Genomic DNA, 72,089 nt, shown 5'->3' on the forward strand with positions numbered 1-72,089 from the left:
AGGTCTGTAATAATTGCTACATATCATGCATGTAGGATTTATAAGCTCAATACAGCCTTAGAAAGACCCTAGGTCCTTGCACAAGCACTTAGGAAAATTCCCACTATCATCTATGCATTCAGGGGTAAAAAATATGACTTGGGTCTTTAAAATGTTAGGGCTTCGGGCGACCGAACCTTGGCATTGAAAATGCCTCGGTCGATCGAACATAGGAAAGTCAAATAGTTGACCTAACTTTGGACGATCGAACCAAAATGAACTAAGTGTTCACGATCGATCGAACTCAAAATAAATACTTTTTCACCTTCCCCAAGCGCCCGAACTTCACGCTCAATTTTACCTCAGGTGACCGAAATGGCAAGTTCGGCAAACCAAACTTAGGCCCAAGCGATCGAACCTCGAGCAGGACAGAAATCACCTTAGACTTAGCCACCTGAACCATTTTTCGGGCATCCGAACACATAAAAAGCACTTTTCTTCATGTGTCTATTCGAGTGACCGAAATTATGGTTCGGTCGACCAAAATTCTCGGGTTGGCCAAATTTTACCGTAGTTAATTAGGATAAATTAGGGTTATTTTTGTTAAACACATTTAAAACAATTTTAATAATTCATCTGATGTTCCCAATGGTCAAAATATTTGGCATGTCTATATATATGGCCTCATTTGCAAGATTAAGCGATGATTAGCAATTATATTAAAAGAAAAATCCTTTGAAATTTTCAAAGCTTATTCTTCCAGTACAAAGCCTATGCTCTCACCCATTACTATTCTTTTGATAAATCAAACTTGGTAAGAGTGCCCTTGAGTGATTATATATTGTTCCAACTTGTTAAAACTCTCATTGTTGTGATTATGTGATTGCTTTTTGATTGAGAGTTTAGCTTAAGGTTCTCTTCCCTAGTTTAATTAATAATCATTGTGTGGGAAAACTTTGTAGCTTGTGAGTATTGGCACTTGTGTTGCAAGACTTGTAAGCTTGCATAGTGATTGTACAAAAATCTTTTTCACAAGCTTATTTTTCAAATATATCTTGTACTAGAATTTTGAGAAAATCATTTTAGAGATATTTTGACTACATTTGTTGGAAATCTTTGAAACTCCACTTTTGATTGATATGTATTGATAAAGTGTTTCAAAGTTTGATTGAGAATACACTTTTACTCTTGATTGAATATTGATATTAGATTGAGTGTTATTGCACACGTATTGCACTGAACTTATAGTTCTTATCTGTTTGAGGTGCATTGATTATTGCATGTGCGTATTGATACAAATCTAGTTGTTGGAGAAGCACATACTTTGTACATGAAATTTGTATTGATTACCTGCTGTATTCCAGGCGTGGCCTGAGGGGATGTTGATATAACCCGTAAGGATCGGTAGGGCCTTATTCGCCTCGTAAAGAAAGTGTGTAAAGGTTGAGGTTAGCTCTGATAATTTGACCTAGTTGTAACCGGTGCCGCTTGAATCCTCGGGCTTGTGAGCTGAGGCGAGGATGTAGGTAATATTGGCCGAACCCCGATAACATATCTAGTGTCAGTTTTATTTTCTGCAATTTACTTTTTGTACTTGTATGTTAATGTTTATTGCGTTGAATATTTGATATACTGAGATTGCTTTAAATTGATTAAATATCTACTCAGTAGAATATTTGTGATGTTAGGAAATACTTAGACAAACTCTAGATTGTGTATATACTGTTACTAGATAGTTATACCTAGGCATAAATTTTTAAATATCCAATTCACCCCCCTCATGGGAATACACCAATTCCAACACACTGCCTCTTGAAAGGTAGTTGGATCATTGCAATTAGTAAGGAAAGCATAAGATACTAACTCTTCAAATCCATACCTTGGTGGAGGTCTGATAATGCGTCTGGATCTTTGTATATGAATATCATCGACTTGTTGGTTTCCCAAGCTAGAGCTCCCTGCAACCTCTGGACCATGATCATTGTCATTGCCCTGAGCTTCCAACTCCACCTACACATCATGTTCATCACTGCCCCAGCTTTCTGGCTTTTGTTTTCGTTCATAACACTCTTAAGTACGCTTCACCATAGCTTTCTCATCAAAGACTACATCCCTGCTAATCACCACTTTGTTTCTACTGGGTCCCATGGCTTATATCTCTTTACACCCCCTAGATGTCCTAAAAGGATGCAACGAAGATACTTTGGGTCAAGTTTAGACCTCTCCTTACTAGGTATGTGAATATAGGTTGGACACCTGAATACCTTCAATCCAGAGTAGTCTACTGCATTTCCCGTCCAAACATCTTCTGCCACTCTACCCTCTAGTGATGCCCTTGGAGATCGGTTTATCAAAAAACAAGTCATACTCACTATCTTGGGCCAGAAGTTCTTTGGTAGCCCTATATTTAGTCTGAGACACCAAGCCGTTTCAGAAAGAGTGAGGTTCATCCATTCTACCACACCATTTTGCTGAGATGTCCGGCGAACTATAAAATGTCTCTTGATGTCATACTTTGCACAAAACTTCATAAACCGAGAATCAGCATACTTGGTCCCACTATCTAACCTTAAGTATTTGATTATCCTCCCTATCAGGTTTTCCACTTTAGCCTTCCAAATCTTAAACTTGGCAAATGCATCTGATTTGTGATGCATGAAGTAAACCCAAACCTTCTGTGAGTAATCATCAATGAAACTCACATAATACACATGTCCACCCTTTGATGCAACTCTAACTAGGCCCCAAACATCTAAATGCACATAATCAAGAATACCTTTTGTCTTGTGTATGACTAATCTGAACTTTGCCTTATTCTGTTTTCCAAGAACACAAATCCAGCAAAATTCCAGCTGACATGATTTCAAGCCATTCAAAAGTTTCCTCTTGTGTAGTTCCTTCATGTCATGTTCCCCCATATGCCCAAGGTGCATATGCCACAACACGATATAATATGATTCAGCATCTACGACTACAGATCCACCTACAATGGTATTTCTCTGCAATGTGTGATATTCTCATCTAGTTTCTGCCCTTTCATTACAATTAGATTACCTTTCCATACTGTCGAAATCCACCTTTGGGCTTGTAATTAAAGTCATTATAATTCAAAGTAGCAAGTGATATCAAACTCTTCCTTAACTCTGGCATATGTCTTACATTACACAACATTCTTACAACGCCATCAAACATTTTTAACTTTACATTTCATATGCCAATGATTTTGCAAAAAGCATCATTACTTGTAAGAACTGATCCAGAATTCACTAACCTGTAAATGCTAAACAACTCCTTGTTAGGAGTCATGTGATAAGAACATGCTGAGTCAAGTATCCAAGAGTCTGTTAGATTTTCCAACCTCATTGAAACTGATAGAACATTACCATCACTACACACTGAACCTCCTTCTTGAACAACATTCACAGACTTGAAAGTACCATCATATTTCTCAGAATTTCCCTTCTTCCAATCTGAACACTCCAATTTCACATGCCCCTTTTTACTGCATTTATAACACCGGATTTCTTTCTTCTTTTTGGATTGATTTCTGGATTTCTGACTTGATCCATGTTTGGATTTTCCTATGCCTTGCTCGTTATTACCCTTTACCACAAGTCCTTCTCCTTCATCACATATTTTCAATCTTTGATGAAAATTTAGTAAAGCACTTGTTACCACTTCAAGATCAAGAGTTTATTTTCCCCACGTAAGAGTGGTCACAAGATTTTCATAGGTATGAGTCGAGGGCAAAGAGTTTAACAACATCAAAGCTTTGTCATCCTCATCAAACTTAACATTAACACTCATCAAATCACTAATAACTTGATTGAAAGCATTAATATGCTGATATAAGTTTGATCCTGCAACCATCTTAAGTATATACAAATGTTACTTAAGAAAAAACTTATTATTAAGAGATTTGGACATGTACCAGCTCTCTAACTTTCGCCATATAGCCGCTGAAGAATCCTCCTCTATTACCCAATAGAGTACTTCGTCGGCCAAACACAAGTGTATTGTAGAAGCGGCATTTGCTTGCAATTCTCCCTACATTGCCTCATCCATTCCATCCGGTTGAACACCAAGTAATGTGTAACGCCATGACCCTCTAGGTGGGCCCGGAGTGCTACTATACATACATAATATACATATCTCTAATACCATACATATACAACCCGCCCAATTAAAGGAGATTCGGGTGTTCCATACTGATATGCATAATCATACATAGCAGAAAAACATAAACATCTATTACAAACTTACCAAAGTTTCTAACAGTTTCCTCTATACATCCATACATACTTAAAACATAATTTGTTATTACAATCCCTAAAAGGGTAACCTGACCAAAGCCTAGTACATATACAGGAACTTACATGAACTAAAACAACACTACGCTCCAAAGTCCCTCTAGAAATATAGGACCGGTTTCCTATAGGATCTGAAACAAAGGTTGTATATTGGGGTAAGATACTTGTTAGTAAAGCAGATCATATTATATCAATGTATGACAACATGAGTTTATTTTAGTAGAAGTAGTTAAACATTTAAAACATTCTCAATCCTGTAATATACGATCTATATATATATATAATTCCTACAATAGATAATTCAGCATCATTACAAGCGAGAGTTCCCAAGGTTAGGATAGGGTATAGGCTCATACACTGTACAATCCCTCCGCTCGGTACTCAACCCTGTGACTTTGCCCATTTTAGTTTTTAAATCATGTATATATATATATATATATATATAGAACTCATCCCAGCTTTGAAACATCATAACTAAGTCATCTACTGCCCCCACGGCAAGGGTTGCGTGATAATAAATTTCTGATCTAGCCTTGTTCGTGTAGGCATTGTCAGGCATCATGTTCTCTCCAGTCCGATTTGGCCATCACCACCTTGGCCCTTAAGTCGACCGGCAGCCCTTCGTACCAATCAACTATCTCGATACCCACACCAAAGAAACTGTCATGTGGTTGCACTCTACCTCATATTCTAGCAACGATACCACGCTTGCTGATAATAACGAGCTTTTTAAGACTCTCTAATAATAAGCTTAGCTAAAGCTTTATTAGTAACAAGCTTTCTAAAGCAGTTCTAACATCATATATACAATTTATAATAAAAGTATATGAACCTATTTCATTCAATAAATCATCTAAACAGTTCCAGTATTTTTCACAAACTCATTCATACATTCTTTTATACATTCATTATGTGGTATAAACGGGCACACGCACTCTTAGTTTAACCCTTGCATACATAGCGCTCGATATTTAACCGACATCTTTTTTCTAGTATTTCTTGATAATCATTTGGAATTCAAGTTCCCATATTTCATAAACATGTTTTTCATTTCAATACATTCCTATTTCATATCATATGTCACACTCATTTGGTTAAGTATACAATACATAGTAAAATGGTTCGTAAAATATCCTTTAAATTACAAACAAGAGTTTCAAGCATCTCCTACTTTAAGTTTAATGCAAATAAAGGAGTTTTGAGAAGTTTGGAGATCATACGCCAAAACCCTAATTTTTACCAAAATCGTAAAAACGACCATTTTACTCGGTAGAATTTTCCAAATGAAAAGTCATAACGTACATATAAACATAAGCTATAGTTCTACCGGTTTAGTTTTCTAAACTAACTTATGTAAACAAATCCCCTTACATATTTCCTGAAAAAACAACCCAAGATGCTCGAAAATCCAACCCTAGCTTTTTTCCAAGTTCGAGAACTCGCTCTACTAGACTTGTAGATATTCACTCCTTGATCCCCGTGGTAACTTCTGATCATTGAACCAGGCAATGATCAACGAAAGATCAGAGAGAGAGAGAGAGAGAGAGAGAGAGAGAGAGAGAGAGAGTTATATATTAAAAAAACACATAACTTAACTCTTAAGTAACTAAAATATCTCCTCCAAGATATTTATATATAAATATAAAAAATATCTAAAAATATATCTTCCAAGATATTTATTATATAAATATCTAAAAATATCTCCTCCAAGATTTTTATTATTATATTTATTTATTTATTATTTTATTTTATTTTTCAAGTTCGGGTTTTTACAATCTCCCCTCCTTATAAGAATTTCGTTCTCGAAATTTGCTAATTGTTTCCTAACCCTTCATCTTATCTGATACTGTTCCGACCCTAAGAAGAGTCGGCGGCTACCTACATAGCAACCCCATCCCAAGTTTATTACCTACCCTCACTTATGGCGAAGGAATGCCGTGGTTACAACATAATGTCTTGAGAGTTAACAATACCATACATAAAACTCCCAGAGACCATCCATACATAAACTCATATACAACTAACAACTAAACATACTTACCTTACCAAACATGCATATAACTAACTCTTACCTAAAAATCATACCGGTCTATCTAGATGATACCAACTATAACACCCTGGCCCTCTAGGTGGCCCCAGAGTGCTACTAACATACATAACATGCATATCTTTGATAATAAACACAAACTACCTGCCCTAATAAGGGACATACGGGTGTATCATACTGATCTGTATTCTCATGCACAGCAAAAAACATAAAAGTTCATACATCTTCTAATAGACTACCAGAGTATTTAACTATTTCTTACATACATTCATACGTACTAAAACATAATTTGCTGTTACAATTCCCAATAGACATCCTAGCCAAAAATCCAATACATATACAAAACTTACATAAACTAAAACAACACTACGTTCCAAAGTCCCTCTAGAAATCTAGGACCAGTTTCATGTAGGAATTGAAACAAAGGTTGTATATTGGAGTGAGACACTTCTCAATAAGGAAGATCATATTACATTAGTGTGTAACAACATGAGTTTATTTCAGTAGAAGCGGTTAAACATTTAAAACATTCTCAATCCTGTAATATAGGAGATATATATATATATACAATTCCTACAATAGATAATTCAGCATCATTACAAGAGAGAGTTCCCGAAGTTAGGGTAGGGTATAGGCCGTTACACTGTACAATCCCTTCGCTTGGTACACAACCCTAATCATCACTAAAAAGCTATGGTTACTTTTGGCATATTTCTATTTCTAGTTCCCACGAAGCCTCCTCGACTGCATGATTACGTCACAGTACCCTCACTAACGGTATTTCCTTCGTACGCAACTTACGTAGCTTCTGATCTAGAATTTGGACTGGTACCTCCTCGTAAGTCAAACATCCCCTAACTCTAAGGGTTCATAGCTGATCACATGCGTAGGATCTGCTACATACTTCCTCAACACTAATACATGGAAAACGTTATGAATTCTAGACAATACTGGGGGTAACGCCACTCGATAAGCCACTGGACCAATCATTTCTAGGATTTCAAATGGCCCAATGTACCGAGGACTCAGCTTGTTTTTCTTTTCGAATCTTATCACTCCCTTCATCGGAGGAATCCTCAAGAATACCATATCTCCAATTTCGAACTCCAGCACTCGTTGGTGAGTATCTGTATAACTCTTCTGCTGACTTTGTGCCGCCCTAATCCTCTCCCTAATCAGCTCGACCTTTGAAGAGGCCTCCTAAATCAATTTCGATCCTAAAATCTGCTGCTCAACTACTTTGTCCCAATACAATGGAGATCGACACCGACGACCATACAATGCCTCATATAACGCCATCTCTATACTGGCATGGTAGCTGTTATTATACGCAAACTCCACGAGTGGTAGGTGTCATATCTAGCTGTCCCCAAAATCCAGTACGTAGACCTACAACATATCCTCTAAAGTATGAATAGTCCTCTCGAATTTTCCATCCATTTACAGGTGAAATGATGTACTGAATGTGAGTTGCAATCTCAAGACATCCTAAAACTCTTCCAGAAACGAGAGATAAAACGTGAGTCTCGAACTGAAATGATAGAAACTGGGATGTCATGGAGTCGTACTATCTCTTGCACATATAGCTCTGTCAGCCTATTCAAAGAATAGCTGACTCTGATGGGAATAAAATGCGCAGTCTTTGTCAGCCGATCTACTACAACCCATATAGCATTCTATCCATACACCGCCGTAGGTAACCCCAATACAAAATCCATCGAGATATGCTCCCACTTCCACTTGGGAATGTCAAGTGGATGAAGTGGTCTGCTGGCCTCTGGTGCTCTGCCTTAACCTGGTGATATATCAGGCACTGCTCTATGAAACAGGCAATCTCTTTTTTCATGATAGACCACCAGAAAGATTCCCTCAAATTCCTATTCATCTTCGTACTTCCTGGATGTACGGTGTAGAGCGAACGATGTGCCTCCTCGAGAATGACCTGCTTAATCTCGACGTCATTCGATACGCAAATCCTGCTGTGAAATCTCAATATCCCCTCACCTGAGATGCTGAAATCCTGCTTCAAACCCTCCTGAGCCCCCTTCCATAACCTCTATCAGCTCTACGTCTTCCTTCTAAGCAGCTCTGATTCTTTCCTGCAAGGCTAGCTGAACAACTAAATTGGCAATGAACGCCTATGGATCCTTGTCCACCAACTCCACTCTCGGCCTCTCTAGATCCATCATGATCTAAGGCTACATAACAACTGTTGAGACCAATGCATCCACTGACTTCCGATTCAAAGCATCAGCTACCACATTAGCTTTTCCTAGGTGGTAACTAATGGTGTAGTCGTAGTCCTTAATTAGTTCTAACCATCTGCGTTGCCTCATGTTCAACTCCTTCTGGGTGAAGAAGTATTTGAGGCTCTTGTGATCCGTATAGATCTCACACCTTTCACCGTATAGGTAGTGCTGCCAGATCTTTAGTACAAATACAATAGCTACTAGCTCTAAATCATGCATAGGGTAATTCTTCTCGTACTCTTTAAGTTGACGAGAAGCATAAGCTATAACATTTCCCCCTTGCATAAAAACAAACCCAATTCCCTTTTGGGATGCATCACTGTAAATCACATAATCATCCACTCCTAACTGAATGGTTAATACTGGAGCTGTGACTAAATGTTGTTTCAACTCCTAAAAACTCTGATCACATTCCTCAGTCCACTCAAATATACTATTCTTCCTTGTAAGCTGCATCAGAGGACCTGACAGTTTAGAAAAGCCTTCGACGAACCGATGATAATACCCGACCAGACCCAAGAAACTCCAAACCTCATGCACGTTCCTCGATCTCACCCAGTCCACCACCGCCTCTACCTTGCTAGGGTCCACTGATATCCTTTTCTTGGGCACTACATGCCCTAGAAATGCCACCTATTCTAACCAAAACTCGCATTTCTTCAGTTTAGTGAATAGCTTCTTCTCTCTGAGTACTTGCAGTACTAGCCTCAATGACTTTCATGTTCTTCAGAACTCCTAGAATACACTAGGATATCATCTATGAATACCACAATGAACCAGTATAAATATTCATGAAACACCCTGTTCATCAGATTCATAAATGTTGCAGGTGCATTCGTCAAACCGAATGGCATAACCATGAATTTGTAATGGTTGTACTGAGTTCGGAAAGCTATCTTTGGTACATCCTCCGCTTTCACCTTCAGCTAGTGATACCCAGATCGCAGATCAATCTTAGAAAAGATTTGTGTGCCCTGAAACTGGTCAAACAAATCATCAATTCTGGGTAACAGGTATTTATTCTTTATCATCACCTTGTTAAGCTCTCTGTAGTCGATGCAGATCCTCATCAACCCATCCTTCTTCTTTACAAACAGTACCGGTGCTCCCCAGGGTGAAACACTCGATCGGATGTATCCCTTATCTAGTAGCTCCTGTAATTGCTTCTTTAATTCTCTTAATTCTGCTAGAGTCATACGATTCGAAGCTTTTGATATTGGCGTCGTAGCTGGAATCAACTCTATAGCAAACTCCAACTCACGATCTGGAGGTAATCTTGGTAAGTCCTCTAGGAATACATCTGGGAACTCGCTTACTACAGAAATCTCCTCTAGCTTAAGTTCTTCTTTCAGCGTTTCTTTCACATACGCCAAGTACCCCTAGAATCCCTCCTAGAGTAATCTGCTAGCCTGGATAGCTGAGAAGATCCGTGGTGTAGAACGCACACACAACCCTTCAAACTTGAATTCCTGCTCCCCGGGAGGCCTAAATATTACCTCTTTCATGTGGCAATCAATACTGGCATAACTGGCTGATAGCCAGTCTATACCCAAAATGACATCAAACCCATGCATATCAAACATAATAAGGCTAACTAGTAAAACTCTCCACTGAATCTCTATTGGGAAATCCCGAGTCACCTTATTACAGACGACTACTGACCTTGACAATGTAGCCACTACTAAATCATCATCTAACTGTTGCACATCTAATCCACATAGTTTGACGAATCCCTGGGAAATAAAGGAATGCGTCGCTCCTGAATCAAATAATATGACAGCTTTATTCCAAAGCATATAAATAATTCCTATGACTATATCCCCAGTGTCCTCTGCATTGCTTAGAGTTAGGGAATACACCCTTGCTTGGGTTGTACCCCTCTGATAACCACCACGTTGCACCTAAGGACCTCCTCTATAAGGTTGCTGTGGGCCAGCATTGCTCCTCGCCATGCTACAATCACACACCAAATGCCCTGTCTTACCACACCAAAAGCAAGTGCCTAAACCCAACAAACACTTCCTTGGATGATGCTTGCCACAAGAAGGACAAGCTGGGAACGATGGGGAACTCTGAGATGTACCACCACTGGTCTCTCGCCTCTGGCCTTCGCCACAGTTAGATTTCTTCCAAGTGCCCTGCCTCGCACCTAAAAAAGACTTGGGAGGCACTGGCCACTTCTTCGGGATCTGGTACTCTGTGTCCTCCAGCAGGCTCTCTTTTGTTATAGTGGCTTTGTCTACCAGAGTAGCGAAGTTCTAAATCTACAGGATTGTTGTCTATTTCTGGATCTCCTTTTTCAATCCCCTCTGAAACTTCCAGACCTTCATTGCCTTGTCAAGTATCATAAATGGAGCAAATCATGACAACTCCTAGAACCTGGCAACGTACTACTGAACTGTCAGTTGCCCCTACGTCAAAGTCATAAATTCCTCAATCTTCGCATTTCTAATTGTGGCTAGGAAGTACCGCTCAAAGAATATTTCTCCGAAATGGCCCCATGATATCGCCATTGGTATCGGTCGATGCTCCTCTAGCATCTTTACTTATTCCCACCATCTCTCCGCCTCACCTGCCAACTTAAATGTTGCAAAGGACACCTTATGCTTCTCCGTGCAGTTCAAGACATCCAGGATCTTCTCGATCTCCCGAATCCAATTCTCTGCTCGGAACGGGTCTGCATTTCCTACAAAGGCAAGAGGCTTCAGTCGGGTAAACTGATCAATGGAGCATCCCAACTCAACTGTGGGACGGCCCTACCCCCTATTTGTTTTCACCACCTTAGCCATAAGCTCCTGCATGAAGTCCGTAGTACAACCGTGGAGTCACTACCAGCCTCATGGTCGGCTCCCTCACTGCTATTACCTCCAATGTTGGCAATATTATCCCTGGACTCCATCCTAAAGAAACAATTGAGAAGATTATTTAGAATTTTAATACCCTACATATCTGCTACAACTACAATACCATAAAACTCATTTCCCTAAATTAACATTCCTAATACTGACATACTTTACTAACTCAACATTCTCATTCTAACTCAAGTTCTGCCTCTCCACTTGGAAATAAAACCGTTGATGGATTGTCGTGATTTTTCGAATCGTCGACTAACCCAAAAAAACACAGAAGCCTATCAATGGATTTCTGTCTCCGGGTCTACAAAGCAAAACTCGAAGATCTTATTCTCGTCCTACACTCAAGTAAATTCTGGTTTACAGAAATCTAGCAACCTAAGTTCTGAGCATTTCCATAACCAGGCAGTGTGAATCTTATCACACTTCCGGCTGGCTATGGCTCTAATACCAACTGTAACGTCCCCCCTTTTGGGCGTTGTCACTTTCCTTATGGGTCTTGCACCCATGGCAAAAATGAGTACCTATCAAAGCACTCGCTACGAGTGGGGAACATTAACTGCCCCAAACCAGCAAGCCCCCTAGCGGAGAGACCTACTTCGCCACGATCATTCATAAGTGAGAGTTCCCGGGGATTAGGAGACATTAGTTGTCCCTTTGCTCTGATATCAACTGTAACGACCCAACCCTTTAGGTGGGCTTGGAGTGCTACTATACATACATAATATACATATCTCTAATACTATACATATACATATCCCAATTAAGGGAGAATCGGGTGTTCCATACAAATAGGCATAATCATACATAGCGGAAAAACATAAACATCTATTACAAACTTACCTAACCTATTTCCTTTATACATCCATACATACTAAAAACATAAACTATTATTACAATCCCCAAAAAGGTAACCTGACCAAAGCCCAGTACATATACATGAGCTAAAACAACACTATGCTCCAAAGTCCCTCTAGAAATCTAGGACCAGTTTCCTATAGGACTTGAAACAAAGGTTGTATATTAGGGTGAGACACTTCTCAGTAACGTAGATCATACTACATCAGTGTGTGACAACATGAGTTTATTTCAGTAGAAGCAGTTAAATATTTTAAATATTCTCAATTCTATAATATAGGGGATATATACATATATATAATTCTTGCAATAGATAATTCAGCATCATTACAAGCGAGAGTTCCCGAGGTTAGGGTAGGGTACAGGCTCATACACTGTACAATCCCTCCACTCGGTACTCAACCCTGTGACTTTACCCATTTTAGTTTTTAAATCATGTATATGTATACAGAACTCATCTCAGCTTTGAAACATCATAAATAAGTCATCTACTGCCCCCATGGCAAGGGTTGTGCAATAATAAAGCTCTGATCTAGCCTTATTCATGCAAGCATTGTCAGACATCATGTTCTCTCTAGTCCGATTTGGCCATCACCACCGTAGCCCTTAAGTCAACCAGTGGCCCATCTTACCAATCGACTATCTCGATACCCACACCAAAGAAATTGTCATGTGGTTGCACTGTACCTCATATTCTAGCAACAATACCACTCTTAGTGATAATAACAAGTTTTTTAAGGCTCTCTAATAATAACTTATCTAAAGTTTTATTAGTAACAAGCTTTCTAAGGCAGTTCTAACATCATATATACAATTTATAATAAAAGCATATTAACATATTTCATTCTATAAATCATCTAAGCAATTCCAGTATTTTTCACAAACACATTCATACATTCTTTCATACATTCATTATGTGATATAAACCGACACAGGCACTCTCAGTTTAACACTTGCATACATAGCGTTTATCTAACCGGCATCTCTTTTCTGTATTTCCTGATAATCATTTGGAATTACAGTTCCCATTTTTCATAAACATGCTTTTCATTTCAATACATTCCTATTTCATATCATATGTCACTCATTTGATTAAGTATACAATACAAAGTAAAATAGTTCGTAAAATATCATTTAAACTGCAAACAAGGGCTTCAACCATCTCCAACTTTATGTTTAATGCAAATAAAGGAGTTTTGAGAAGTTTGGGGATCATACGCCAAAACCCTAGTTTTTACCAAAATCGTAAAATCGTAAAAACAGCCATTTTACCTGGTAGAATTTTCTAAATGAATAGTCATAATGTACTCATAAACACAAGCTACAATTCTACTGGTTTAGTTTTCTAAAATAACTTATGTAAACAAATCTCCTTTCTTATTTCCTAAAAACAACCCGAGACGCTCGAAAATCGAACCTTAACTTTTTCCCGAGTTTGAGAATCTGCTCTCCTGGACTTGTAGACATTCACTCCTTGATCCTCGTGGTAACTCTGATCGTTGAATCAGGTAACGATCGGCGAAAGATCGAAGAGAGAGAGAGAGAGAGAGAGAGAGTTATATATTAAAAAATACATAACTTAACTCTTAAGTAACTAAAATATCTCCTCCAAGATATTTATATATAAATATCAAAAAAAATATCTAAAAATGTCTCCTCCAAGATATATATTATTTTATTCATTTATTTATTTATTATTTTATTTTCCAGGTTCAGGTTCCTACATAATGTCTTTCCCATTCCTTGTGGCACAAAATGTCTTTCACTCTCCTCTGCCATAAACCAATGTTCCCGGTTCCATCAAATTTGACGATGTCAAATCTTGTAGAAGACGATCCTGATGCCATATATATGCAAGCAGGAAAATTAATGTCTCAAATGTATTTAAAACAATTTACCATCTATAATCATATTCATATTTTTAATAAATAAAAGGTTGAAACTGAACTTCACTAATGCAGAACCTTAATGCCTAAACTCCAAATAACACAATAGTTAGCTTATGAAATTACAAATAAAATGTGAGAAAAGTATGAGATTGTAGGGTTAGAAACTTTTCAGAATTAGCATTGTCCTTTCTAATCCAAAACTCTGGCCTCGCGCATCAACATCATGAAGGCAAGATTTTGGAATGTAGTCATTGTTCTTTAAGCTAAGTCCAAATTTGCAAGGCATTAAATGAGAAAACAAACAAACAAATAAAACCAAAGTAACAGATCTCTCATTCTCCACCAACCCCTTCATAATCATAAATCACCAACCAAGACATCCACACACCAAGGTTTGGTTTCTGCTCTAGTGTTTCGTCCATGACATGAGAGACACACCAGCACTATGAATTAAGCTAAATGCTTACCTGTGTTTGGGAGCTTGAACTCTGCACTATAAATTTAGATTTGTATGGATTTCCATAGAATAGAATACAAAACTATATTGAATTTTATCAATCTAAGTCCTCTATGCAAATCAAAATCCAAAACTTGAAGTTTATGCTCCCAAACACAACCTAAAAGATTACATCATGTTGAGAATTCTACTTATGAGTTTTTCTTATATCATGTTGGGTGATTGCTCAAACTAGTCGATGTTTACAAAGTGATGATGCTACAATGTGCTCTCTAAGTACATCCAACAACAAGATACTCAGTACCACTGGTGATGGCCTTAAAGACAAATTAGAAATTTCTACCATAAGCACCTGTGATCTGGAGCAGAGGGTTCGCCTTTGAAAGAGGTTGTGCATGAGAAGAGCTGAGATACCAAAAGAAGCTGGGTTGAACTAGTACAATTTTTATGAACATTACCACTACAATTGGAGAACTCGTGAAAAACATGGAGAAATTATACCTTTTGATGGGGAAGGAATTGATTTGGTGAGGAGGGAGATTTATGTTGTAAAAGGATTACAGGGGCACCCAGTGTGGAGGAGTGCTGGGATGTGCAAGTCTGATCCTCTTTAAGTCTTCCAGTAAATCTGGCTTATGCACATTGGAACAGCATCAATAGAACTGTAAAATTGTAAGAGAAGCTCTGGAAAAATGAAGAAAACCTCAACAAGATTTAGGATAAATTTTGGCAGCATGGCTCCAAGTTTGGTAAAATTGAAGCGAAGAACAAATGAAAAGAGTGCATAACCTTAGAGAAGCTGAAGTAGATTAGCATAAAACTGCGGCTGGAAGAAGTATAGCTCTTCAAAAAAAAAAAAAATGAAGCCATCCAAAGGGGCTCACATGCTGTAGCATCATTTTCAGGCGTGCACTGCTATGATAGAAGTTGGCAGACATCGTGGTTTGAATGCTAGGCATTTAATAACCATCACAAAAATATCACAATGATCTTAGGGAATGAAAGAATTTAGGAGGTACTGCATTGGAACAACCTCATTTTGCTGAAGCAAATTTGCAAGAACCTGCACGATTAACTTAACACTGGTACTCCTCTAACATTGTTTTTTGAGTGCTTGTGGACTACATGCAGCAAAAAGGCAACAAGAATACAGCGATTCTGTATACATTATATGCACTCAAAGTTACTAGAACTATTTTAGAATTCACATGGCTGCATAAATGTGAGTTTGTGTGCATTTCACACATTAACACTTCATCAGATTTGTTCCAAGTGACCTGTTTTAAAAATAAACAAAGCCAAAATGGATTAACCCAAAGCCACCGCAAATATGAATATTTGAGTCTGATGCCATCTATGCAATCAAAACAGAGATAAAATTTTGTTTTGGCCACTGGTAGACAGTCTACCTAAGAATTCAATGCAACAAGACACTATGGAGTTCTGTATATTAAATTCCTAGTCTCTTTAGAGTGCCCTGAGCCCCCTTATTTTTTTAGTGCTTAATCTTATACATGGCACACTACCAACGATTCGTCCATGTGGTAGAAGAGTTGAAAAAGGGAGGGGTCAATCTAAGCCTAGAATCTTCACAGAAAAAAACATTACAATAGAAAAAAGTACTTGATACTGGACTGCCGAAATGAAGCTTGAAATTGGTAGTGCAGCGGAGTCCACCAAGATGCCTCAGCCTGCAAAAACCAAAACAAAATAGTATGATGCCAAAACAAACAAGTAGACACTGCTACAATTTCTTCCTTCCAAGTACACATATTCAAGCATCAGGATTATTTATGGCTCAATTGGAGTAAAGATGCCACTGATTCAAAAGGGAACATGCAAGACAACATGATAAAATGAAAACCAATCAGGAAATGGGGAGGGCAATTCTAATAGTTACCAAAATTCCATTTTCATTAGTAACCATGACAACAGAAACACTATGAGTAGACACTGCTACTATGACTAAACAGGGATGACAATTCTAATACTACATGCCATGGTAAAAAATTTACAAGGGAGATAGACATGCATAAACCCCCAGATCTCATTGCCCCCAACTAGGTGGAAAATGAATCCAAAAAAAAAAAGGAAAAACAAATATCCTGACAAGCAAGACAATAGGGGAAATACAGCATAAATAAAACGTATATGCCTTAAGTTTTTTCCCAAAGAAGGTACGTCCTACCAGAACTGATCTGAGAACATTAAGCTCAAGAATTCAGTTTTCTTGTGCTTCCTGGATAGACCAAAGTAACTGCCACTGAGAATAAATATATCAAGATGACACACACAAGTTATCACAAGCAGAATATGCACAATACATAAATGTGTGCATGTTTGTGTGTGTGTGTGAGAGAAAGAGAGAGAGAGAGAGATGGGGAAGAGTTGAAGTTCACAGCAAACCACTTCCTTTGCTCACATTCTCATCCAATTCTGCATTATTAAAAAATGCACTTTAAAACTGCTCTGCAAGGATCCAAGAGTCCTCTGCTGGAATCCAAGATGTGGTAGCACAAATGATTCGGCCTTTCCATCCCTGCAGCATCCAGGGGCCATCTTCATCAATCAAAAAATCCTTGTGGTAAGCAGCTTTAACCCTAGTCTTCAACATCATCAGGAGTTCCCTATCCAATGGGAGCTGCCTGAACTGAGCACTCATATTTCGAGCCTGCCACTGCCTGTATGTCTCAGGCCTCTCAACCCTCTCAGAGCCCTCACATGCTAAGACATTCATAACTTCCCGCCCATAAAACTCTTTCTCAAACATCAATCTCTCCTGATTTTCACGGGTTAAGTTAGTATCAAACATATCAAACAATGCAGAGTAGTGGAAAAGTGCCTCTCGGAACCGTGCAGCAAAGAGAGCAGCATCATAGGATCCATTAACTACAGAATGGATGAAAATTTGGGGATTTATCTTCCGGATTAACACCAAAACAGCATCCCTTGGACTGTCTATCAAAACTGTCCCATCGAGAAGATTCTTGAATCCAAAGAGGCAATTCACAACAATTGTCTCATTCCTATCTAACCGGAGCTCTTCAATTTGGACAGTTTCCCATTTCTGTGCTATGCACTTATACTCAAAAGGAATATTAAAGCGCTCACAATACTTTCCCAAACGCCGCCCCGTCTCCTCTACCCTTTCTGCAGGCCGGAAACCGGGCTGGGGTAGCTCTATAGCAGTAATCCGAAGCTTAGAAGGCTGACCGACTCCGTCTGCGAGACGTTGGATAACAATGGGCCACTGAAAACCATACAGGATACCAAAATCTATGATATGGAGAGTAGTTGCTGTCCGCGCTAATTTCAAAATGAGGTGGTTTGCGAAAAAAATAGCCATCCTTGTGAAAGGGCAGGTTGATAGATAAAGCTGGTAAGCTTTCAACATATTTGTAGCTGATGTCCTCTGGCGAGCCAAGCCAGCATAGATTTGGGTCCCAGTGCCAGCTAAGCGCGCCTCAAGAGCATTGGCAAAGTAATGGGCAGTCCTTTGAGTTCCATCACCAAAAGGAGAAGAGTACTTCCTGATCTCCTTTAACAGTTCATTTGCACTCCTGTGATCATTATTAGTGACTGCTCGGGAACAATGAATGAGTAGAGCCCTCAAATCCACTACTTCCTTTTCCTTTCTCTGTTCCTTTCTGCAACCCTTCCCCGCATTAAATAGATATGTTTGCACATTCTGCTGCGGTAATCCACCTGCTCTATTCGGCAAAGCTTCATTATCTCCAGTAGAACTGGAAGGCCCATTCTTGTTTGATTCTGGACAAAGCAAAACCCGATCAAACATCTCTGATAGCTCGACCTCGTCAAAGCATACCGCTAACTGCTTGCTAGTCCTTCCTTCTTCCACATCTATATCCCCACTCGAGTGATTCTTCCTTCCCCTTCCACCACATGGCAAATAGTCCCTCTCATTGGTTCCAAGAGGCGGCCTATGGCTCTCCAAATCAATAGTCAAGAGACTTGTGCTAGGAAGGAATTTACTAGCTTCCTCCATCCCTCTTCTGAACTGCAATATGGAATCGCTCTCGATACAAGTACTCGGAACAAGAGGCACAGCAAAACTGCAAGTAGATGTACCAGCACCAACACCAACATCACTGAAGCTATTGATCGAAAAGGTGGAAGGTATTTGGGGAGTGGCCTGGAAAACGTAGTCAACGGGAGGAAGATTAACAGGGGATTGCAAGAAAGAGGGCTCATTACTGTTTCTGCAGCCATGATCTCCGTTAAGATTACGACCGGTCGGAGGGGGTAGTTGGGTGGGTGAGAGAGGATACTTCTGACCGATAGCGTCGTAGAATGATTTCTCGGCGGCTTGGAGAGCCAAGGGATCGTGAAACATACACGACCTCATCTCCATGTCCTCTTCCATCAACATCTGGCCTATGTACTGGAAAATGGCATCGGAAAACTCTTTTTCATGTCCAGAATGATGGACCATCGGCTCCGGCTCCGGCTCCGGCTCCGGCTCCGGAGCTGGCGCAGGCACCGGCGCCGCCGGCGCCGGTAGATGGGCTTGATTATAAGAACCCATCAAGTTGGGATCCAGTGAAGAATTCTGCTGATGAGAACTGTGATGAGCGGTCTCATCATCATTCCATTCATACCCATATTGGGAATTGAAGAAACCACTGTAGTTCGGATCCATAATCAATGAAATTTCTAATTCTAACACTGCAAAATAAAAATTCCCAACACCCAGATTTCGGTTTCCAATCGTCAATCCGATTTACATAAAATAAGAGCGAGAATTAACTGAACGAACCTGAGAGGAAGAGATGTAAAGGTTCTAGCTGAAGAACTTACTCTACAGAAATGGCTTCCCTGAACTCGCCAGAATCGGAATTTAAAGGGAAGAGAGGGGCAATGAGCCGCGCGCCTTGGTTCGTTTTCCGTTGAACTAATTGCCGCCCTGTCTCTCAGCGTTGGGTTGAGATCCTCTACTTTCCCATACAATGTAGGAATTTGTTTGACAGCCGTTTTTCAACCGTCAGATGAGCAGACCCAGTCCCCTGATGAGTGACCAAGTAAGCAGTAACTCAAGTTCAGGTTTTACAACTTGAGGTAATTGATATTCGTGGTGGGCCCATAAAGGCATTGCACTGTCCCCACCCAATGTGTCATGAATTTGGCCGCTTGGATCTTGGTAATCTTTTGTCATTTATTTTTCCCTCACAATAGCATTTTTTTAAGTTAGATATTTCTCCAAATAATGCAATTAGAAACTTGAATTTATTATAATTGTATATATATATATATATATATATATATTTATTAAATATTTTAGTTATAAATGAAAGAGCTGTGTGTAGTGAATTTTTTTTAATTGTTTACAACTCCAATTCATAACTCATGATGAATAGTAAAGAAAGTTAATAATACAGACAAAAAAATTCAAAACTTTCAAATAAAAATTAAAAAAGAGTCAAATTATGGTTTCATCTAATATTTTTCAATGAGGAGAAAATTGATGGGAAAAAATATATTTTTCAACCTTATTACCATTTTAAAATTAATTTTTTGACACTAAAAACTATATATATTCAATACTTCCTTAAAATATGTGCATTTTTGTCTTCGCTTGCTTAATGTCAAAAAGGACAACATTGAAATATAAAATTTAAATTATTTTATTGAACAACGTGTTATATGAGAAAACCTACTCTTATAAGATTTCTAATACTTCCCAAAAAAAATTAAAAAAAAAGTACATAATAATTCTACTCTATTTTAGACCATCATACACCTCACAATATAATTCTTACAAAAGGCTCAAAACATCCAATGTTTCCAAAATATAACAACAAAACTAGAAAGCTATACTCTCCTAATACACATGCAATGTGCTCCTTTTCTGTTTGTTAACACTTGCATTCGATAACAAAAGTAGAATGAGAGACTCGACAAACAAGTGAGATGAAAGGATTATATTTGATTTTGAGAATATAACGCTAAACAAGTTTCTTGTTCTCAATTTTTAGTTTCTAATTTTATTTTATTTTTATATTCACAATTTTTGAAAAAGATACCAGATAACTTTTTATTTGTTGAAAAAATTCAACGACATGCGTCATTGACTTCTTACTTAAATATGTAAGACTTGTATAAAAATATTGCATAAATTATTTAACTATAAGCAAGTTAATGGTCCTAACAAAAAATTAAATCTAATCGTAACTTACATGATGCAAAATGAAAGAAATGAGAAAATTTGGAATAGAAATGACGATTTTTGTCTAAAAATTTGTCACGTGTCTAAAATAAAATTATAACTAATTTACGTGTTTACTGTACCAATTTGAAAGCATGATCACATTTATGTGATATTTAGTCATGCGATCTGAGATGCTCTCCAACTTTGTGATTCTTGGGAATATTAACACCTAAATTGTAGAATTCTTGTTCACATAGGATTCAAAGATTCACATGGGAATAAATTTCTGAGAATTAACATTCATTTTATTGGTTTATTTTTGAAAATGTTAACGTTGGATTCTGTTTGAGACACTAACAAAAAGGGAATGACAGCCCCCAAACGAGAAAGAAAATGAGTTTTGATTAAAAAGCAATAAAAATAGTTAACAGAGTTGTCACTTTATTTTTATTTTTTTGAAAACACAAGAAAAATAAATTAAAACCTTGCAAAAGGTTTGCAAAAATCAAAAAACAAGTTTAAGAGTACACTTGTGTGTAGAAAAGGTGATTAGTCAATCATCTTAATGATGATCACCCTCTTACCAATCTTAACGACACCCATTTGCAGAACGGTTATATTAATTACGCATATGTTGTCTTCAAAAAGAAAAGAAATAAAAAATAAAATAGAAAAGACCCCTTTTATCCTTTAGTGATAGTATCATTGTCTAAGCACTCCAGCATGACTTTAACAAGTCCAACATATTGCTTTAAACAGAGTTAACCTTAGAACTCTAAGTGTTAGTGAAAACATGATGATGATGGTGATGGATGAAAAATTGTTCATTTAAGAAATGTCAAAATTCTATTATTGGCCTAGAAAAACCAAAGCTTTTAGAAAAAGGAGCATCGGGTTTGTATCACCGATATTTGACAATGGGAAATTAAAAGAGTGAGTTCAAAAATGAGAGTTTGAATTGAAATATGTAGTGATATGCTTGAGCTTTTTGAAATTCTAGGGCTTCATCATCGGCCTCACTAAAAATCGAGGAAAAGTTGTAAAAACACATATTTTTATATTTTTAAAAAATATATTTGAGAGAAAGAAGACTCTGACCCCAAAAGAACTAAACATGATTCATTCAGACTAATTTTATTGGTTGGACCCCTAACCCTAATCAAATTATATGATTCTCGAAAGGTTTAAACCTCTATCATGCCTAGTGATAAGGGGAAGAAAGCACTATATAGTAGAATTCTTCCATTTATCTCATCATTATCTAGAAAATAGACTATGGGAACCACTAGACCAGACTCATAGTTTTTTGAGATTTTCTTTTACCTTTTTAAAATTTTTTTGAACTTTTTATAAAAACAGGATAAAATACACACACTAATACATACACTGTTAGAGAACTCATTCTCAAAACCTAAGTATCAAGAAGAGAGAGCTGAGAGGATCTTATACTAGCTTTAAAATTGCTCATAGAGACGATGTGGGACTGAACGCACACTAATACTCCCCCTTGAGCCCATGGGGGGGAATGAGACAATGAGAAGTCCAACCCACGAAGGATATTATCTACTTAGACATATACCTTTTACATATCCACATACGAACATATATACATCTTTCCACAACACACACACACAAACACACATATAATAACATAAGAATAATAATATTTGCAAAGAAAATATATATACTACATACATATTTATACACATGCATTCATATATACATACACACATACATGCATGCATCACATGGCTATCATGGGTAGCCATACATTCATACATATATACATGTATACATGCATACGTTCATCATACATATCATGCATATGCATCATGCATCCATGCATCATTAGTACTACATGCATGCTATGCACCTACATACATGCCCATTCATCCATACTTGCATATATGCATCATGCACCCTCGCACGTACCCATTCATTCATGCACACATGCATATGCATGTATACCTATTGACTCACTCGGAAAATGAGTAGCTCGGAAGTTATTCCAAGTATAGGAGTTCAGTCGTGTAATAATTAGCCCAATGGTCAGATCGTCTCCTCAGGGAATGTAATTTAATTTCAGAATTCATGTAATCTCAAAGAAAATAAGAAAATAAATTTTTACTGAACACAGTTCAGATTCGGTTCTTGGAATGTTTTAGATTTTTGCAATGAAACTTTAACTTTAACTAAAAATTTAACACACATAAAATAACTAAATAAATGACAGATTCAATACCAGAATAACGGAAGAAATAACCTTGCAATTATTCAAAAAAAATAAAAAATACTTACTTTAAACATAAAACCAAACAAACATAAACTCTAACTGAATAAAAACGCTAAAATTAATAATAAAAATACCCAAAGAGAATATTTAAATGCAAACAAGATTCCAAAAGGAAAAACTCAATTAAGATTCAACTTCGACAATGTCCTAAAAATAAAGAAACTTAACTTGATACAAATTAACCAATCCAAAATAAAATTCCAACAATAAATTTTTACTAAAAGCAACTAAAGAGAGAGTAAGAGAAATAGAGAATATGAGAGATTAAGCTTAAACACAAATTAATTCTAATTAAAAGTCTTAACCAATAAAATAATTTAAACACACTAATTAATTTAATTATGATAATGAGTTTAAAGTAAAATAAATCTCCTCACTAAAAATACTCAAACAAAAATTAGATGAAAACAAGGTAGAGAGAGAGAGAGAGAGAGAGAGAGAGAGAGAGAGAGAGAGAGAGAGAGAGAGAGAGAGAGAGAGAGAGAGAGAGAGGCCATGAGAGAGCTGCCCTCCAAGCTGTTGTGCACACCTCCTCTAGCCCCAGCCTGCTGTTAAAGCTGATGCCCCCTAAAGAACTAAAAAAAAAACAGCTAAAAAAAAACCCTAGAATATGCCTCTCCCTTTTTGAATTTTCAAAATAAAAATAAAAATAAAAAGGAACTCCTCAGCCCCTTTAATTCCAATTCGGTGCCCTAGCAAAGACCAGCACATAGGCCTAGCATGCAGCACTCTCACATGGTCACATCACTTAATGGGCCCTTATTTATTTATTTTTTCTTTTGTTAACACTTGGTTGGTTCACTTTCAAACCCAATTTTGACCTTCCTACAACCTGTAGCTCTCAAAATTCAAAACACAAAAGTTGTAGAACATTTACTTGGCTTACCACAACATTTTAAATCATCTCGATCGGAAGTTGAATGAGAGAGTTATGCCCAGATTACGAAGTGATATCGGCTTTAATGCCCATAAATTACCCTGTAATAATAAAATACCAAAAAATCATAATTTATTGAATATGTTGACTCTGGTGCAATCCCAAGAGGGGGGTGAATTGGAAATTTAAAAAATTTCTCCCCTAGGTTCAACTAATCCAGCAACAGTATTACACAACTTAGGGTCTTTCTAAAATAGACTCAATTCCCTAAGCAAATATATATATATATATATATATATATATATATATATATATATATACACACACATATATGCAAATATTTAAAGTAATTAAAACATTCACAGCAAATCAAGTACTAGCGTATATGAGGAATTGAAAGTGTAGAAATTAAACAGAGAGTCGACACAAAATATGTTATCGGGGTTCAACCAATACTGCCTCCGTCCCCGCCTTGGGTCACGAGCACAAGGATTCCACTACGGCTTACTTAATGGGTGGAGCAGCACCTAAATACAACCAGGTCAATTAGCACAGGGCTGACCTCAACCTTTACAACCAATCCTTCAGGGTTAGATTTCTGCCCCCTTAGGCCATGCTTAGAATACAACCAATATTCAAAACAAGATGCATACAAATATTATGTTTCTTAATCAAGTAGATTTGCACTAGTAATAACCAAAGAACACCAATAATGTATGAATAATAAGCTCCATATGTACAATTAACACTCAAAGTAAAGATTATCTCAAATTTAAGTACAAGAGTATATCTATAAGCTAATATTTGAAAATATATTTAGATAAAAATGTCAATCACGGTTTTAGGGTTTCAAAGATTTGTATCAAGAGTAATATGAATATCTCAAAAATATTTTCTCAATATTAAAGCACACAGAGATATTCAAATCTGAGCTTGTAAAAAGATTTTTGCACACACAAAAATATGAGCTAAGGTGTCTTGCAATATGAGTGCAAACACTCGCAAGTTCTCAGCTTTCCCACCCAATGATTTATTAGATTAAGTCTAAAGGGAAAACTAAGCTCAACCCTCAATCCAAAAATCAACAATGTAATGAACAAATGAGGGTTTCTTGTAATGACCCGAAAATTAAAACTATAAATAATTGGGAAATATAATTAATGAAAAAGATAATAAGGGGGAAAGGAAAAAAATTGGAGAAGTAATAGCAAGCCTCGTCGAAGAATGTTCTATCTTTGTCGACGAGTGTCCTTCTAAAGATCATCAACAAATTCAGTTCCTCGTCGACGAAGGAATCCCGAGAGAGTAAATTTTAAACTCTGAATTTCATCGATGAAAGTATCTTCTCGTTGACGAAGTAACTTCAGTGACTCATCCACGAACCCACGTGTCTTGTCGACGAATCCACATGGCAGCAGTGTCTATAAAAAGGTCCAAGGTTGCTTCCACGCGAAGAAAATAATTTTTCTTCATTTCTCTCTCTACAAATTCGGTTTTTCTCCCTTCTCTCTTCAATTTCGGGCTAGATTTGACCCGATTTGACTATCTAGAACCACCATGAGGTTCATAGGATCGTTCTCTGCCAGGCTATAGGAGCTGATCGTTGGTTTGAAAGGTTTGGAAAACATCCCAAATCAAGGTAAGTGAGTTATGTTGGGAATTTCTTAATGAATATTGTTATTTGGAGCCTATGAAGTATTAAATAAGTATTTTTCTTAAGATTTGAGTCAGTTGGGGTTTATTTAATTAAACTAGGGTTTCTAATTCAGGGTCCAAGTGAATGTTGTGGGTATCAGTTCAAGGATCCTGCCAGCGTAGTTTAGAAGTCAGGTAAGGGGAAATTATATATTAAATCAGGTTTTATAAAATTAAAGGTAATAAATTATGTTATATTTATGTATATGTTTTGATGTGAATTATTAAAATGTCAACCATGTAAATTATGTTTTCTGAGCCTAGGATTGCTTATATAGCTATGTATATGTGAAAATAAACTGATGAAAGTGAAAGGTATTTTCAAGAAAATTATGTAAGAAATGATGGGTATTTTTAGCATATAAATGTTAAATGTGGGTTGGCTTATTTTATAAGAAATATGTATGAATTTTATTGCTAAACTGTGTGTGGCATGAGTATATGTAAATCCTGTGCAAATATATGTTAAATGTATAAGATGCAGGTTAAGTAAGTAAAGCATTAAGAATAAAATATGAAATGAACTATGCTACTTGTGTATGTTAATGCAACCATGTAAATGTAAGACAGTTGAAAAGAGCCATGTTAGCAAATTCTACCACATTTCTATGTAGACTAACTGATGACAGCTAAAAGGAGCTGTAGACTAACTGATGATGGCTAAAGACCAGTTGTAGTATGAATGAATGAAATGAAAATGGAATGAAATGGCAATGAAATGACAATGGAATGAAATATAAAATGTGAACGATGAAAATGGGAAAAAGTCACTTAAAGTGAAATGTAATACAATGTTAAAGCTATAAACATGAACAGAAGTGAATGGTTGAATAATGACAGAAATAATAATGTATTATGATATTAGAATTATTTATGCTTGTAGAACATGTTAAGAGTGGGTGGGGCGCACTGTTCGCTCGAGTGCATGCTGAGAAAGTCGAGTGCGCTAGTAACTTCATATGTGGCAGTAGCTGCATAACGTACTAGGGCAGAGGGAACCTACTTGTATGAGCGGGTAGATTTCCCTATTCTTGGGAGCCTTCACTGGTAAACCTTTGTTTGAACCATGTGAGTACGAGATCAATCTAATACTTGAGGGCTTACTAAGTAAGGTGAGTGCCCTGGTATGCTTCAGCAGCAATCTTAGGGTTGCCTAAGTATCAGAACAGAGGGGTGCTACTTATATGGGCGAGTAATCACCCCTATCCTTGGGTAATCTCGTGGGTTAAATCTTTTGCATGTGATTGATTAGGTTCAAAGAATGGTTTCAGTGTTTATGATAATGTTTTGCAAATGTTATTAAATAATATTTATAAACCTCATGTTAGCCACACGCTATTTTTAATATAATGTTTCTTCCCTTACTAAGATGTGTCTCATTCGAATATGATTATTTATTTTTCAGGACATCCTCGAGATCGGGCTTAGAGAGCTCGAGGGTTTATAGCATTTTTTTAGGATTATAAAGAGGAAGGGTATATTTTGATATATTGTTGGGTTGTATAAAGTTTAGGTTTATGTTTTATGTTTTAAGTCCGTTAGGAAAGGAATGATTGTGAATATTGGTTTTGTGGATTTAGTTTTGGAGGTATATAGATTTGTGAATATAGGTGGATGAATGGATAATATGGATTATAGATAGAAATAGTAAACTCTGGTATTATATTTATGGAGATTATGTTTATGTTTTCCACTGCGTATATATTAATTTATGGATTATTAGGATTTAATCAGGTATAATGCACCGGACCCGAGTTTAAGGGTTCGGGGCGTTACATTTCTAGCAATAGCACACAATGAATAACACACTCACAAAGTTAGATTTCTCAAAGGAATGGTAGTATATGAGTGTATAGGGCTTGTGTTGACCTTATAGGTCACGCCCGGTTTTGATAATGACAAATACCCACATATTTAATGAATATCAAGTCCATGAGCAAGTCTATATTAGCAGATACATTTATGGCACGTGAATGCTTAAAGCTTGAAGACAAATTCATGTTTTCGACTGTAATATTCAATAGTGAACTTTGTCTGTAATAGTAACTAGGATATTTGGTTTGTAATAAATACACACATCACATGTATGGTTTATTTTGTAAGCTCAAACCAGATGCGAACTAAAAAGTGACCATAGAAAGACCTTAGGGTTTACCCTTCGGTTGACTGACACCGGACTTTTTTGGTGTCTTAATTTTGGACGTAAATGACCCTAGGACACATATATTTGCACATATATTTGTTAAACACTTGAATAGGGTTGTATGTTTCGAAATGGGACCGAAATGCACACTTGGTGCACTTTCGATCGACCGGCCAACATAGTTCATTTTGGCCTGGTCGACCAAACCGGGCCTGGGTCAACAGTTGACCAAGGTCCTAGTCGACCGAACTATGTAGTTCAAAAAGCCTCGGTTAACCAAAACCTCTCTAGGTCAACATTTTGATCATCTGGTCGACCGAGCCACTTTTGTACTCCAACTACCTGGTCGACCGAGGGTCCTCAGGAGAAATCCCAACGGTCTGGTCAACCGAACCAGCCAGTTCAAAATGGCCCAATTGACCGAACCTCGGAGATTTGAATAATCGCCTTCTCCTGGTCGACCGAGCCTTTAGTTCAAAATCCCCCTAGTCGGTCGAACCATATGAGACCTGGTCGACCAAAACATTTGTGATCAACCGGACCTCTCAGGTTGCCCTGATTTTTACCGCGATTAAATATTTTTTAAATAGGGTTAAAATGTTTTAAACGTCATTAAACTTTTCTAACAATCCCTAATAGGTCCCCAACGGTCAAAAATTTTGGTATGTCTATATATACCCTCTCATTTGGGAAAATGAAAAAGCGGATTAGAAAATCAAATTCTCTCTCAAGCAAAATATTTCTCATTGCTCATACTCTTCCAAATACACTCTAACTTACATTCAAAACTCATTAAATCATCTATAAGTGTTCTTAAGTGTTTAGATAGGAAGGTTTGCTCTCTCGTTGTTGTGATATTGATCCATTTTTATTGAGAGTCAAACCAAAAGGATTCTTAGGGGACTTTTCTAATAAGTTCATCCTAAGAAGACTTTACTAGATCTTCTGAGACTGCATATTCGTTGCAACATCTTGAGAAGCTCGTATTTGCTTTTGGTTGCGAAATATTTTCAAAATCATTTACAAATATCTATTGCTCTTTATTTTGAAAATCATTTGAGGAGATATTTGTTTTTGAGGTGAAACATCTTTGTTGCAATATTTATTCACTCATATATTTTTGCTGAAAATAAAGATCATATATATTTTGCAAGTCCAAGCATATACATATTTATGTGATTGAGATATTCTGTTGATCGATACTCTTGAGGCTTGCTTGATATTCTGTGTGAGCACGTTTGATTGAATATCTTGAAATACATAGATTGTCATTGACACTCTCACGTACGTATTACATTGATAGAAAATATATTTGAGAGTTGAACTATTTAGACCACACTGAACTTACATTATTAAATCATCTGTGGTGTTTGTGATTGTGCGCATTTGGGTACAATTCTACTTTACGTGAAAGCACCCTTATATTGTACCTTTTGATTGTATATTTGAGAGATTTCAGGCGTGCCCTAAGGGGGCGGTAATCCAGTCCGGTAAGGATTGGTGTAAAGGTTGAGGTTAGCCTTGTGCTAATTGACCTGGTTTGTATAGGTGTCGCTCCATCCGTTTAAGTGAGCAAGTTATTGTGATAATCCTTTTGCTAGTTAGCCAAGGCGGGGACGTAGGCAGTTGGCCGAACATCGATAACATATCTGCGTGTCACCCTCTCTTTACTGCTTTCTGGTGCTTGTATGATTGATTAAACTGCTTTACTTAATTTCTGTTGTATCTATATTACTTGCACTAGATTGACCAGAGGATTGTGAACATACTGCTGTTAGGAGGAATACCTAGGGGATAGATTTTAAAAATACCAATTCACCCCCCCCTCTTAGGATCACGGTAAAGCTAACAACTTGTATGAGAAAATAGGGCTTAGGAAATTTCAGAGAGTTTCTTGCTAATCAAATTGCTAATTGCTTGCTAATCCAAGCATATAAACCCCTATACATAGAGAAGGTTAAAATTATAACCATTGGGGATACACATGGTATTATTAAATTTGTTTTAAAACTGTTTAGGAAAATTAACCCTATTTAACTTAAAATAACCACGGTAAAAATTAGGACAACCCGAGAGTTTCAGGCGCCTAACCCTTGGTTCGGTTGCTCAAACAGACACAACATGAAAAGTGATTTTTTCAAGGTCCGGGTCCCTAAATAAGGGTTTTGTTTGCTGAGCGAAGGCGATTTTCCAAAAGACCACGGTTCGGTCATCCGGTATCAAGTTCGGTTTATCGAACATGAACATTCGATAGCTCGAGGCTGTTTTGAACGTGAGAGTTTGGACTGCCGAGTTGGTGGAAAAAGTAAAAATGGACGTTCGGTTAACCTTGGACGGTGGCGCCCTTTTTCGGTTTGGTCACCCGAAGCCCTTGTGATTTAGCCCTTTAAGTCCTAATTTAATTCAGTTGATTCTCCAAATATTATATATAATCTTGGGGACAATTTTGGGTGTAAGTGCAAGGACCTAGGGTCTTTTCTAAGGTCAAGGCTCTTTGAATAAGCCTAAAAAACCTGGCGTCGGTTGACCGAAAAGGTCTTTCGATTTCCAAGTGATGTGTAGGGACCTAGAGTCGTTCTAAGGCCTTTGAGCTTATTAATTCCTACACACATGATATGCAATAATTATTACAGACATTTCCTATATTACTATTACAGACCCGAAATGAACATAATATAAAATTACAACAAGTGAATCGGTTGGGTCATCTTTTGCTTCAAGATAACATGTGCCATCATACGATCTTACTAAAATGAACTTGCACACAAACTTGATAGACATTAAATACCGGAGTATTTGTCATAATCAAAACCAGGTATAACCCATAAGGTCAACAGAATAAAACTCAAATATTATAAATTTAGCGCAATGTTAAAATATTGAACATAATTAGACATTTAATTAAAATTAAAATCTTTAATATACGATTTTAAACGCCTAATTACACAATTTTGACGCGTAATCACACCCTCCCAACTAAAGTTTTGCTAATTCCTAGAAAATAAAAAAAAAACTAAGAAAACTACCAAATCCTATCTACCTCCTCTTTCGCGGGAAACATTATTGCATTTACCAAATGCAACAAGACTTTAAACTCCTAGGTCGATCCTAGTGGATAAGTTGTAGTCTCATGAGGGTTTCCAGGGTGACACCCAAAAACACCAATTCCAATGAATGTACATGCAACACGAATATACCATTTCATATACATGAATATCACCAGATTACACACAAGCTCATACACAATTCATGCAATTTCGAAGCAAGTCATTCATACAAGTTTCATCATTATATAGCCATTGAGAACAGTATACTCACATAAAGTTAACCAGCAATACAATTCAGAGTTAATGTTGTTATATAAATTCGAGTATAAAATACGAAATCTCAAGGTATGTGTAATGTGTATGACTCGTTACACTCAGAATATCCATGGACACCTACAGAACGGTCGTTTTGACTCGACCTCACTAGTATACCCTCAAAAATACTCAAAAAGGATGGGTTCACTCGTCATATGTGGGGAGGAGTGTCATGATCAAACATCCCACATATTGTAAGGAACAAATGCTAAATGTATGGAGTGGACTAATCTGAAAAGGAACCAACCTATTTTTTAGGAGTTGTGTAACGACCCATAAAATATTGATATTCAAATATTAAATAAAAAGGAAAAATGGAAACAAAAACAGAAGGAGGAAGTAGGCTTGATCGACGACATCGCATTTTGAAGATAATAATAATTTCAAGAGATTGCCAGAACTCGTCGACGAATACAAGCTTCGTCGATGAGTGCATAAGGAAACTCGTCAATGAATACAAGGCTTTGTCAACGAGTATATAAGGAAATTCGTCAACGAATTCAGGGCATCGTCGATGAGAAAATACCGAGAGGGGGTATGGAGCAGCCTGAATTTCATCGACGAATACAGGGACTCGTTGACGAATTTAATGAAAGACTCGTCGATGAGGTGACGTGTCTCATTGACGAATATGGCAGTATAAATGGAGGGAAACCGGGAAATTTTGTCATTTTCAGTGCCCTTCTCTCTCTCCTCTCTCTCTCTCTCTCTATGACTCTCTCTCATTTCTCTCTTCGTTTTTGGGCCTGTTTCTTGTCGGATCAAAGATCTGAGGCTACCACGACTCTCCTGGTGAAATTCTCTACAAGTTTGCCATAGCGAATCATCTAAGAAACAAAGTTGGATTTCATCCCAAATTCAGGGTAAGGCCTTTTAGCCTATTTTTGGCTTTATGGTAGTTATAAGAAATGATGTACATGATGAAATACTGATGTTTTGTTCTGGGGGATCGCGTTTTTAGGATGTTGGGCTAGGAACCCTACGGGTATAGAGTCAGAATTATATAGGGGCTTTTCAAAGTTAAGGTAAGGGAAATATGCTATGCTAGGAGTTTTCATAATGCTATTAGAAATTTCATTGACACATGTTTATACTAGTTTATTATACAGTATTTACAAATTATGAGTTTAAATACTTGTGTGGCCTAAGTAGACTTTTATGTCACAATGAAATTTATATAGATTTTATAATATATATATATATATATATATATATATATATATGTATCATACCATACTGAATGCATGAAAGTAGACAGCATATACAGTTTACATAGTTTTTCCCAGTGAATGGAGTTATACAGAATATGCAGCTACAGATATATATTCACAAAAAATTATACAAAGAATTGTACATGCATTCACAGCTTTTATACGAATAGTTTCATGAAACAGATATATATATATATATATATATATATATACATATACATGTATACAGTATTATTCAGAATAGTATTTATATCACAGCTTTATACAGAACAATAAATACAGAGTTTAGTATGTCATGTTTCCTATTACCATAACATACAGAGCATACAAACAGAGAATATAGACAGTGATATAGACAGATATATATATATATATATAGAGGTAGCTTCAAGATGATACAGATACAGAATACAAAGTTTATAGTATTTACAGTACAGAAAGGTAGCATGATGGTAATTTTGGAAACATGGCGAAAATAGTAAATGAGTATATATGTATATATGTATATAGTATCAGATCCCTGTGGAAAGATTACAAACAAATACAGTACAAATATAAATTATAGAGCATGGTATCGTTGCTATATACAGATAGAGTGCAACCACATATCTCAAATAGTGTGTGGGTACCATCTAACCGTGCTCGGAGAGGATGCAGCTCCCCAGTACGCTGGGTAGAGGGGGCCGGTTAGATGAGGTAGTAGCCAGTCCCGCGCCTAGGAGAGGATGTAGTTTAGCCGGACTGAGGTAGTGTAGAGTATATTGACTTATCTGGAGGGCCGACCAGATAGAGTCCGACCTACGAGCCGCACAACCTTGTTATGAGGGGTCAAATCATGACGTACAGAGTCCCAAGGATAAAGCACAGTTATGTATATGTATACAGTATTACAGTATATGATGAGTATAGTATGATATTATCAGTATGAAAAGTAGAAAATACAGACGATACAGTATATTTTAAATTGAGAAAGATAGACATGCTTGAAAGATGTATTTTACAGATTGTTGCATTATAGTTCAGTTGCTATTTTTAAAAGTATTCTTAACTTAGCTGTCACACACTAGTAATAGCATATTTCAACTTACTGAGCATCGACTCGCCCCATTATTTTACCATTTTTCAGGTGAACTAACTAGGCAAGCAGATCAGGCTTGTGGATAGAAAGTAGTTAGATCACCCTGATTATAGGGTGAGTTTTTGTCAGAGCTGTATATTTTTGAGTAGATGATACTGGAGGGCTATTTTTGTATGGATATGGTCTGTATATACTGGATTCTAATATTGTATAGTAAATATGTGATTGGTTGTATGTGTTATGTTTCCGCTACTTAGGTATGGATATATATATAAAATGGATAGAATTTAAGGTCGTTACATGTCGGGTCCTTCCCCTTAACATCTTCTCACATACTCATCATATCCAACCAAAACCAACCTAGATCAACTTATTCACAAATCAGGCATGAATATTTTGGAGGCATAAAGTGGTTGAAATGTCTTCATAAGTGGAGAACATGTGTCATGCCCGTAACTTTTTGTTGTAGTTGTGTGGAGCGGGTATTAATCTTTCACCACATTCTAGTGCATTTCTATTTTTCTTATTCTTTCTTCTGCTCATTCTTCAATTTCTGTATTTTTATGGTAAATTAAGACAATCATTACACTTCTTTTGTTGTCTTTATACCTCCTATGGAAATTAAGCTCGAATAGGAGTCCATAAAATAAGTCTATTTCTAGGGGTGGCTCAACCTTCACATCTTGAGTAGGCTACAAAACCTAGGTTTCTATCTCCCCACTAGATGTCACCTTTAGGCTAACAAGTCAAAAGCTGAGACTAGTGTACAAAGAATATCCAGAAAAAAAAAAAAGAAGGGAAAGTTGAGTTTCATGAACTCTGAGTTGACGTCAAAAACTCGAAAGAACGATAAATGGCTCAATAGTACCTCACAAGGTGTCGAAGTCGCCACCGGCGTTCTCTTAGTGCTCACAAGGAACCCTAAGTGCTACAAGTCACATAAACGTGTATTTTTAGTCTCATGAGATATCATGTAAATACAAGAGTTTATATAGTCAGATTACATGAATGAACTACTAGTTAACCTATATAGAGTTACAATTCCTATATTAGCCATATAAAGAGAAAATACACATAAATAACCTACTATACAGCTTAAGTGTGTAACTCTTAGGTTATATGCAAATATGTAAAGGGTATAAGTCAGTGTTAATCATGACCTAATCATCCATATTCAAATTTTTTTTTCAATTTTTTTCAATGTATTTTCTCACCCCCCCCCCCCCCAAACTAAAGTGGAACATTGTTATCAGTGTGAAAGCATAGGGAAAATAGCAAAGATATGCACGGGGGAAGTAGAGCGTATTTGGGTGGAGAAGTAAGGGAAAATAAAAACTAAAACTAAGGAAAAATGTGCCTGAAAATTAACTAAAAATAAAATAAGGTATAACAAAATGAAAAGAAAGGAAAGAAAACATCATAGTCTGTCTGGCGGAGACTCTAGAGGAATTTTATCTGGTGAGTGCAAGTCTATAAATTGAACCGACGAGTCTCCAAATTTGAGTCGCCACAATGAATCAGTCTTATTACCTGCACAAAAGTTAGCCTCAAAATCAATACGTTCTAAGGTACCAGACAAAATATGTGTAAAGTGCCTTCCTTGTCTTAACAAGAAAGGATCTGTATTCGGTATATTTTCGAGGAAATTCACTTCTTTAAGAACCGATCTTTGAGGCAAAGTTGTTAGAGCAGTTACCTTTGGTTCTTTAGAAGTATCAACATTAAAATTTTTACATGATTCCTTGAAAATTAAACGTTCACCATTCTGCTCACCCTCTTTGTCGGGTGTACCCATCACCTTACCACTGCGGGGATTTGCTTCAGCATTGCACTCCTTGACATTTACTCTAGTAGGGAGTGATGGTTCCATGGCTATCAATCTTTGAGGGTAAGGTACCATAAGTTGGTACTCCTTACTGGTCTCAGTCTCCATGTTAACTAACTTCTTCAATTCTATTCTCGCTTCCTCTGATTTTTCTTAGACCTCATTTATCTCAATTGTAACTTCAAATGTCGGGACAACTGTTGGTCAATCGATGAGTATCTTGGGTTGGGAAACTTCTTTTCCACTTCTCGAAGTAATAATGGCCTCCACTTTCTCAAGAGAAACATTATGTATTTGTTGCTGTTGATGCTGATATTATTGAGGATTAGGCTGAGGTTCTATCAAAAATTCCTATTTTTCTAAGATATTCAATTGTGTGTTCATCTCATTAATGTTGTCCTACAATGCATTTGTGGTCTGAGTATTAATCTGCATAAACTACTGAAGAGCATCCTCAAGTGACTTCTCTGGTGGAACAAGTGCTACATTAGATCGAAATCCTGAAGGTACATAGCTCTGAGAGATATGTTGTGGTTGATACTGATGCTGAAAGGTAACCTAATGATATGACGGCTGATAAGGGGGTGGATAGGACTAGGCAGGTTGATTCCAAAGTTTCTCTATACTATTCTCCTTTTCCATCTCCATAGCTTCTACTCTTCTGATGAGTTTAGCCAGATATGCTTTAACACAAAAATCATCTCTCAGCTCATACCACTCTTCACCATGTATTGCTCTCAATGGTTGAGTTGCATTTGGTCTTCTGTCAATCCTAGTGTTCCACTATTGAGCATAGTCAACTAAATGATCTAGAAAATCCAATGCCTCATCAGGCTCCTTGTCGAAGAAATATCCTGAACGCATAGTATGAACGAACTGTTTCAATTCAGGGGTCAACGTAGTGTAGAAATAGTTGACCAGGCACCATGATTCAAATCCATGGTGGGGACACATGTTAACCAGATCTCTAAATCTCTCCCAGCTTGCATGAAATGTCTTATCAACTCCTTGCATGAATCGATTGATCCATTCCTACGAAAATTGAGTTCTCTGTAAGGGAAAAAATTTATGCAGAAATTCGTTTTGCATATCAGCTCAACTAGAGATAGAATTAGGCCAAAGAGAGTTAACCAATCCAAAATAAAATTCCAACAATAAATTTTTACTAAAACCAATTAAAGAGAGAGTAAGAGAGAGAGAAGATTAAAGATTAAGCTTAAACACAAATTAATTCTAATTAAAAGTATTCAACAATAAAAACACACTAATTAATTTAATCATGATAATGAGTTTAAAGCAAAATAAATCTCTTTACTAAAAATGCTCAAACAAAAATTAGATGAAAACAAGGTAGAAAGAGAGAGAGAGAGAGAGAGAGAGGTCGTGAGAGAGCTACCCTCCAAAGTTGATGTGCACGCCTCCTCTAGCCCTAGCCTACTGCTAAAGCTGCTGCCCCTAAAGAACTAAAGAAAAAAACTAAAGAACACCCTAGAATAAGCCTCTCCCCTTTTGACTTTTCAAAATCAAAACAAATAAAAAGGAACTCTCCATCCTTTTTAATTCCAACAGTGCCCCAGCAAAAACCAACGCATGGGCCTAGCATGCAGCCCTCTCATGTGGCCACATCACTTAATGGGCCTTTATTTATTTATTTTTTCTTTTGTTAACACATGGTCGGTTTACTTTCAAACCCAATTTTTACCTTCCTACAGCCCGTAGCTCTCAAAATTCAAAACATGAAAATTGTAGAGCATTTTCTTGTCTTTCCACGGCATTTTGAATCATCTCGATTGGAGCTCGGATAAGAGAGTTATACCTAGATTACAAAGTGACGTCGACTTTAATGTCCATAAATTACCTTGCAATAATAAAATACCAAAAATTCATAAATTATTAAATAAAACCCAAATATTAAAAATTTAGTGCAATGTTAAAATATTGAACATAATTAGGCATTTAATTAAAATTATAATCTTTAATACACGATTTTAAACGCTTAATTTCTCAATTTTGACGCGTAATCACCTATTCACGTATTCACATATGCATGCCAACATACGTGCATACATACACATACAAATTCATAAATTCATGCATCCACACACCATGCATTCATGCATTCATCATTCATGTATACATGGATCAACATGCATCTTCCTCATGCATCATCATATATATCTACGTGCATGCATGCATTCCTCACACGCACACCTGAACACACACACACACTTGCACGCAAGCACACACACATCACATAGCACACACTTATGCACAAGCCCCCTACCACCTTTGGGGGCTTTTATAAAGAGGGAAAGGAGAGAGAGAGAGAGAGAGAGAGAGAGAGAGAGAGAGAGAGAGAGAAAGAGAGTAATTTTAAAAATTAAAAAACAAAAAAGGAGTGGTAGCAGAGCAGCTTCGCCACAGTTGCCAGTGCGGCCGGCAAAGGCGGCATAAGGGAGAGGATAAGGACACATAAGGCAAAAAGGTGTGGGGGGGGGGGGCATAGGAAAGTGATAAGGAGAGAGAGAGAAAGAGAACACCACAAAAAATAAGGTCATTAGTGACGGTTTGTGTAGAAACTAGAACCCAAAAAATAAAAGAAAATAAATTTAAAAGAGAGAAATAAAGGAAACAAAAGAAAAATGAAGAAATTCAGCTGGCAGGACCAAATTGTAGACAATTTTTGAGAGCAAATAAAAATCCTTGTCGATTTTGGGTCAACTGGGTGAGTCAACCACAAAATCGGCGACATTTTTGTGGGAACGAGGGAAACCAGTGCCGATTTTCTCCTAGGCTGCTCACCTATAAATAGAAGTGAGCTCATTTTTTTAAGGAATCTCAAATTTTTCACTTTTGAAGTTCTGCTAAGGTTTCGAGTATTTTTCACTAAAAGGCTCCTATGGGCTCTCTCTTACTCCCGGATCACTCTCCCTTCCCGGCTCATAGGATGTCGAGTTTCCACCGGTTCAAAAGCTAGGGTTTCAGTTTTTCCATCTGTTTTGGTTTCTTTTTCAGAATCAGGTAAGGGGATTACGTTAAGTCAACTTTTTAATGAATTTGAACCGTACGAAATGTTTTTGGAGTAAGTATATTTATGTTTTTAGTTGATATTTCAAAAACCAACTGTTCAAACGATCCTTTTTCAAACCTAGGATACAAGTTATTCTATTTTAAGTAAAAATGAATGGTAGGAAGTTTGGTTTATCTTCTAAACCGATGATGCTAAGTTTTTCTTGGTTGCCTACGGGCTATGTTTTAAAATACGGGAAATTGTGTGGCAGGTAAATGATATGTACGTAGTACTTTGTAATCGAAATGATGAATGTTTGTGAAATACTAGAACTATATGTGAAAATGTAGGGAGTTTTATATGTATGATGGTCACGAGGGCCGAGCTATATGTATGATGGCTGCGAGGGTCAAGCTTTATATCATGGCCATGAGGGCCAAGTTATATATATGATGGTTGCAAAGGCCGAGTTTTATACTATGACAAGTTTTATATGAAATGAGTTGAAATATGGTTTTATATTAGTTAAATTGCATGATATGCTTTAGGAACCCTAAGGACCCTTATGTTTTGAGCACGGTATCGTTGCTAAACGTTCTTTATGTGGTCGTGTGCACCCACACTGTACTACAAGAGTGGTGTCAGTGGTTTCAGCCGATTAGCCTTAGTAGAGAGTGTACCTTCCGTAAAAGCTCGGACTTTTAGAATGTGGTAGAGCAATCAAAACCACGCAAGCAATTTGCGGATGCCTGCATAGTTGGAGTAAGACCTGGATGTATGTTTGACCTTGTCTGAGTTGATCACCCCAGGCTTTGTCCAGCCTTTAGGCCACACAACCCTGACCATGGTGGTTTATACATGGCATTTACGGATTGTCTTTTATGCATATCTGTAGATTTATGTAAATGATATTATGTAATTAATGAAATGTTTATATAAGGAATATTAAGCAAGTATTTCCAATTGTATGAGTACGTATAATGCAAAGTAGCTATTTTTGGTCAAATGAAGAATGAATGTTTTCTCTAAGCACTAAATGCATGCTGCCCACATAGTAATATTAACTTGATCATCCTTGCTGAGAAGTGTTTCACCCCAATATACAAATCATCTTTTCAAAAATAACAGGTATCGTGCTTAGCAGGATCAGAGGGTGAAGGTTAGAATAGTTTCTTTTTGGGAAGATCTGTATGGTCTCAGGTGTATGTAAATTATGTTGTAAGTCATTAGTCTTGTATAATGGTTGAATGGACCAAACTAGTTGTCCTTTTTGGGTCGGATTGTAATATGGATGTTTGGAAACCTTTATGTTTGAAAGGAACTTAGAACTCTGGTAATGTATGTTTGGATAATGTTTCATTACTTTTGCTGCATTTATTATGATAAATATGGTATCAGGTACATAGACATCACTAAAGTAGCTGCCCGAGCCCATGTGGCGGGTCGGGGCGTTACAAGTGGTATTAGAGCCTAGGTTTGCTAGGTTCTGCAGACTTTGACCATTAAGGATTACCATAGTAGGATTACCAGAGTATAGGTCAAGATGAGATGAGGATAAGAGTTAGTGAGTTAGGCGGGTTTTAGTGTTGAGGCTTGGAGGCGGATTTCATCTGACGGTCTCTATGCTTTTTCTGGGATGACGATTTCAGGGAAACCATGGAAAATCCATCAATGGTTTCGTTTCTAGGTTGAGGGACTGGAGCACGAAAATGTAGGTTGGGAATGATAGGTTGGAAAAGTATGTATGTATCAGCGTCATGATTAGGGACCTATACATTGGCAGTTTTGTAGCAAAAATGTATAAGTGATTCCTTTAACTACAAATTTGTATGTTTTAACATTAGTTATTCCATAGTTACATCGACCTTGATAAATGTGTAATTTCTAAATCGATTTCTATCTTATTTTCAGGATGGATCTCAGGGGAAAGGAGGTCATGGATGGAGGGGACAATCATGTGAATACCTCCAGCGAAGATGACGTTGAGGCCTCAGTTTTACTACGTAGTATAGCATAACAAGCTAAGAAAGAAACTTGAAGGGAGTCTCAAGAGTAGGGTTTAGCTAGCAGTTGATAGAGGCTACACATTTCAGAAATTTTCTCATATGAGTCCGCCGGTATTCTTGGGAAGACCGAACCTGATTGCGGCGGAAGACTGGATTCAGGAGATGGAGGAACTATTGGGTGTACTAGAATGCACATAGGAGCAAAAAGTGAGGTTTGCCACCTTTAAATTAGTGGGAGAGGCAAAGAGATGGTGGAGATCAGTTAAGCTGGTGCAGGAATAGCGACTAGGGTATACATCTGTTACCTGAAGCCATTCTAGGGAAGTCTTCTTCAACAGATACTTCCCCATTGCCACCAGAGAGGAGAAGGCTGAGGAGTTTCTATATCTGACATAGGGGTCCAGGTCTGTGCAGCAATATGCGGCCATGTTCATGGAATTGTCTCACTTCGCTCCACATGTAGTCCCAGATGAGCTAAAGAAGGCTCGAATGTTTAGGAGGGGCCTGATGCAAGGTATTCGATCACAAGTAGTAGCGTTACTGACATAGAGTTTCACCGAACTGGTGGACAGAGCCATGGCAGTCAAGACCAACATTTAGAAGGGGGAAAGAGCAGCAAACTAGAAGAAGAGGTCCGTTGTCTCAGAGGTTTCAGTCTAACTCCAGCCAAAGTATGTGGAAGCGACTCAGTAATTTTACGAGCCAATGACAGAAGACAGGATCACGAGCCCCTTAGGGGAGTTCTCATAGTGCCACTTGTCCAAGATGCCATAGGAAACATTGGGGCGAGTGTAGGGCTGGAACAATTGTCTGCTACCGGTGCGATGTGGCAGGGCATCAGGTGCGAGACTGTCACATAACAGTGAATTACACACCTCGGCAACAACCATATGGGAGAGGGGGTCAGGCACCCCAAGGTGGTCACCAAGGGAACACCGCCTAGGCGTAGGTGTATTTTATGACATCGGGTAACACCGAGCATGTAGGGGATGTAGTTATAGGTATTATTTACATGCTTTCCAATAAAGTTATTTTGCTCTTTGATTTAGGTGCGACCCACTCGTTTGTGTCTCAAGGGTTTCTTAAAGTGTGGGGAGTAGAGACTCAATCGTTAGGGGTTGAGCTAGGGGTGGTCATGCTAATAGGGTCAGTTGTTGTATGCAGTAAAGTGATTAGAAACTGCCTAGTGGAAATTCAGGGGAGAAGGCTACATGTTTGTCTAATTGTAATGACCCAAAAATTACACCTTTTTTTTTATATAATATATATATATATATGAAATAGATTAATCTTTTACCCCTGTTAAACCTGTTATAACATCTTAGGCCTTATATGGGCACTGAGGTATCCCTGTATATGAATATACAACCTATGCAGTGGAAAACATAAAGTCATACATCCATATATATACAATACTAGAATTCAATGTTTCCGAACCATATATACTTATTTACACATCTCCCCAATGCCATTACTCAAAACATAATCTTCTGAATACACTAACCCTATAGGCAGGCCAAAACAAATGATCTCTCTATCTGAGAGCTTGATGTGCTTGCCTAACTTATTCACCTGAAAAATGTTAGATTATTGGTCTGATAAATATATGTAATACTTATCTGATAAACATCTATGTGGTAAATATTTGTCTATACATGTATATATTGTAAATCATGATATTCTGGAAAAACTACATAAATTTCGTATCAGACGAATATCCACTCAAGCCACACAAATAATAATAAAACTCATATCCTGGAAAAACTGGATGATAAACTGACATATATATATATATATATATATATATATATATATATATATGTGTGTGTGTGTGTATTATGTATATACAAAATTTTCTAATAACCTTGCTAAAATTCCTAGTATAGCATATTTCCCTTAAAGCCCTTACAAAGTCTAGTCTCGCACCCACGGGGTTCTACATTCAATATCCTGAAAATAGCATCTCCCTAAACAAAACTTCAGTATTTCTTTAACTACTACATTTTCTACAACTCTGGGAAAGAAAAATACTAAATAAAAAGTCTTACCCTGAATTTAGGATGGAATTCAAGTCAGCCCCACCAATGATTTACTCCGGCAGACTTGAAGAGAACTTTTCCAAGAGTGTCGTGGTGGCCTCGGATCGTCGAACCAGCGAGAAACAGAGCTGAAATTGAAGAGATAAGGGGAGAGGGTCGATTTTTAGAGAGAGAGAGAGAGAGAGAGAGAGAGAAAGAGAGTTCCTGCGCGATTTTCTGTGAAAAATCAAGTTTTTGGCTTACTTATAGACCCGAATTCGTCGACAAAACACGTCATCTCATCAACAAGTCCATGAAGGAAGTTCGTTGCCAAACATAAAACCCTTATCGACGAATTTCAGACTACCAAACCCCCTCTCAGTAACTTCTCATCAACGAGACACGTGTCTATGTCGACAATCCCTAGTAGAATACTCTTCGACGAAGTCCTGCATTAGTTGAAGAGACCCTTCAAATCCTTTTTGAAATTTTCCTTTCCTTCTTTTTTATTATTTAATTATCATAATTCTACAGATCTCTACATTTTCCCCTCCTTATAAAATTTTTTCCTCGAAATTTACTATCTATATTGAACACCATCCATTAAGTAAAATAGACTAATTATTTTATTACTTACCCTCACTTATGGCAGAGGAATATTGTGGTTACATTTAGGGTTTTGGAAGATTACAACTATGTTTATAAAAGAAAATTCTCCCAAAACCAAAATACTACCTATCCTAATCTAAAATTACATTATACATTCATTACCCTATACTAAACAAAATAAAACTATCATTACTTTACAAATCACTGTTATACCCCAATAAACATATGTGGGTATGTCTGTTTGATTTTCTCTTCTAGTTCCCAAGAAGCTTCCTCCACTACACGATTCCTCCATAAGACTTTTACTAGTGGTATTTTCTTACTGCGCAACTCCTGTTCTTTTCTATCTAAGATATGTACTGGAGTTTCCTCATAAGCTAGAGTATCACTGAATTCTAATTCTACATAACTGATGATATGGGAAGGATCAGGGGCGTATTTTCTTAACATAGAGACATGAAATAAATCATGTATTCCGTACAAAACTGGTGGTAAAGCTAGTTGATAGGCAACTAACCCAATCTTCTTAAGTATTTCAAACGGGCCAATAAACCTAGGGCTCAACTTACCCTTCTTCCCAAATCTCATGACTCCCTTCAGTGGTGCTATTTTCAAAAATACATGATCACCCACTTTAAATTTCAATTCCCGGCGGCGAGTATCTGTGTAGCTTTTCTGCCGAATCTGTGCTGCCCTGATTCTATCTTTAATAAGTCAAACTTTATTGTATTGTATGCCTGCTGCACTATTTCTGGCCCCAAAACTTGCCTCTCACCTAGCTCATCCCAGTATAGAGGAGAACGCCACCTCCTACCATAAAGCACCTTGTAAAGTGTCATGCCTATGCTGGCATGATAGCTATTATTGTAGGCAAACTCAACCAGTGGCAAATTCTAGGTCCAGCTACCCCCAAAGTCCAATACACACGCTCGCAGCATATCCTCAAGTACTTGAATACACACCGGCACTCCGTGGGGTTGAACAATCTCCTGAATGTAAATCTTTGCCAATATGTTCATAGGGTAGCTAACTTTAATAGGTATAAAATGAGTTGTTTTCGTTAGCCGATCAACAATTACCCAGATGGTATTCTAACTATGCGGTGCTGGCGGTAGCCTAGTGACGAAGTCCGTAGATATGTGGTCCCACTTCCACTTAGGGATAAATAGTGGTTGTAACTGCTCTGCCGGTCTTTGGTGCTCAGCCTTAACCTGCTGGCACATCAAACACTGCTGCACAAATTCGATAATTTCTCTTTTCATGCCACTCCACTAGAAATACTCTTGCAGATCCCTATACATTTTAGTACTGTCAGGATGAACTGTGTATATATCTGTGAGCCTCTTCTAAAATCATTCTCCTAATATCATCATCTGTAGGCATCAGAGATACTAAACTCCTCTCCCTAATCATCCCGTACTTTGGCTATTACCTCTGCTAATTTTGCTTCGTCACCTTAAGCGGCGTTAATCTTTTCATATAACGTAGGATGCCAACTAGGCTGGCAATAAATGCCTGAGGATTATCCTCTACTACCTCTATGCCAAGTCTCTCCAAATCCATGAGGATCGGATGCTGAACCTCTATAGCTGCCAGTGCTGGTCCCACTGATTTCCTACTCAAAGCATCTGCAACCACATTCGTTTTCCTTAGGTGGTAACTAATAGTGCAGTCATAATCTTTAATGATTTTTAGCCACCTTCTTTGCCTCATATTCAATTTTTTCTGGGTAAAGAAATATTTTAAGCTTTTGTGGTCTGTGAAGATTTCGCATTTCTCCCTATATAGATAATATCTCCTGATTTTTAAAGCATAAACCACTGCAGCTAATTCTAAATCATGCACAGGATAGTTCTTTTCATATTCTTTAAGCTGTCTAGATATGTAAGCTATGACTCTTCCATGCTACATTAACACACATCCAAGACCCTTCAAAGATGCATCAATGTATATCACAAATCCATCCTCTCCTGATGGAATAGCCAGAACCAACCGCTGCTTTAACTCCTGGAAACTCTGCTCACAATCACCGGTCCAATCAAACTTCACATTTTTTCTCAAAAGTCATGTTAATGAACCCGATAATCTGTAGAAACCAGCTACAAAGTGTCGATAGTAGCTTGCCAAACCCATAAAACTCCTGACCTCCTGGACATTTCCTGGCCTTTCCCCACTCACCACTGCCTCTATCTTACTTAGGCCAACCGATATGCCGCCCTCGGAGATCACATGCCTGAGGAAAGTAACCTGCTTTAACTAGAATTCACATTTCTTGAATTTTGCGTACATCTTCCTTTCTCTCAACGTCTGCAACACCAGCCTCAGATGATGCTCTTGCTCCTCAAAACTCCTCGAGTAGACCAATATATCATCAACAAATACAACAACAAACTAGTCCAAGTACTGATGGAATAAATGATTCATTAAATCCATAAATACTGCTGGTGCATTAGTTGACCCAAACGGCATCACCAAAAATTCGTAATGCCCATATCTGGTTCGGAATGTTGTTTTCAAAATATCCTCTATTCTAACTTTCACCTGATGATAACCAAACCGTAGGTCAATTTTGGAGTAGACTTGAGTCCCTTGGAGCTGATCAAATAAATCATCGATCTTAGGGAGAGGTATTTATTCTTGATTGTCAGTTTGTTTATCTCCCTATAATCTATACACAACCTCATGGTACCATCTTTCTTCTTCACAAATAAAACCGGTGCCCCCCAGGGCGACACACTGGGCCTGATAAATCCCTTATCTAGCAACTCTAGTAACTAATCTTTCAATTCCTTTAATTTGATTGGAGCCATATGGTATGGTGCTATAGACACCGGTGCTGACCCCGATAATAGATCCACGGTAAATTCAATTTCTCGATCTGGTGGTAAGCCAGGCAATTCCTCTGAAAAAACATCGAAAAATTCTCTACCTACTGATATATCAGCTTGTTTTAGTTCTTCTTTTGGCAATTCCTTCATATAGGCAACATATCCTTGGCAACCACCCTGTAGCAATCTCCTCACCTAAATAGCTTACACAAGCTGTGGCGAGGCACGTACACGTGAACCCAAAAATTTGTATTCTTACTCACCCAGGGGTCTGAAAATCACTTCTTTTTTATGGCAATCTATGATGATGTGATTAGCTACTAGCCAATTCATACCCAGTATTACATCAAACCCCTGCATATCTAGGACCATGAGATCAGCTGGTAGTACTTTCTCCTGAATGCTTATTGGAAAGTTCCGAAGCACCTTCCTACATCTTACCATAAATCCCGACGGCATGACCACAGACAACTCTACATCTAATAACTATGCCTCTACCCCAGTTACTCTAACATAGCCCGTTGATACAAAGGAATGGGTGGCACCTGTGTTAAACAAAATAATAACTTTATATGATAACACAGTAAGTGTACCTATGAAAACGTCTCCAATAGTCTCGACGTCTCCCGACATCAATGCATATACCCTCGCTGACGCTTGTTCCTCTACTAGCCTCCGTGAGGCGCCTAATGACCACCCTGGTTCAATCTAGGAGTTGGTGCATGAATCGGCATCATATGATATGATCGAGCCATATGGAAGGATCTCCCACAACGGTAGCAGACATTCTCCCCCAACCAGCACACACCTAGATGTCTCCATCCACATCTAGGGCAAGTGGGATAAGACTATCCACCCTGGAATCCACTGTGTTCTACCTTCCGCCTCTGACCCCACTCGATCTACCTCCTTTCCAAGGGCCTTGGCTGGACCACGCCTGAAAACTCGAGGGTGCGGTCTTCTTCTTCAAGCTCTGTATCTTAGTCTCTCTTGGCAAAATCTCCTCTGCTATTATAATCCGGTCAACCAGCTCTGAGAAATCATGTATCCTCAGTACTACCACCTGTCTATAAATACCTCACTTCAAATTCCTCTCAAACATCCTAGTCTTCTTAACTTCATCTCGAACAATATAAGGGCAAAAACATGATAACTCTATAAATTTTGCCACGTACTGCTGGACTGTCATCGATCTCTGGGATAAGTTCAGAAACTCCTATACTCTAGCCTCTCTGATTGAGGGAGGATAGTATCTATCAACGAATATGTCCCTAAATCGGCCCAGATCATCGGCACTAGAATTGATCTCTGCTCCTCCAGTAATTTAGTGGTCATCCACCATCTCTCAGCCTCCTTTATCAGCTTATAAGTAGCATAAAGGACTCTCTGCTCATCGATGCAGTGAAGTACAATCAAAATCTTCTCTACCTTCCGCACCCAATTCTCCGCAACTGCAGGATCAGCCATTGCTGAAAATGCTGGTGGTTTCATTTTCGTAATTTTTTCTATCATGCACCGCTGAGCTAGAGATGGACCTCCCTATTCCCTGGAGCTCCGAGCAATCTCAGCCATGACCTGCTGAGCTACACTGCATAGCACAGCATCTGAATCCCCACCTTCTACACCAGAAGGCCCTGCTCCGTCGTCGCCACTAGAATACTAACTAACTAAAATACCCCTAACCTCTTATTACTAATTTAAGGTCAAGCCCTATCGTATGGAAATAGAAATCATCGATAGTTTACTATGGTTTTCTTGGAATTGTCACCCTAGAAAAATCACAGAAACCACCCTGAAACTCTACCTCCAAACCGCAGAACAGAACCCTAAATTTTCATTCTAATTTCCCAGCATTAATTCACTAATATCTTGTTCCACTCTTCTTAAGATTCCTTTTCTAAATTTTGGTATTGTTTTCCACTGTACTCTAGAATCTACAAAACCTAGCTAACCTAGGCTCTGTTACCAAACTGTAACAACCCAAAAATTACACTCTTTTTTTTCTTTTATATATATATATATATATGAAATAGATTAATTTGTTACCCCTATTAAACCTGTTATAACATCTCAGGCCCCAGATGGGCACTGAGGTATCCATGTATATGAATAGACCACCTATGTAGCGGAAAACATAAAGTTATACATCCATATATATATATACAATACCAAAATTCAATGATTCTAAACCATATATACTTATTTACACATCTCCCCAGTACCATTACTCAAAACATAATCTTCTGAATACGCTTACCCTATAGGTAGGGCAAAACAAATGATCTCTCTATCTCTGAGCCTGATCTACTCACCTAACTAGTTCACCTGAAAAATGTTAGATTATTGGGATGAGACGACGCTCAATAAGTGGAAATATGCTATTACGAGTATGTGGCGACTGAGTTTCATAAATACTATAATAATATCTGAAATTGTATTAGCTGGTAAATCAGTATAAAGTATAGCTTACATTCATCGTAGTTTAAAACATAACTGTATCATCTGAGTTTCTACTTTTCATACTGCTACTATCATACTATATTTGTTAAATTATGTAAATCTTTATACATATACATAACTGGGATTTTTCCCAGGAAAAATGTATGTCATGATTTAACCCCTCGTGATAGGGTTGTGTGGCTCGTAGGCTGGACTTAACTTTGGTTGGCCCACCCGATAAGTCAACTATACTCTACCAATCCTCAGTCCGGCCAAACTGCATCCTCTCCTAAGCACGGAACTAGAAAACTACCTCGTCAAACTGGGCCCCCTCAACCCAGAGTACTAGGGAGACTACAAACTCTTCGAGCACGGTTGACGGAATCCACATACTATCTAAGAAATGTTGTTGCACTCTGGTTTGAAAATAGCAATGGTACCGTCCTCTGCTGACTAAATCTATCTGAAATAATTCATTAGGGATCTGATACTATATATACTAGTACTATAATTACCCTACTATTTTCATCATGTTTCCAAAATAACCATAACACTATATATCTCATCTTTAAATGTTGTAATATCTGAATAAAATAACTGTATGTCTGACTATAATATCTAACTGAATAATCTGTAAAGTATGAGTGTTATGGTTTTGAAAAACATAGCATTCTATAATTGTCATAAAATACTGGTCTGATAAATATCTGTAATACTTATTTGATAAACATCTATCTGGTATATCTGTCTATATATGTATATACTGTAAATCATGATATTCTGGAAAAACTACATAAATTTTGTATCAGGCTAATATCCACTTAGGCCACACAAATAATAATAAAACTCATATTCTGGAAAAACTGGATGATAAACTGACACACACACACATCTATATATATATATATATATATATATATATATATATGTATGTATGCATGTATGTATGTACAAAATTTTCTAATAACATTGCTAAAATTCCTAGCATAGCATATTTCCCTTACTTGATTTCGAAAAAGCCCCTACAAATTCTAGTCTCAAACCCGTGGGGTTCCACGTTCAATATCTTGAAAATAGCATCTCCCTGAACAAAACTTCAGTATTTCTTTAACTACTACATTTTCTACAACTATGGGAAAGACAAATACTAAATAAAAAATCTTACCTTGAATTTGGGATGGAGTTCAAGTCAGCCCCACCAACGATCCACTCCAGCAGACTTGAAGAGAACTTTCCCAAAAGTGTCGTGGTGGCCTTGGATTATCGAACCAGTGAGAAACAGAGCTGAAATTGAAGAGAGAAGGGGAGAGGGTCGATTTTAAGAGAGAGAGAGAGAGAGTAAAGTTCTTGCGTGATTTTAAAAATCTGGTTTTTGGCTTACTTATATACCTGGATTTTTCGACAAGATACGTCATCTCATCAACGAATCCATGAAGGAAATTTGTCACCAAACATGAATCCCTCATCGATGAATTTCAGACTGCCAAACCCCCTCTCGGTAACTTCTCATCGACGAGAGACGTGTCTACATCGACGATCTCTAGTAGAATACTCGTTGACAAATTCCTGCATTCATCGAGGAGACCCTTTAAATCCTTTTTGAAATTTTCCTTTCCTTCTTCTTTTATTATTTAATTATCATAACTCTACAGGTCTCTACACTAATCGTCTTCGATATGCATGGATTTGACATTATTCTGTGGATAGATTGGCTAGCCTCCAGTTACATAAGCATAGAATGCTACAAGAAGGAGGTAGTATTCAGACCTCTGGGGGAGCAAGAGTTTAAATTTGTAGGGTTGACGTGCGCTCTGCACCATAGATCCTTTCGGCGATTTAGGCAAGAAGATTACTTCTGGAGGGTTGCCAGGGGTACTTAGCATGTGTAAAAGAATCACCAAATGAGGAATTGAAGTTGGAGGATATCCCAATGGTAAGGGAGTTCTTGGATGTATTTTCTGAGGACTTACCGGGGTTGCTTCTTGATTATGAGGTGGAGTTCGCCATTGAGTTGGCTCCAAGAATGGTGCCAATCTCTAAGGCTTCGTATCGAATGGCTCTGACTGAGCTAAAGGAGTTAAAGGAGCAACTATAAGAACTTCTGGATAGTGGTTTCATCCGACTTTGCATATCAACCATGGGAGCATTGGTGTTGTTCATGAAAAATAAAGATGGGTCGATGAGGATATGCATCGACTATAGAGAAATTAACAAGGTAACGGTGAAGAATAAATACTCATTACCATGTATTGACGACCTATTTGACTAGCTAAAGGGTACTCAGGTTTTCTCTAAGATCAATTTACCATCTGGGTATCACTAATTGAAGGTGTAGTCAAAGGATGTATCGAAGACAGCCTTCCAAACCTGGTATAGCCATTATGAATTTTTGGTTATGCCGTTTGGTTTGGCGAATGCGTCTACAACATTCATGGATCTGATGAATACGGTGTCCCATACATACTTAGATCAGTTTGTGGTGGTATTCATTGATAACATCCTGATTTATTCGAGGAGTCCTACAGAGCACTAAGCTCAATTGAGGCTGGTACTTCAGGTACTCAAAGAGAAGATATTCTTTGCTAAATTCAAGAAATGCGAGTTCTGTTTGGAACAGATTACATTTCTAGGACATGTAGTGTCTAGGGAAGGAATATCAGTAGACCCAGGAAAAGTAGAGGCAGTAGTAAACTGGGCGAGACCGAAGAACATACATTAGATCAGAAGTTTCTTAGGACTGGCATGGTATTATCGTCGATTCATCACGGGTTTTTCTAGGCATTCAGGTCCTTTGACCTAAATTACGAGAAAGAATAGTAGGTTTGACTGGACTAGTGACTATGAGCAGAGCTTTCAAGAGTTGAAGCAATGTCTAGTCACAGCCCCAGTGTTAACCATTCCATCAGGGGATGGTGGTTACGTTATCTATAGTGATGCATACTAGAAAGGGCTCGGGGGTGTTTTGATGCAACAGGAAAAAGTTATTGCGTATGCTTCTCACCAATTCAAGGAATATGAGAAGAACAACCCTACACATGACTTAGAGATGGCAGTAGTGGTATTTGCACTAAAGATCTGGAGACACTACCTATATGGTGAAAAGTGCAAGATCTTTACTGATCATAAGAGTCTCAAATACTTCTTCACCCAAAAGGAGTTGAATATAAGGCAATGCAGGTGGCTTGAATTGATTAATGACTACGACTATATTATTAGTTACCACCATGGGAAAGCTAATGTGGTTGCTGATGCTTTGAGTCGGAAGTCAGTGCTTGCATCAGTCTCTGCAATTGGGATTTAGTATGAGATCAGGATGGACCAGGAAATGTTGGGGGTAAAGTTAGTAGAAGGAAATCACCAGGTATTCATTACTGGTTTGGTAGTGCGACCAACCTTACAGGAGAGGATCAGATATGCTCAGATGAAAGATGTAGAGCTGGCAGAGATTGTGGGTGGAGTACAAGATGGGACGAATGCAAATTTTAATGTCTCTGATGATGGGGTGTTGATATTTCACACCCGGATCTGTGTACCAAATGATGATGAGATTAAACAAACCATCCAAGAAGAGGCACATCGCTCCTTATATATGGTACATTCAAGAAGCACAAAGATGTACAGGGATTTATGAGGTTCTTTATGGTGGTTTAACATAAAAAGAGAGATCGCCCATTTTGTAGAGCAGTTCCTAACGTTTCGGCAGGTGAAGGCCGAGCACCAAAGGTTAGCAGGACCACTACAAAAACTTGACATCCTTAAGTGAAAGTGGGAGCATATCTCAATGGACTTTGTGTCTGGATTTCCTTCAGTGGTGTGTAGGAAAAACGCTATCTGGGTTATTGTAGATCGGGTGACAAAGACTGTGCACTTCGTTCCAATCAGAGTTAGTTACTCCATGGATAAGGTGGCAGAGCTTTATGTACAAGAGATAGTACGACTTCATGGCATCTCGATTTCTATAGTTTCATATCAAGATCCATGGTTCACCTCTCGATTCTGAAAAATTTTGTAGGACGCCTTGGGATCTTAACTCACCTTCTGTACCGCATTTCACCTATATATAGATGGATAATCTGAGAGGACTATTCAAATTCTGGAAGATATGCTGCTGGTGTGCGTACTGGATTTTGGTGGTATTTGGATCAAATACCTGCCGTTAGTGAAGTTAGCATAAAACAATAGTTATTAGGCCAGTATTGAGATGGCACCATATGAAGCTTTGTATGGTCGTTGGTGCCAATCTTCGTTGTACTAGGATGAGGTAGGTGAGCAACAGGTGTTGGGTCCAAAATTAGTTCAGCAGACGTTTGTAAAGGTTGAACTTATCAGGGAGAAGATAAAAGTAGCACGAAGTCGACAGAAGAGTTATTCAGATATTCACCGATGGGAGCTAGAGTTCGAGACTGGGGATTTGGTATTTTTGAGGATTGCTCCGATGAAGTGAGTGATGAGGTTCGGGAAGAAAGGCAAACTGAGCCCTTGGTACATTGGACCATTTGAGATCCTGGAAAGGATTGGTCCAATTGCTTATCGAGTGGCGTTACCCCGAGCAGTGTCTAGAGTTCATAACGTCTTCCATGTTTCAGTGCTGAGGAAGTACGCATCAGATCCTACGCATGTGATCAACTATGAACCCTTAGAGACTGGGGATGTTTTGGCTTACGAGGAGGTACCAGTTCAGATTCTGGATCAGAAAATACAGGAACTACGTATTAACGAAATACCATTAGTGAAGGTACTGTGGCGTAACCATGCGGTCAAGGAGGCTTCATGGGAGCAAGAGATAGAAATATGCCGGAAGTACCCACAGCTTTTCAGTGAGGATCAGTATTAGGTAGATCGGTATAGTTGAATAGGTACGTGTTAGTTTTATTTGTAGGTCAGGTATGGTAAGTATGTGTAGTTTGTTAGTTGTTTATGAGTTTATATATGGATGGTCTTTAGGAGAATTATGTATAGTATTGTAATATCATGATACTTTGTATTGTAACCATGGTATTCCTCCGCCATAAGTGAGGGTATGTAATAAACTTGGGCCGAAGCCGCTATGTGGGAGGCTACTGACTCTTCGATAGAGATAGATCGTGAATTTAGGACGTAATTAGTATCAGTTAGCAAATTTCGAGGATGAAATTTTTATAAGAAGGGGAGATTGTAGAAACCTCGACCCAAAAAATAAAAAAAAATTTAAAAGAGATAAATAAAGGAAAAAAAAATAAAAAGGGAGAAATTCAGCTGGCAAGACCAAAACCGTCGACGATTTTTGAGAGCAGAGAAAAATCATCACCGATTTTGGGTCAACTGGGTGAGTCAACCACAAAATCGACGACGGTTTTGTGGGAATAGGGGAAACTGGCACCGGTTTTCTCCTAGGCCACTCACCTATAAATAGAAGTGAGCTCATTTTCTTAAGGAATCTTAAATTTTTCTCTTTTGGAGCTCTACTAGGGTTTCAAGTATTTTTCACTAAAAGGCTCCTACGGGCTCTCTTTTACTCCCGAATCACTCTCTCCCTTCCCGACCCATAGGATCTCGAGTTTCCACTAATTCGAAAAGCTAGGGTTTCGATTTTCCCATCCATTTTGGTTTCTTTTTCAGAATCAGGTAAGGCGGTTAAGTTAAGTCAGCTTTTTAATGAATTTGAACCGTATGAAATGTTTTTGGAGTAAGTATATTTATGTTTTTAGTTGATGTTTCAAAAACCAACCGTTCAAACGACCCCTTTTCAAACCTAGGATATATATATATATATATATATATATATATATATATATTTTAGGTACAAATGAACAGTAGGAAGTTTAGTTTATTTTTTAAACCGACGATGCTAATTTTTTCTTGGTTGCCTATGGGCTATGTTTTAAAATACGAAAAATTGTGTGGCAGGTAAATGATATGTATGTACAACTTTATAATTGAAATGATGAATGTTTGTGAAATACTGTAATTGTGTGTGAAAATGCAAAGAGTTTTATATGTATGATGGTCGCGAGGGTCGGGCTATATGTATGATGACCATAAAGGCCGAGTTATATATATGATGGCCGCAAGGGCCGAGTTTTATACTATGATAGGTTTTATATAAAATGAGTTGAAATATGGTTTTATATTAGTTAAATTGCGTGATATGTTTTAGGAACCCTGAGGATGTTTATGTTATGAGCACGATACCGTTGCTAGAGGTTCTTTATGTGGTCGTGTGTGCCCACACTGTACTGTGAGAGTGGTGTCGGTGGTTTCAGTCGATTAGCCACAGTAGAGGGTGTACCTTCTCAGGAAGCCCGGACCTTCAGGATGTGGTAGGGCAATCGAAACCATGCAAGAAATTTGTGTGTGCCTGTGTAGTCGGAGTAAGACACGGATGTATGTTTGACCTTGTCTGGGTTGATCACCCCAAGCTTTTTCCAGCCTTCAAGCCGCACAACCCTGACCATGGGGCTTTATACATGGCGTTTAGTCCTAGGGATTGTCTTTTATGCATATCTGTACATTTATGTAAATGATAATATGTAATTAATGAACTGTTTATATAAGGAATATGAAGCAAGTATTTCCAATTGTATGAGTACGTATAATGCAAAGTAGTTATTTTCGGTTAAATGAAGAATGGGTGTTTTCTATAAGCAAAGCACTAAATCCATGCTGCCCACACAATAATATTAACTTGATCATCCTTACTGAGAAGTGTCTCACCCCAATATACAAATCATCTTTTCAAAAATAACAGGTATTGTGCTTACCAGGATCAGGGGGTGAAGGTTAGAATAGTTTCTTTTTTGGAAGATCTGTATGGTCTCAGGTGTATGTAAATTATGTTGTAAGCCTCTGATCTTGTATAATGGTTGTATGGACCGAACTTGTAATGCCCCGACCCTCTACGTGGGCCCGAAGTGCTACTAATCCATTCATTTCCCTGATAATCCACATACTAATATCATGTATGTAGCGGAAAACATAAATATAATCTTTCAACAAATATAATACCACAGTTTACTATTCCCATCTACCAACCATAATAAATTAATCATCCACTTGTATTCAACATATATAAATATCTCCAAAAGCATCCAGTATTCACATCACCAATATGTTTCACAACCATTCATAAAATCTAGAAGACTTAAAATATAAAACATAAAATATCAACATTCCCAAAAACGTCATTAAAATGTTTATACCCTTCTTTTTATATCTCCCAAAAATGCTATAAAACATCGAGCACTCTAAACTCGATCTTGAGGAAATCCTGAAAAAAAGATAAATTCATATTCAGGTGAGACACATCTCAGTAAGGGAAGAAACCATATATTAAAACAGTGTGTGGCCAACATGAGTCTATACCCACAATGGTGACACGTGGCTTTTTTTTTTTTTTTTGAATTTACTATAGCAAGATGACGTCAGCATAAACTAATCTACCACATGGTAGTTCCTAGTTGGTTCCACATATTGGATACAGATTGTAGACGTGGTTGCATTCCAACCATTCAGAAAAAACACAAATTGGATGGACAGGATTGTGCCACGTCACACTCGAAAGCGCGGTGTAAGGACCCAAACCCAAATGGGTTCCTGAATATAAATTTTCAACGAAAGCAAAGAAAACTCAATTATTATTTAATATTACCAGAGTACTAATTGATCCCATTACATTCATATTTTCAATATCAATAAAAAAAACATTTAAAACTTAATATTACATCAATTTTTATTTTAACAACTATTTCTAATCCCCGCCCATGCATTTGCTACTCCTAATTTCTTGTATGCTCCTCAAAGTTATGTAAAATATAAAATAATGATTGGGGTGAGACGACGCTGAATAAGTAAATAAAATTATTATTAGTGTGTGATCAAAATGAGCTTTTATAATATTATAATTTCATAAAATAATATTTAATTTTGAAACTTTGAGACTGCATTTAAAATAAATGTAAATTTAAAATTTTCTATATAAAACTATAGCAGTAAAATTTTAATAAATGTACATTGCAAATGTTAAATCAAACTTGTTTAACTTCAAAAATGTAATTATAATATTTATTTATATATATGTATACTTTTCCTTACACGTTTCCTTTAGATCATCATTTAGGCACAAAAATGGTCAAGTTCACATTAGCATATACTTTTCCTTTAAATCATCAATAACTCTGTACACGTAATTAAATATGTATATACGTATTCTGTAAAAACTTCCCTTAGGCCTGTTAATCGTAAGTCATGTTTACTTCCATGACTGGGTTGTGCGGTCCGAAGACTGGACTTAACTGGCTGGTCGATCAAACTAAATCAACGTACATCATCATCAAGCAAGATTTTCTCTATTAAGTCTTGACCCAGAACCAGGTATACACTCAAGAGAAATCCACTACCATATATAATCACTCTATAAACAATGTGAGTGCACTCTGACCCATTTAAACTTTAGGCTACGGTACCGAGTATTCGTAATTTTCTATATCTTCTGAGCCATAAGAGGTTTTGAAAACATCTTATTATATACTTTATGTAATTAAAATAATATCATGAAGATCTTATTTTTACTCATATTTTTATGAAATATGCAACGTAGAAATAAACTCATACCATGCGATTTTTGTGTTAAAAATATTTTCTCAAATAGAAATTAATGCTATAAAATACCCGAAAGGTTTAGAACATTTCTTAACTCAAAAATAAACACAAATATATTAAAGATAAAATTGGTATAGTTAAATATGCATAAAAATAAACTCAGAAAAATTTTATAAAAAGTAACTAACATAATGAAAATTTATTTACCAGTAATTCGGGTATAAATTTTAATAAAAATCTAATATAGTCAAATTTACTTACCATTTCTTAACCTTGTGAAATGGTCACCACGAATATCTCTAAAAATGAGATTGGAAAGAGTGTGTGAGTGATAATTTTATTTATAAAAAAAATTCTCCCTCCACTAATTCTTTCACTTAATAATCCTTCTTTTCCTTTGGAAAATTTTTGTGAAAAATGAAGGTTGAGAGCTTCATATTTATAAGATAATTTTGAAAAAGAAAATGAAATTTATAAAAGTGTGGGGATAGGAGTGAAATTATAATTTTTAAAAAAATAAATGAATGGGCATGGGATATGCTTGGTATGGGATAGAGATGAGGATACAAGTGGGGGAGAAAAAAATGGGAGTGCTTGCCAACACTCCCATTTAATTAGTTTTTAATTAATTTACTTACTTAATTAATTAATTAATTAATTTTTTTTTTTTTGAAATCATTACATCTTCTATGTCTACTCTATTTATTGTATAAAATTCTATTTTGACTAGGCCAATCTCCACGAAGTGACTGAGCCGCAATGGTCTTTGAACACTCGCTTAGATAAGATTTTTCTTAAGCATCAAACATGAAGGATCCTAATAAAAAAACACTTTAGTTTTGATACTGACTAAATGTCCATTTTTATTATTTTATTGTTATTATCATGTTCTACTATTATATACATTTTTGGGGTTGTCACATCCTCCCCTCATAAAAATTTTGTTCTCGATATTTGCTAAAATTAAAATGAGTACCTTGTATAATGTTGTGCTTTTATCCTATCATGCTATCGTAAAAAAGATGTGGGTATTTCTAGCTTATTTCTACTTCTAGTTCCCATGATGCTTCCTCAATGTCATGGTTGTGTCAGAGCACTTTTACTAATAGAATTTTCTTTGTACGTAATTTCATATCCTTCTTGTCTAAAATCTGGATTGGTACTTCTTTATATGATAGAGTATCACTAACTTTCAATGACTCACAGCTTATCACATGAGAAGGGTCTAGAATGTACTTCTTTAACATTGAAATGTGGAATACATCATGAATTCTAGATAGTGTAGGGGGTAGACAATTATGTAAGCGACTAGACCAATCTTCTCCAATACCTCGAATGGTCCAATATACCTGGGGTTTAGTTTGTCCTTTTTCCCAAATCTCATGATTCTTTTCATTAGAGCGACTTTTAAAAATATATTATACCCCACGTCAAACTCCAACTCACGCCGACGGGTATCCGCATACCTCCTCTGCCAACTTTGAGCTGTTTTTATTTTGTCCCGAATGAGCTTAATTTTCTCAAAGGTCCTTTGTATAATCTCGGGACCTAAAAGTTGTTGTTCGCCAACCTCTTCCCGATATAATGGGGATCGTCACTTTCGACCATATAACACTTCATACGGTGTCATCTCTATGCTAGACTGATAATTGTTGTTATAGGCGAAATCAATTAATGACAGATACTAAATCCAACTTCCTTTGAAATCTAATACACAAGCTCTCAACATATCCTCCAATATCTGAATGGTTCTCTCCGATTTTCCATCTGTTTGAGGATGAAATGCCACGCTGAAAGTAATTCAAGATCCCAAGGCTCTTTGCAAACTCTTGCAGAATTATGATGTGAATCGTGGATCTCGATCTAATACGACGGACACGGGCACACCATGTAGTCTAACTATCTCTTGAACATACAACTCTACAAGCTTGGTTATAAAGTAGTTAACTTTGATCGGAATAAAATAAGCAGTCTTGGTTAGACAATCAACCACCACCCAGATAGCATTTTGCCCATGGAGTGTTAGAGGTAACCTGATTACAAAATCCATGAAGATGTGCTTCTATTTCCACTTAGGGACATAGAGTAGTTGCAGTAGCCATGTTGGCCTCTGATGTTCAGCCTTTACTTGCTGACAAGTAAGGCACTGTTCCACAAACTATGCAATCTCTCTTTTCATGTTATTCCACCAAAAAGACTCTCTCAAGTCCCGATACATCTTCATGCTTCCCGAACGCACTGTATAAAGAGATCAATGAGCTTCTTCCAAGATTGTTATTTTGATATATTTGTCATTGGGAACACACAATCTAGTTTGAAATCTCAAAACCACATCGTCAGAAATGTTAAAGTCTCCCTTCAGCCCACTCTGTACCTTACCCACAATCTTCACTAGCTCTGCATCTTCCATCCGTGCAGCCTTAATATTTTCCAATAAGGTCGGTTGGATTACCATATTAGAAATGAGAGCTTGATAATTTCCCTCCACTATTTCCACACCAAATCTTTCCATATCCATCATGATTTGATGTTGGGTCACCATTGCTGAGACTGATGTATTCAATGACTTTCGACTTAACGCATTTGCTACCACGTTGGCTTTTCCTAAGTGATAGTTGATGGTGCAATCATAATTTTTGATTAATTCTAACCATCTTATCTATCCTATATTTAATTCCTTTTGCGTGAAAAAGTGCTTGAGACTTTTATGGTCTGTGAAAAATCTCACACCTTTCACCATACAGATAGTGTCTCAAGATCTTTAGTGCGAATACCACAGCTGTCAGTTCCAAATCGTGTGTAGGATAATTCTTCTCGTACTCCTTGAGTTGTTGAGAAGCATATGCAATGACCTTCCACTATTGCATTAATACACACTTGAGCCCTTTCCGAGAAGTACCACTATAAATCACAAAATCACCTTCTTCTAATGGAATTGTTAGCACCGGGGCCGTGATGAGTCGTTGCTTTAATTCATGAAAGCTTTGCTCATATTCATCAGTCCACTTATACTTCATGAAAAGAAAGGTGTACTCCCAAGAGGGGGTGAATTGGGATTAAAATTTTCTTTATACCCTCTTTAATTAATTCTTTCTTAACCCTTTTTGGCTTCAACAATTACACAATCACAAATACAGCAGATAATTAATTCAAGATTGAATCTTTATGAATGAGAATACTAATTTGAATACTTTGCAAGTTCGTTAGCACATTTAATAACTTAATCTAATCATTCAAAATAAGTTTTCATAATATGAAACCATACAACAATTTCAGCAATGCTTCCAATATTCAGATTTAGATTTGAGCTTAAATATATAACTAATGAATAACCTTTACTGTGACAACCTGCCAATTTAAAATATTTTTTTTTCATAATAACATTTAATATAATAAGTCCGATATCCTATTCAACTAAATAACATAATCAACCTGGACCCATGGGCACCAGGGATATAGCGGAAATGCAACTTTGATACCTAAGCAGCAGGAAATGTAATCACATACATATCATCCAACCAATCACAATACCATAGTTTTATTAAAACTAATATATACATACAATCATCTACCAAAAGGACCAAAAGTAGCCTAGGGTCACTTCCCAAAAATAAATCCAACCCTGGCTCTACCACTCACCATTCTGTCAGGGTAGCTCGATCAGACTCTACTACCGCGAATCTCTATCTGCTCCTCTACTTGGATTCCCTAAAATGTTTATATATAGCTGTGGTGAGACACCTCTCAGTAAGGGAAATAAACTAATTTTAGTGTGTGGCAACATGAGTATTTTCGTGTTATACATAATATCAGTACATACATCATAACTGGTAAAAACTGCTAATATCATATCTAAATAAAACATGATTTTTCATAACATAATATAACATACTAAATTACTAACATGAAAATCATCTTATATAACTGTACAATATTGATTTACACCCAGGATGAATAGTTAACTAATGTCATGTCTTACCCCCACATGACTAGGTTGTGCAGCCCAAAGGCGGGACCTAGCAATGGCTGGCCGACCATGCTAGATCAAACATGAGTCTATAAGTACGATGGGCCTGCCCCTACTTGGTCCTGGGACTGCCACGGGGACTACTCCACTCTACACTGATGCCACATTGACTGCCATATCCCACACTATTGGTCATGTGGTAGCACTATCATAATTCTAAACATATAGCTATGGTACCGTGCTCCTAAAACTGTACTAAACCATGCCATCCGAGTTCTGATATCATATAATAAATTTCATATACTGAACATAGTTGTTTCGTATTTCATAATAATAACTGTCATGTACATATTTCATAAATTCTTTCTGATCATACTTGATTATGGCATCTACACCAACATGAACGTCGGCATCTGTGCCAACATAACATAACATGAAACACAGCATCTGCGCCAGCATAACATAATGTGAATCACAGCATCTGCACCGGCATAACATAATATATTGAACATAATTTTTATGTACTGTTTAATATGTAAAAACATGATTCTTGTATTGTTTTATAATTGCCCATGCTTGATCTAGGAAAAACATTCTATTCTGATATACACATTATATGGAAATTAAACTCATGCCACACAGAAGTAGGGTAACCTCTTGAATGTAAAATTTGTTCCAAAATCATATTTGCTTATTAAACACTTTTAAATCATATTCCTGTTCATAACAGTATTTTCCAAACATATTTATATAATATACCTACTTTCCTAAAATTTAATGCTGTAAAAATAATAAATAATTTCATGAAAGATTGTGCTTTAGTTTATCCCCTTACCTGGCTTACTGAGAAGCCCACAAAACCCCTAATTCCTACACTTGTAGTGTTCCCAGCACAACACCCTGAAATTAACATTTTTCCCAACAAAACTTCTGTATTTACTTTCCTAACATATCTTCCTTAGTCCAAAAACACCAAATACCCAAAAATACTGAAATTAACTTACCTAAATTTTTGGGATGGTTCCCAAGTTAGCCAAACCAACGATCTACTCCAGCAGATGTGAAGAGAATCTTCCCAATGGTAGCATGGTGGCTTCGGATTGTCGAACCGGTGAAAACTCGATCCAGAAACTTAGAGAGAAGGTAGAGGGGATGAATTCTTTGAGAGAGAAAGAGCCACATGCAAATTTCCTGCGCTGAAATCAGATTTTGGCATACTTATACACTGGCCTTCGTCGACAAGACACGTCACTTCATTGATGAGGTCCAAAACAAAGTTTGTCGACGAACATTTACTTATCATCGACGAATTTCAAGCCCTACAACAACCCTCTTGGTAATTTCTCATCGATGAGACACGTGGCGTGCGATGAATCTAGTAGTGAGTTCATCGACGAAACCAAAGGGTTCATCGACGAACCCTGCAATTTCTTTCTTTTTGAATCTCCTTTTTCTCCCTCTATTATTATTTAATTTTTATAATTCTTCGGGTCTCTAGATTCTCCCCTCCTTATAAAATATCATCCTCAAAATTTACTATTTGAGCGATTTACCATCCCTTAAAGAAAATGGGCTACCTATTTTATTACTTACCCTCACTTATGGCAAAGGAATACCGTGGTTACATTCAAGGTTCTAGGAGATTACAAATACATAAAATAAAATTCTCCCAAAACCAAAATATTATCTACTACCAAAAAGACTATTACATGCACTGACTAACCTGCAAAAGAAATATTACATATTTACCTATATCTTTTCCTAATTACTACTATTCCCCGCTGAACAGATGCGGGTATTTCTGTTGTATCTGCTCTTCGAGTTCCCACGAAGCTTCTTCCACCGTATGATTCCTCCACAACACTTTTACTAATGGAATCCTCCTACTATGCAATTCTTGTTCCTTCCTGTCCAAAATCTGCACTAGAGTTTTCTCATAAGCCAAAGTATCACTGAGTTCTAACTCGGCATAATTGATGACATGAAAGGGATCTGGAACGTATTTCTTTAACATGGAAACATGAAATACATCATGAATTCTAAATAAAGCTGGTGGTAAAGCAATCCGATAAGCCACTGAATCCACTCTTTCAAGTATCTCGAAAGGGTCAATGAACCACCCTTTCTCTCAAACCTCATAACTCCCTTCAATGGTGCTATCTTCAAAAATACATGGTTCTCAACTTCAAATTTCAATTGTCAGCGGTGAGTATCAGCGTAGCTTTTCTGCCGGCTCTAAGCTGCACTGATTCTATCTCTGATGAGCTAAACTTTATCATATGCCTGCTGCACTAACTCTGGCCCCACCATTCACCTTTCACCTATCTCATCCCAGTATAGAGGAGAAAGACACCTCCTACCGTAGAGCGCCTCATACGGTGTCATGTCAATGCTGGCCTAATAGTTATTATTGTATACAAACTCTACCAACAGCATATACTGGGTCAAACTACCCCCAAAATCCAATACGCACGCTCGTAACATATCCTCTAATATCTGAATCACCCTCTCAGTCTAGCCATCCGCTTGAGGATAAAACGTCATGCTAAAAGATAACTGAGACCCTAAAACCTCCTAAAAGCTTTTCCAAAACCGTGATGTGAAACGTGGGTCTCGGTCTGACACTATAGACACTAGCATACCATGAGAACAGACCATCTCCTAGATATAAATCTCTGCCAGTCTGTCTATGGAGTAGTTGACCTTAATAGGAATGAAGTGAGCGGTCTTCGTTAATCTATCATCGACCACCCAAATAGCATTCTAACCATGCGGTGCCTATAACAACCTATTATTTGTTTAATATATTTTTTATATTCATATACACAAATATTCACTATCTATAATACTACTGATAATTTCTCAAGCTCAAATGAGTATAGAAGAAACTTTATGCACCATACATATCTAAGCAGCAGTATACAAAAAATTGGGAAATACTATATACAAAACTAGAAAGCTACCCTATTTTGAAATATATATAGATTTACAATACAAAAATATCCAGTGACGTCACTATAATCTAAAAACTATCCCAAAACACTGGTATCTCAAAAATACCTACCCTTTCCTGTATGGTAGTACAAGCTAATCTTTATTCGTGAGCCCGATCTGCTCGCCTAACTGGATCTCCCGAAAAATAAAAAGTCACTGGGATGAGTTGACGCTCAGTAAGAGGAAATATGCTATTACTAGTATGTGGCGACTGAGTTACACATTTGAAATACTAAAATAATATTGTTGCTGTAATCCAAGTAAGTTGATAAACTGTACAGAATATATGGGATATAATTTAAAACATAGTTGTGTGTCTAAGTTTTCTATCTGAAGGTACTACTAATATAATAGTATAAACTATTGTTGTGTGATATATCTGTACATAGGAACTTCTGTTATAACTTGGGATCTGTATATCATGATATATCCCCTCATGATAGGGTTGTGCGGCCCGTAGGCTAGACTTACTCTGGTTGGCCTACAAGGCAAGTCAATCTAAATCTCTAACATCTGCCAATCTATGTAAATCTAGCCCACTACAATCACTCCGGGCCATCTCTAACCTCTGTCATTGTCTAACCGGCTACCTCAACCCAGCATGCTGGGGAGACTGCAATCTCTCCTCGCACAGTTAGACGGAATCCACATACTATCTAAGTCATATGATTGAACATATATGAAATAGTAACGGTATCGTGCTCTACTGTATATTTTTGTTTGTAATATCCACAGGGGTCTGATATCGTGTAATAATGTATACATATATAAATATATAATCATCTTGTTGCTTTTAACATGATTTCAAAAACAACCATAACACTATAGTTCTGAGCTGTATTATTTAAGATATTTGATTGAAATATATATATAATATATGTCTGTATCATCTATGATTTCTGTTTGTACTATCTGTAATATCTATATAAAATATATGTATATAATATCTGTATATTCTAAATATAATATCTATAATCTCTGAACAATCTAACTGTAGAATCTTGATGCTATAACTGCATAATCTGTCAGAATAAGCTGTCTGAGTGTTATGGTTTAGAAATCATGTTATTCTGAGAAATACTGTAAGTCTCATTCATTGCTATAATCTGTATAACTGAATATCTGTAATATTGTAAAATCTACATACTATACTTTAATAAACTCATGCCACACATTTGGGTAATCAAAATCTCATGCTTAATTTCTGTAATTCTGCTGTAAAAATAATATTCATGCTATTTTGGAAAAATAATCTGATTTGCATGCTTGTAAATACACATTCATAATCTTCTAAAATATATAAAGAAATCTCTAGCATAGCATATTTCCCTTACCTAAACTCTGGAAAACCCCTACTGTACTCTGGCCCTATACTCGTAGGGTTCCCTACTCAACATCCTAAAAATAACATCCCCCAGAACAAAATATTAGTATTTTTTTGCATATAACATTTCTTATAACTGTAGGGAAAGCTAATCCTGAATAAATTGCCTTACCCTGAAATTGGGATGAATTTCAAACTATCTCCACCAACGATTAGCTTCGGCAAACTTGCAGAGAACTTCACCAAGAGCATCGTGGTGACCTCAGATCTTCAATCCGGCAAGAAATAGAGCCAAGAGCGAAGAGAGAAGGGGAGGAGTGTGTTTTAGAGAGAGAGAGAGAGAGAGAGAGAGAGAGAGAGAGAGGAATTGTTTATGCTGAAAATTGAGTTAAAAATCCAGGTTTCAGCTATTTATAGAGCCAGATTCGTCGACGAGACACGTCACCTCGTCAACGAGTTATGTAGAAAGTTTGTCGACAAACCTACACCCTCGTCGACAAGTTTCAGAATTCCAAAAACCCTCTCTTGGTATCTTCTCGTCGACAAAACGCCTGTGTTAGTCAACGAGGCCAGGAAAAATTTCTTGGGTTATTACATTCTCCCCTCCTTATAAAATTTCGTCCTCGAAATTTACTATTTGTATCATACATCGTTCTCTGAGGAAAATGGTCTACTTATTTTATTACTTACCCTCACTTATGGCGAAGGAATACCGTGGTTACATTCCAAATTATGGGAGATTACACATAAAAAACTAATAACTACTTTTATCTATTCAATACATGTACCTGCAAAAGAAACACTATCTAGCTATTATAATTTACCTGATTACCTCTAAACCTCTTGAAACAACTCCTGGTATTTCTATCTCATTTGCTCCTCGAGCTCCCAAGAAGCTTCCTCTAAAGAATGATTCTTCCACAAAACTTTTAGTAGCTGAATTTCTTTAGTGCGTAATTCTTGTATCTTTTTGTCTAATATCTGTACTGGTGCTTCTTCATAAGCTAATTATGTGGGATGGATCTGAGACGTATTTCCTCAACATAGTAACATGAAACACGTCATGTATTCTAGATAAAATTGGCGGCAGAGCTAGCCTATAAGCAACTGACCATATTTTTTCTAATATCTCAAAAGGGCAAATATACCTAGAGCTTAACTTGCCCTTCTTTCCAAACCTCATAATCCCTCTCAGAGGAGCTACCTTTAAGAGTAATCGGTCTCCCACGTCAAACTCTAATTCTCGACGATGAGTGTCTACGTAGCTTTTCTATCGACTCGGTGCGGTACTGATTCTTTCTTTAATTAGTTGGACATTTTCATACGCTTTCTAAACAATCTCTGAACCCAAAACTCGCCTCTAGCCTACCTCATTCCAGAAAAGAGGAGAACGACATCTCCTGCCATACAGTGCCTCGTACGGAGCCATGACGATACTAGCATAGTAGCTGTTATTATGAGCAAATTCAACTAGTGGTAGAAACTGAGTCCAGCTACCCCTAAAATCTAGCACGCATGCATGAAGCATATCTTCTAATGTCTAAATCGTCCTCTCAGTCTGACCATCTGTCTGGGGATGGAAAGCAGTGCTAAATGCTAACTGTGTACCCATAGCCTCTTGGAAACTTTTCCAAAATCGTGAAGTGAACCGAGGATCTCAGTCCAAGACTATAGATATCGGTACCCCATGGACATGAACTATCTTTTGAACATATATTTCTGTCAATCTGTCCATGGAATAGCCAACTTTAATAGGGATGAAATGGGCGGTCTTCGTCAGACGATCTACAATCACCTAAATTGCATTCAATCCCTATCGCATCAGTGGTAATCCCGTAACAAAATCCATGGAAACGTGATCCCACTTCCACTCTGGAATAAAGAGTGGCTGGAACTATCTTGCTGGTCTCTAGTGTTCAGCCTGAACCTGCTGGCACGTCAAACACTGCTGTACAAACTCGGCTATCTCCCTATTCATTCCACTCCACCAAAAATACTCTCGCAGATCCCGATACAATTTAGTGCTACCTGGATGTATGATGTATAGGGATATGTGAGCCTCTCCAATATAGTTCTCCTGATCTCGGTATCCACAGGAACACATAACCTAGTATGGAATCGTAGGGCTCCATCATCTGATATATTGAACTCCTTTTCCTAACCATCCCGCACTTTAGTCATTACCTTCGCCAATTCTGTGTCATCACCCTGAGCTGCTTTAATTTTCTCGTATAATGTACGTTGTACAACCAGGATGGCAAAAAATGCCTGAGGATTATCTTCTACTAACTCTATGCTAAGACTCTCCAAATCTATCAGGATCGGATGCTAAATCTCCATGGCCCAGTGCTGGTCCCACTAATTTCCTGCTTAGAGCATCTGCTAGCACATTTGCTTTCTGTGGGTGGTAATTAATAATGTAGTCATAATCTTTAATAAGTTCTAGCCACCTTCTTTGCCTCATATTCAATTCTCTCTAGGTGAAGAAATATTTTAGGCTCTTGTGATCCGTGAAGATTTCGCATTTTTCACCATACAGATAATGCCTCCAAATCTTAAGAGCGTATACCACTGCAGCTAACTCCAAATCATGCATAGGATAATTCTTCTCATATTCTTTAAGCTGTCTAGAAGCATATGCGAGAACCCTGTCGTGCTATATTAATATGCATCGAAGACCCTTCAGGGACACATCACTGTATATCACAAACCCATCCTCCCCTGAGGGGATAGCCAACACTAGGGCAGTCACCAACCTCTGCTTCAATTCCTGAAAGCTCTACTTAAAATCATTAGTCCATTTAAACCTTGCATTTTTCCTCGTGAGTCGCATCAACGGACTTGACAAACTGGAGAAAACATCCACAAAGCGTCGATAATAACCTGCTAAACCCAGAAAACTCCTAACTTCTTGAACATTACCAGGTCTTACCCAATTTACCACTATCTCTATCTCACTCGGGTCAACAGATACACCTGCCTTAGAGATCACATAGCCAAGAAAAGAAACCTGCCTCAGCCAGAATTCACATTTCTTAAATTTCGCATACAGTTTCCTCTCTCTCAATGTCTGCAATACCAACCTCAAATGATGCTCATGCTCCTCAAAACTTTTTGAGTAGACCAGTATATCATCAATGAATACAACCACAAACTGGTCCAGGTACTCATGAAACACTCGATTCATTAAATCCATAAACACCACCAGTGCGTTAGTCAACCCAAATGGCATCACTAGGAACTTGTAATGCCTATATTTTTTTTGAAACACCATTTTTGAGACGTCCTCTACCCTTACTCTCACCTGATGATAACCTGACCGAAGGTCAATTTTAGAATAGACCTGGGTCCCCTAGAGCTGATCAAACAAATCTTCGATCCTTGGAAGAGGATATTTATTCTTAATTATCAGTTTATTTATTTCCCTATAATCTATACACATCCTCATAGTCTCATCTTTCTTTTTCACAAATAAAACTGGTGCTCCTTAGGGCAACACGTTGGGCCTGATAAATCTCTTATCCAATAATTCCTACAATTGATCTTTTAACTTTTTTAACTCGACAGGGGCCATTCGATAAGGAGCTTTAGATACTGGCGCTGACCCCGGTGGAAGATCCACAGCAAACTCAACTTCACGGTCTGGTGGAAAACTAGGTAATTCTTTTGGAAATACATCTGGAAATTCTCTGACCACAGGGATATCAGTTTGTTTCAATTCTTCTTTTGGCAATTCCTTAATGTAAGCGACAAATCCTTGGCAGCCTTCTTGAATCAATTTTCTCACCTGAATGGCCGATACAAGCTATGGCGAAGAACGTACCCGCGAACCAAGAAATCTGTATTCTCACTCGCCTGGAGGTCTGAAAATCACTTCTTTCAAATGACAATCAATACTAGCATGATTGATTGCCAACCAATCCATACCCAGAATTATGTCAAACCCCTGCATATCTAATACCACCAAATCAGCTGGTAGCGTCTTTCCCTGAATAGTCATTAGAAAGTCCCTAAGTATCCTCCTGCATCTCGTCACTAACCTAGTCGGCGTAACTACAGCCAACCCAATATTTAACAATTATGCCTCATACCCCGTTAATTTTGCATATGTCGATGAAATAAAAGAGTGGGTGGCACCTGTATCAAACAAAACAACAGCTATAAATGAGAAAGCGATAAAGGTACATGTAACTACATCTCCAACTACATCGGCGTCACCCGGCGACAATGTGTACACTTTCATCGGTGCAGTGTTCCTCTACTGTCCTCCACAAGGCGCCTGATAACCACTCCTGTACGATCTAGGAGCTGGTGCCTGAGCTGGAAATCTCTAACACGACCAAGATCTATGCCTGGGTCTCCCACAATAGTAGCAAACATCCTCTCCCATTCTGCATTCACCTGGATGTCTACGGCCACACCTAGGAAAGGTAGGAACAGCCTGTCCACCCTGAAAACCACCACAGCCCGTCATTCGTCCCTGACCACCTCCATATCGATCTCCTCTCCATGGTCCTCGACTAGAGCTCACCTGTAAATCCTGAGACGTAGATCTCTTCCTCTGACCCTGAGCTGCAGCACTCCTCTGCATACCATTCTCAATAATAGCAGCTCTATCCACCACTTCTGCAAACGTTTGAGCCCGAAAGCCAATAACTTGCTCAAATAAACTCTAATTCAAACCTTCTTCAAACTTCCTTACCTTTTTCTCATCGCCTGGTGTCAAATATGGGGCGAAACGGTACAACTCAAGAAATCGCGCAGCATACTGTGTCACTGTCATCAACCCCTAAGTCAGATGCAGAAATTTTGCTGCCTTTGTGCTCTGAACGATAGCAGGGAAATATCGCTCGAAGAATAATTCCTTGAACCGATTCTATGACACTGGCACTGGATCCGGCCTCTGCTCCTCAATCACCTGTACTAATATCCACCAGCGCTTTGCTTCTCCTGTCAGTTTAAACGACGCAAATGCCACTTTATGCTCGTCTGTACATACCAGTATTGCTAAAATCTCCTCTATGTCCTGAATCCAATTCTCAGCTACAATCGGGTCAGGCCCTCCAGCAAAAGAAGAAGGCTTCATTCGTGTAAACTGCTCGATCATGCAGCTACGTTCTCCTCTGCTCCTGGCCATCTCAGCCATCACCTATTGGGAGACCCTGCGTAAAATGGCATCTGTATCTCCACCTCCCATACTGGAGGGTCCTGGTCTATCACCTCCAGCATCGATGCCACTGCTACCCAGATCCATCTTGAAAATACAAAGAACGCTTTTTCAGAATCTTATTTCCCGCACAGATCTAATTTATCTTATTCAACTAAAATCTCAGTTTCTCTATTAGTAACTCCCTTGTTTTTACCCAAAAATTAAATCCTGCAACCTAAACACATGACTCATTGATAGTTTACTATAATTTTCCTGAAATCGTCACCCTAATAAAAACACAGAAACCACCACAAAAATCCTATATTTAGACCACAGAGCAAACCTCAAATTCTTTCCTATTTTCTAGTATTGTATATACTGCATTCTAGAGTCTACAGAACCTAACAACCTAGGCTCTGATACCAAACTGTAACGACCTGTTATTTCTTTAATATTATTTTTTTTATATTCATATACACAAATATTCTTTGTTCATAATACTACTGATAATTTCTCAAGCTCAAATGAGCACTAAAGAAACTCTATGCACCATACGTATCTAAGCAGCGGTATACAAAAACTGGGAACTACTATATACAATACCAAAAAGCTACCCTGTCCTGAAATATATATAGATTTACAATACAAAAATATCCAATGACGTCACTATAATCTGAAAACTATCCCAAAACACTGCTATCTTAAAAATACCTACCCTTTCCTATATGGTAATACAAGCTAATCACTATCCAGGAGCCTGATCCGCTCGCCTAACTAGATCTTCTGAAAAATAATAAGTCACTGGGATGAGTCGGCGCTCAGTAAGAGGAAATATGCTATTACTAGTGTGTGGCGGCTGAGTTACACATTTGAAAAACTAAAATAATATTGTTGCTGTAATCTGAGTAAGCTGATAAACTGTATAGAATATATGGGATATAATTTAAAACATAGTTGTGTGTTTGAATTTTCTATCTAAAGGTACTGCTAATGTAATAGTATAAACTGCTGCTGTATGATATATTTGTACATAGGAACTTCTGTTATACCCTGGGATCTGTATATCCTGATATATCCCCTCATGATAGGGTTATGCGGCCCGTAGGCTGGACTTACTCTGGTTGGCCTACCAGGCAAGTCAATCTAAATCTCTAACATCCGCCAATATGTGTAAATCTAGCCCACTGCAATCACTCCGGTCCACCTTTAACCTCTATCATCGTCTAATCGGCTACCTCAACCCAGCATGTAGGGGAGACTACAATCTCTCCTCGCACGGTTAGACGGAATCCACATACTATCTAAGTCATATGGTTGCCCGTGTCTGAAATAGCAACGGTATCGTGCTCTGCTATATATCTCTGTCTATAATATCCACAGGGGTATGATATCGTGTAATTCTGTATACATATATAAATATATAATCATCTTGCTGCTTTTAACATGATTTCAAAAACAACCATAACACTATAATTCTGAGTTGTATTATCTAAGATATCTGACTAAAAAAAAAATATATATATATATATATATATATATATATATAATATCTGTCTGTATCATCTGTGATTTTTGTCTGTACAATCTGTAATATCTCTATAAAATATTTGCATATAATATTTGTATATTCTATATATAATATATGTAATCTTTGAACAATCTAACTATAGCATCTTGATGCTATAATTGCATAATCTGTCTGAATAAACTGTCTAAGTGTTATGGTTTAGAAATCATGTTATTCTGAGAAATATTGTAAGTCTCATTCATTGTTATAATCTGTATAACTGAACATCTGTAATACTGTAAAATCTACATACTATACTATAATAAACTCATGCCACACATTTGGATAATCAAAATCTCAGGCTCAATTT

At 37.5% G+C, this 72,089-nt stretch overlaps 1 protein-coding gene across 2 annotated transcripts; it reads right to left on the reverse strand.

Moving 5' to 3' along the window:
- Positions 1 to 15,921: 15,921 nt before the first annotated feature.
- On the reverse strand, positions 15,922 to 19,464 carry LOC131149910 (scarecrow-like protein 33). 2 transcript variants are annotated; one of them, XR_009135322.1, is made up of 3 exons: positions 17,064 to 19,464; positions 16,830 to 16,904; positions 15,922 to 16,332 (listed from the first exon to the last, which is right to left on the reverse strand). XR_009135322.1 is itself a non-coding variant. In XM_058100705.1 (1 exon), exon 1 carries the CDS (start codon positions 19,299 to 19,301, stop codon positions 17,100 to 17,102), a length of 2,202 nt encoding a protein of 733 aa, XP_057956688.1. In that variant the 5' UTR covers positions 19,302 to 19,464; the 3' UTR covers positions 16,592 to 17,099. The 2 variants fall into 2 exon arrangements, 1 of the variants encoding a protein (XP_057956688.1); XM_058100705.1 differs by lacking the exon at positions 15,922 to 16,332 and having other exon boundaries at positions 16,592 to 19,464.
- Positions 19,465 to 72,089: the final 52,625 nt, after the last annotated feature.

Source organism: Malania oleifera, chromosome 2 (assembly GCF_029873635.1).
Source record: "Malania oleifera isolate guangnan ecotype guangnan chromosome 2, ASM2987363v1, whole genome shotgun sequence".
In the NCBI taxonomy this organism is placed as follows: Eukaryota; Viridiplantae; Streptophyta; class Magnoliopsida; order Santalales; family Ximeniaceae; genus Malania; species Malania oleifera.

Excerpts from the sequence above, each read along its gene's own strand:
- LOC131149910 (XM_058100705.1), bottom strand. The coding sequence starts at position 19,301 with ATGGATCCGAACTACAGTGGTTTCTTCAATTCCCAATATGGGTATGAA.